General features: G+C 44.7%; 4 protein-coding genes and 1 long non-coding RNA gene across 10 annotated transcripts in view; 3 read left to right on the top strand and 2 right to left on the bottom strand.

Moving 5' to 3' along the window:
* Nucleotides 1-2,075, top strand: part of LOC130386902 (kinesin-like protein KIF20B) — a 13,985-nt gene extending 11,910 nt beyond the window's left edge. Inside the window, exon 8 of the mRNA XM_056595762.1 lies at nt 1-2,075. This exon is cut by the window's left edge and continues 747 nt beyond it. The gene's annotated coding sequence lies outside the window, so the exon portion shown is untranslated.
* Nucleotides 2,076-15,077: 13,002 nt separating this feature from the next.
* Nucleotides 15,078-16,496, top strand: LOC130386906 (zinc finger protein 862-like). Of its 3 annotated transcripts, none has more exons than XR_008896254.1 (4): nt 15,078-15,395; nt 15,472-16,029; nt 16,133-16,285; nt 16,374-16,496. XR_008896254.1 is itself a non-coding variant. In XM_056595769.1 (4 exons), exons 1-4 carry the CDS (start codon nt 15,286-15,288, stop codon nt 16,295-16,297), a joined length of 717 nt encoding a protein of 238 aa, XP_056451744.1. In that variant the 5' UTR covers nt 15,078-15,285; the 3' UTR covers nt 16,298-16,496. The 3 variants fall into 3 exon arrangements, 1 of the variants encoding a protein (XP_056451744.1); XR_008896255.1 differs by having other exon boundaries at nt 15,078-15,796; nt 15,913-16,029; XM_056595769.1 differs by having other exon boundaries at nt 15,472-15,796; nt 15,913-16,029; nt 16,133-16,496.
* Nucleotides 16,497-37,553: 21,057 nt separating this feature from the next.
* On the top strand, nt 37,554-41,664 carry LOC130386907 (uncharacterized). The gene is made up of 6 exons (XR_008896256.1): nt 37,554-39,574; nt 39,659-39,785; nt 39,880-40,079; nt 40,224-40,371; nt 40,612-40,816; nt 41,002-41,664. It is a non-coding gene; the product is annotated as an uncharacterized LOC130386907 (long non-coding RNA).
* On the bottom strand, nt 41,646-47,755 carry tmem70 (transmembrane protein 70). Of its 4 annotated transcripts, XM_056595766.1 has the most exons (5): nt 47,457-47,755; nt 46,738-46,858; nt 42,818-44,965; nt 42,068-42,510; nt 41,646-41,954 (listed from the first exon to the last, which is right to left on the bottom strand). In XM_056595766.1, exons 1-3 carry the CDS (start codon nt 47,637-47,639, stop codon nt 44,520-44,522), a joined length of 750 nt encoding a protein of 249 aa, XP_056451741.1. In that variant the 5' UTR covers nt 47,640-47,755; the 3' UTR covers nt 41,646-41,954; nt 42,068-42,510; nt 42,818-44,519. The 4 variants fall into 4 exon arrangements, with proteins under 4 accessions (XP_056451741.1, XP_056451738.1, XP_056451739.1 ...); XM_056595764.1 differs by lacking the exons at nt 41,646-41,954; nt 42,068-42,510 and having other exon boundaries at nt 42,818-43,008; nt 43,166-44,965; nt 47,445-47,752; XM_056595765.1 differs by lacking the exons at nt 41,646-41,954; nt 42,068-42,510 and having other exon boundaries at nt 42,818-43,422; nt 43,961-44,965; nt 47,445-47,752.
* A 2,363-nt stretch (nt 47,756-50,118) lies between these two features.
* On the bottom strand, nt 50,119-51,430 carry LOC130386904 (zinc finger protein 862-like). Its single transcript, XM_056595768.1, has 5 exons — nt 51,331-51,430; nt 50,930-51,254; nt 50,697-50,813; nt 50,441-50,593; nt 50,119-50,352 (listed from the first exon to the last, which is right to left on the bottom strand). The coding sequence occupies exons 1-5, from the start codon at nt 51,339-51,341 to the stop codon at nt 50,203-50,205; spliced, it is 756 nt and encodes a 251-aa protein (XP_056451743.1). The 5' UTR covers nt 51,342-51,430; the 3' UTR covers nt 50,119-50,202.
* Nucleotides 51,431-71,150: the final 19,720 nt, after the last annotated feature.

The raw sequence follows: 71,150 nt of genomic DNA, 5'->3' as shown, positions 1-71,150 counted from the left end.
TCTGAACCTTTGTGAATGGTATGCTTTAAGTTGACTTTCATTTCTTTAAATTTACTGTATAGACATGTTCACTTAAGACACGTAGCTGGCGTGGTGCAAGGGAAATGTTTGCGGCTGCGGGAGTCAATACCTCCAACATGTTTAATAATTTGTATGTATATTGATTTGACGGCTCTACGACTCTGAATACGAGGTCATCTTGGTTCAAAAGAACTGTTATAAAGACACCAGCATCTAGTTCCTCTTCTCAAACCTTGATCTTTTATTGGATGTCACTATGTGGACCTTGAGTCGGATGATTAAATGTGATGGGATGTAAATAACATAGCCCATGTATAGGTCAATAACATGTAGAACATGTAGCCCAAGCTTAACAACATCATGATAGTTCAACGTCATGTGGTCAGGAGAAATAAAAGGTTTAGCCTAACCCACGAACTATACTGTATCCTGGGGATGATTCGGAAATTAAATTGCTATAATAAACTGACCTATAAATGGTTTTGACTCAGCGAGGGTAGCATTAAAGCTAATTAATGTAGCATCCTCGGCACATCTGTTTCCTTCACGTGAGCTTTGAGGGACTAGCCTGTTGCTAATAGGGCGGCAGTAGCTCAGGTGGTAGAGCGGGTTGTAACTGGAAAGTTGGTAGAAAACCCTGAGTAACAGGCACAGAAAGGAGAGAAGGTGGTGAGGGAGGAGAGGGAAAGAAATGGCAGTATTGCTCCATTTAGGGGTTCCTGGACCCTTATTTGCAGTGTAGAGTAACGAGTGGAAACGTTGGGGAAGAGGATTTTGTTGTCCAGCTCCCTGCCCAGATACTGCAGCACAACCCAGCCCTCATGTTCAGCAGCCACGCCTACACTCCCTCAGCCTCCCAGCACACCTCTCCAACCCCATGGCTCCACTGGGGGAAAAACAAGAAGAGCTCATCCCAATCCGGACGGGTTGAAGAGAGCCTCATGTCTACTGAATGAGCAGCATGACCCAGAGGAGCTCCTCCTCTTGATCCTCGCCCCAATGCTCAGAGGTCAAATGATGGAAAGAAGACGGGAAACCCAGATAGAAACGTTGTTGTATGGTTACCTGTTACCTGTTCTGTATTTATCATAAAGTTATGTTACTTTTTATAGATGTTATATTTAGAAAACTTCTTGCTGTGAACAATAAAATGTGGATGTGCCTTGTTACAGATTTTGCGTGTACTGTAAGGATTTATATTATATATATATACACACATTTTTTTCTCCAGGCTAAAAATGAGGCAGAGATGGTAGCCATTTCAGAGTAGCCAATAAGTGGAGAGGGTTCCTCTTGTCCCTGAAGACATTCATTCATTCACTCATAAATATTGATCTAGTCATTTCTTTATGTTGGCTATATGTTTTCTTTATTCATGCAAACACGATCAAATTGAAGTGTATTGGTTATGAAGGTGTAGTTGTTTCGGTGCAAGGTTCTCCAGGTCGTTATGTAGGAGGATGGCATGTGTTCCTGTGGCATAACTGGCCTACTTAGCTTTCCTCCAACCCTTAACAATCCATCTTCCATGACTGGATCTAGCCTGACTTCTGCTCAAGGTTCTTAGCTCCCAGTGTTCTTCTGAACTTGTTCATGTGCTGTTGAACAGTGTCTTTACTCCCACCTCTGAGCCTTTCAGTGCATTATTTTCTCTTGTGGCTTGGTTGACAAAGGGTTCGTCTGAACCTCAACATCCCTGATACGGCCTTTACACTACTCCATCTTGTGTGTTCCAACAGCTTGCTTGTAGGTTATCTTTCCTCCATAACTGCATCGTGGATGACCACAAATTCCTTTTTGACCTCCGGGTCATCTGGGGAAATCGGACTCAGATCCTTAGGCATCAGTGGACAAAGATCAACTCCATTCCAAAGAGTCTCTGGGCCCTTTATCCATCTCATGGGCTTAAAAAATCATTCCACTTAAAGCATCTTCTGACAGATTTTTCGTAGAGCCTTGTTTCCACTGGTGAGTTGATGACATCTGTGTTTTGTGTTTCTTTAGAAAGAATACAATGGACGGCAATATATTTGTTCATCTTTATTTCATCATTCGCTGTGCATTTGCTGTGAAAAAAAAAAAAAAAAAAGGGGGTCAGTCTAGCTTAACCAAAGAAAATTAATAAATGATAGCCTACGCTCTCGAGGAGCTGTATCTCTAGCTTGAGTTTATTTATCTCCAGAATTTTTTTCACATTATCCAACTGAAGGTTGCCCTTATACAGCGCCCTCTGTTCCAACCTAAATAAATGATGGGTTAAAATTGTAATTTATTTACCATGATCAAAGCCTTGTGGCGCAACTTACAAAAGAGTACCTGAATAAAAATCTTGTCCATCCCATGAAAAGGCCTTGATGTGGAGGTGGAGGGCTCATCTAAGGTCTCAACCCTCTTTAAAATAAACTAGACTTTTCGCGCGCATTGTGCACGCTAAACCTCTAGTTTTAATTAACAGGAGTAATTGCTCAATGGAAAGTGTCGTATACTATGCATGCAAATAAAAAGCTTTTACTGTTATTCAGGGCTGAAAAGTGCATTGACATTTTAAAATGCAAGACAACTACTATTGGTTAGTTTAAAATAATAATCATCATTGAGAGTAAACATCTCTTCCAGTGTCCTGGGCCCCGTTTCCCGAAAGCATCGTTAGCCTAAGAGTGGATCGTGAAGTGCGTCGTACGAGCATCGTATAGTTTTCACACCGTTTCCCGATTGCATCGTTGGTAACGAACGTTGTGAAAACGCTCATACAGTAGCTAACGAGGACTCCAGGGGTACTCGTAGGATGCTAAGAGCATCGTTAGCCTACTATAGCCTCAGTGGCGTCACCAGCGGACATTCCGTGTATTGGATGCGTTTTATTAAAACACATTCAATACCATTGAATGCCCATATGGCTCAATTTCGCAACCTGGCTGAGATTTTGAAGGACCTAGAGGGTGTGGCTACATACATAGATGACATCCTAATCTATGCAGAGACCACCAAGCTTCATGAGGAGAGGCTCCAGAACACCCTTGACACCTTGAAAAGAGCCGGATTAAAGCTGAACAACGACAAGTGCCTGCTACGTCAGCGACGGCTCAACTACCTGGGCTACTGCATCGATGAAGATGGAATCCGACCGGACGAGACCAAAGTTCAAGCCATCACCCAGCTGCAACAACCCAACAACGTGCCCGAGCTCCGGAGAATCTTGGGCATGATTCACTACCTTGGCAGGTACCTCCCAAACCTGTCAGAAGTCACCAAGCCACTAACAGAAGAAAGATGTAATGTGGGGTTCGGGTGCTGCACAACAGGAGGCCTTTAAGAGGGTGAAACAGTTAGTCACTGAGGCTCCTGTTTTAGCATTCTTTGATTTAAAGAAAGACACAGTAGTCAGTGCTGATGCAAGCAGTTATGGGCTGGGTGGGGTCTTACTGCAGTTACATGATGAACAATTGAAGCCAGTAGCTTACTGCTCCAGGACAATGACTGATGCTGAAAAGCGCTATGCACAGATTGAAAAAGAATGTCTTGCTGCAGTCTGGGCATGTGAAAAGTTCTCTAGGTACTTGTATGGCCTGGACACATTCACTTTACAGAGTGACCACAAACCACTCATTAACAGTAAAGATCTAGACTCAGTACCACCCAAAAGCTGAGTTTGTTCCAGGGAAGCAGTTGGTCATTGCAGACACCCTGTCTAGACATCCTCAGCCGGAACATACGCAGGACATCGCAGAGTTGACCAGTGACCTGGAGGCGTACGAGGAGGGTGTTTATGAGGCATGGCCTATCTCCCAGCAAGCTTGACATGGTCAAACAGCAAACGCTACAGGATGATGAGCTATAGTTGGTGCAACGCTACGAACTGGGTGGGTGGCCACAGTATTCAGCCAACGTGCCCCTGAAGGTAAAAGCTTACTATACACATCGTGACCAAGGGCTAGTGTTGTACAATAACAGAATTGTGATACCCCAGAACATAAGAACTGAAATACTGGAACGCATACACGATGGCCACCAAGGGATTTTTAAGTGCCGTGAGCGAGCTAAATGTAGTGTGTGGTGGCCTGGCATAAGCAAACATGTACAAGAGACTGTCAGCACATGCCAAGAGATCAAGCCTACTCAGAGGAGGGAACCTCTGATCTGTACACCACTCCCAGGCCGCCCATGGGAGAAAGTGGCAGCAGACATTTGCCAGTGGAAAAAGGATAACTTTCTAGTAGTGGTTGATTATTTTTCAAGGTACATTGAAATTGCCCACCTAACTAACATGTCAGCCGCTACAACCATAGCCACCCTGAAGAACATCTTTGCCAGGTGGGGCTGGCCAAAGGAACTCATAACTGATAATGGGCCCCAATTCTCATGGACTGTTTTTGCCCAGTTTGCCAAAATGTTTGATTTCAGACACACAACTAAAAGCCCTCACTATGCACAGGCCAACGGGGAGGCAGAAAGAGCTGTGCGGACAGCCAAACAGATCCTCAGGCAAGCTGACCCTGCTTTAGCTTTGTAATCCTACAGAGCGATGCCACTGCAAGCAACAGGAGCTAGCCCTGCACAGCTGATTCTGGGCAGACAGATCCGCTCCACACTGCCTACCTTGGAGGAGAACCTGCAACCTGCATGGCCGGACCTGCAGAAAGTGCGGCAGACTGACAGTCACGCCAAGCTGCGCTACAGTCAAAGGCCAGACCATTACCTGAACTTCAGCCCGGAACCCGTGTTTCAGTAAAGCTGGACAATGAGAGGGGATGGACTAAATGTGCTGCAGTGGTGAGGAAGTGCCACACTCGACATCGTACATTGTACAGACCGAGCAGGGAGAGCTGCGGAGAAACGGACACCACCTCAGACCCATCTGTGGGGGCCCACAGATTACTCAACGGGAAGAGGTTCCGTTGGGTCATAATACACACACAAACAAGGACAGCAACACATTGGTGACTGACCCAAGACCTGACATACTTACCCAAGGTCCAGTCACTCCCATTTCCACTGTGCTTGTGTTTCCAGAGACTCAGAGAAGCAGTGTAAGAGCAGTGAAACCACCAGACAGTTCTATTTCATCCTTACTGACCGCCAGAGGCGGTGCTTAAAGCACTGGATCTCCACCTCGCGCATGCGCATTTCGAGTACCTAATAACAACATAGTCACCTGTGACCCCCACGTGACACCGGGAAGGCTATATCTTCCGGTGTCATTAGAGGATCTGTTCCTTACATCTTCTCGCTGCGCAGGTACCGTATTGAACCTTTGTTTGAGAAAGGAAGGAAGCTGTTACAACTGGCTACGTGCAGCCTCGTGACCAAGGTCGGAGCTGCGGGTAACCCGTCCTCCAGAGGCTGTGGCTAGTTCATACAGATACTTAGTGAAAGTAACTATAAGAAGAGTGGCCGGCGTTTGTTTGGGAGGGCAGTGTGCTCGCTCCCGCTCCCAGCACTCGTTCGCCTCTTGCTCTGTTATTGTTTGTTGTGTTAGCCGTTAGCTTTGCTCTGTTCTAACCATCAATTTATTTAGCCCTTACAACTTACCGGTGAAGGCAGTGCTCTCGCTCCCGCTCCCAGTAACGTTTTTGTTTGGTTTCTCCCTTGTTTAGCAGCAGCGCTTACGCTCAAGCTAATTAATATCGGTCGACTTAATTTTCTGGTGAAGGCAGTGTTCTCGCTCCCGCTCCCGTTAACGCCGCAATTACCCCTTGTTTGGTTGATAATTAGTAGCAGCGATCACGCTCAGGCTAATTAGTTTCGGTTTTTCATTTTTTCTGACGAGGGAAGTGCTCTCGCTTCCGCTCCCAGTACGCTGCCGGTGGCTACCTCTATAATGGCCCACCTGTGTGTCGCCTGTGTGGCTCCTCTTGAGCCTGAGGACGGCCACGACAGTTGCCCTCCTTGCCTCGGTCTCGGGCATCTGAGGGAGAGCCTCACGGACAGCGCCTGCATGAACTGCAGCCTCCTGCCTTGCGTGCTCAGAGTGGCTAGGCTAGCAGAGCTGGAGAATCGGGCAGCAGCCAACGACCCCTCTGCTTTAATGAGCCTCCCTCCCGATCAGCCCGGTCGTTCGAGAGGGCGGCAGCGGCATGATGGGGCTGCGGCTATGGGTGCCCCCCCCAAAAAGAAGGCATGGGGCGGCCTTGCTGCTAGGGTGGACGGATTGGCGTCCGACATGGAGCAAATCCGGTCCCTCCTCCTGGCCCTTCAGCCTGGGACTGGTCAGGGGCTGGCGGGGCTACAGCCCGGCCCTCCCTCCTCCCAATTTGAAAGCGATGCCCTCTCTCTGGCGGCTTCGGCTAACCTCTTTAATGAGACTATGACCGAGGGCGATGCCTCCCACACGTTGGATGAGGCCTCCTGCTCCTCGGCACAAGGCTCCCTGCAGGGTGCAGCAGACACCTCCATGGCGGCCGTCCTGCGGACCGCTCTGGCTCACCTGCAGCTTGTCGCGGTGCAGACGGAGTCAGCCCAGGCCAGCGCCTTCTTCAGGCGCAACCCTGTCCCGGCCACATTCTCCGTCCCTCCTTCAGAGGAGTATCTGAAGGAGCTCCATGCTTGCTGGAGGGACACTAGGGCCCTGTCCCACTCAACGTCGGACGCCCGGACCTTGGCTGCCATGCAGAATGCGGCACAGGTTGGGCTGGGCCGCATGCCAGCAGTCGAGCCTGCCATCGCCTCCCTAATTCTGGCTCCTGATGAGGCTCTGAGGCCAAATGCCAGGTGCCCTCGGCCACAGTGCAGGGTCACAGATGACCTCCTATCAAAGGCCTACGACGCAGCGGCGCGCATGGGTCATATTGGGAACTCACTTTCCCACCTGCTGCTGGGTCTTTCGACCTCTCTGCAGCAGGCCCAGGTCGAGCCGCCGCTGCAGAGTCTGAGTGACGCCTCGTTGCAGGCTTTTGCCCTCATGTCGAGGGAGTTAGGGCGCACTATGTCCACCCTCGTGCAGACTCGCCGCCAGGTGTGGCTTGCGTAGTCGCCCTTGACGGAGACATGTAGGAGGGTCCTTCGTGCGGTGCCGGTGGAACCAGGGGAGCTCTTTGGGTCAGCTGCCCTGGAAGCACTGGAGGGGGCTGCCCGAGCTAGGCAGACCAGGCAGCAACTGTCAGGCCTAAATAGGAGTGTGTCCGCTCCTAGCAGGCCTGGGGGCCCCTCGGCAGTCCCCCAGCGGTGCTTTCAGCCACCTGAGTACTCCGGTGGCCTACGAAGGTCCCAGCGGGCTGCGCAACCGCCAACGGATGGCTTTCGGGCCCCCGAACGCCTACCTTCCTGGCAGCCCCGTGACCCACAACCCAACCGACGCCCCCCCAGAGCCTCAGGAGGCCAGGGGGGTAGGCGCTAGGCCCTCGGGGCTGGTCGTCGGGAGTTTTTCCCATCAGCAGCTTAGCTACTGGGCTGCCTGTACTTCAGACCCTTGGGTGGTTTCCACCTTGACCCAAGGGTACGAGTTACAGTTCCGACGTCGGCCCCTAGCAGGGATGGAAATGAACACCCGCCACACGCCATTTGCGGGTGGATTTGTATGGTGGCGGGTGAATTGTGTCACTTCACCCGCCACTGTGGCGGGTAATACTTTCCAGTCAGGTCCGATCAAATTTGCATATCCAATACATTCGTTATACGGCGCTGCACAGTTCCACAACCATTACTGTCAACATCCGGGCCCCTTCTTCCTCCTCTACGCCTCTTTTGCTGAACTGCGACTGTCAATATCCGGGATAATATCGGCAACAGGGCTCTCAAGTCTCACGCGTTCGGCGTGAGACACACGCAATTCAACCCATGCACACGCTCACACGCCACACGGTAGGGTAACCAGACGTCCTCTTTTGCCCGGACATGCCTTCTTTTTGACACACTTTTAAAAAATGTGTGTCGGAATTTCAAAATCGTCCGGGATTTTATTAAAGCCTCATATATGTTCACATTGAATTTGAGTTGCGTTTCTCTGGGTCGTTCACAAACTAGTTAGGCTACGCCCTCCCCTACTCAGTTCTGTTCGCTTCGCATTGGTGGAAGTGAGTAGGGGGAGTGGTTAAGTAGAGCCTTCAGATTGGACGGTTTGACCTACTCAGTTACCGTCGTGTTTTGTATTTATTATTTTACCATTATTGTTTTATAGGGACAAACATTACCAAATGTCTCCTACAGGGGATTGATAAAGTTCTATCTATTGAACAGAAAGAAACACTTGGTCATACTTTACACACTTTACCACAGCATTGGCCTACTGAATGCCACAGATATATTTTCAGCATTGGACTGAATGCCACACATATTTTCTTCTGAATATTAGTGTTAAGGGCATATAATGCTTACTATCATACGTTAGTTACCATGTCTGTGTGGACACATTTGTATGCAGTCACATGTAAATACAAAAAAACAAATGTTCCTATTGACTTATAATGGTGTAGCCATGCATGTTGTTTTATTATTAATATGTCAATTCGTTTTTTAATGAAAATACTTTGTATAGATGAATTATCCCCAAACTTGTCATCGTAACACCAACTGATGTGTATGAAAAACACTTTTCTTATCTATTGTTACTATTATATTGTTTAAAATGTACGCATATATTAAAAAATATATAGCGTATAAAAAGTGGCTGGTAAAAAAGATGAGTGGCTGGTGGGCAAAAAAGTTAATTTCCATCTCTGGCCCCTAGCCTTCAGCCGGGTCAAAATGACTGTCGTCAACGACCCGGCAGAGGCCTTTGCTCTGGACCAGGAGTTGTCCACCCTCCTGGCCAAAGGGGCAATCGAGCCAGTGGATCCTCTGCTGCACCCCAGAGGGTTCTACTCGAGATATTTTCTCGTGAAAAAGAAAGATGGCAGGTTTCGCCCAATTCTCGACCTGATGGGACTCAACCGGTTCCTGAAGGTCCTGCCATTCCACATGCTCACCGCTTCCGACACGCTGCGGGTGGTCGCAAGGGGAGAATGGTTCACCACGGTGGACCTAAGGGACGCATACTTCCACGTGGAGGTAGACCTCTTTGCATCAGAGGAATCCGCACATTGCCCCCTCTGGTTCTCCTGGACGGAGGTGACCGGCCCCCTCGGACAGGATGCCTTAGCTCACGACTGGCCACAGAGTCCTCTGTATGCCTTCCCACCGCTGCCCCTGATTCTCCCCACACTCCAGAGGGTATTTCTGCAGGGCCACAGGTTACTTCTGGTGGCCCCCTACTGGCCAGGGAGACTCTGGTTTCCACTGCTGCGCAGGCTCTGCTGCAGCTCTCCATGGCGCCTCCCCTGCAGGAAGGACCTCCTTTCGCAGCTGGGGGGCCAGATTTGGCACCCAGATCCCCGTCGCCTCCAGCTCTGGGCCTGGCCGCTGCAGGGCCCGACTCACTGCTGAATGTTTGCACTGAAACCGTCAGGAATACCATTCTGAGTGCCAGGGCACCATCTACCAGAGCACAGTATGCTAACAGATGGAGGTTATTCTGCCCAAGGTGCTTTCACGCACCTATTTTAACCAGCTGGCACGTTTTAACTCCCCATCTGAGGGGAATGAGTCCGAGATGCTATGCCCGGTGCGGGCGCTTGGGCTTACATTGCTGCTACGGCCGGTATACGGCAGTCCGAGGAACTGTTTGTATGTCACGGTGGCCCTAACAGAGGTTCTGCCTTGTCTAAACAGAGGCTATCCCACTGGGTCGTCGACGCCATTAAACACACCTATGTGGCCAGTGGCCGCCCCCCGCCATCCGGGTTGAGGTGCCACTCCACCAGAAGCGTGTCGACATCGTGGGCCGCACTAAGAGGTGTACCCCTGGAGTCGATCTGTGCCGCAGCATCATGGACGTCACCGGGCACCTTTACAAGGTTTTACCGAGTCAACGTCGCCAGTCCCCACCCGATGAGTGTGGTCCTACTGCCAAGCTCTCTTACCTCCAATGAGTGAGGTGGGTTTTGGATTCTTTGTGACCTTTTTGGTATGGGTCATCCAGTGCTTTAAGCACCGCCTCTGGCGGTCAGTAAGGATGAAATAGAACGATAGTTACGAATGTAACTACGGTTCTATGAATCCTGGATGACCGCCAGAGCGTTCAGTCACTCAGAATCCTTGTGTTCTCGCGAGAAGATTCTAGGAACAGATCCTCTAATGACACCGGAAGATATAGCCTTCCCGGTGTCACGTGGGGGTCACAGGTGACTATGTTGTTATTAGGTACTCGAAATGCGCATGCGCGAGGTGGAGATCCAGTGCTTTAAGCACCGCCTCTGGCGGTCATCCAGGATTCATAGAACCGTAGTTACATTCGTAACTATCGATATGTGGAATATGTTTAGTTTAACTTCCAATTGTTCATGTTGAATTTAGCTGTTGAAGTACTAGAGGGTGAAAGAAAGAAAGAAAAAAAGATTAATGAAAAGAATGTTCTTTTGAAATGAATGCAGAATGCGTTATGGAATAAGTAAGGTTAAAATGTAATGTTGCAGTAGTGTGAGAATATTGCCAAGATTACTTTCAACTGTTTAAGAATCATTAATGTTCTGCATGTCTTAACAGACTCAAAGAAAGGGAGATGTGTTGTAATGGCACTAGTTTATGTGCAGCGCGGAGCGTGCAGGAATACATTTAGGTTATATCTATGTGTGTGGGGAATGGGAGGGGGTTCGGAAAGTGACGGCGAGTGGAAGGTGCTCTCGCTTGATGCTCTCACATCTTAAACAATAATGAGTTAATAAACCTTTGGAATTAACATCTGATTCACGCTCGGTAATTCTACACAGGTTATCAACATCAGATTAGACTAGCCAATTGAAAATCATAGGCTACATTCACCTGAAATTATTCAAACTGATGCTTAAAGCTTACCACATTGAATTATATCTTTGTGCTTATTCCGAACTTGACCCATATTCTCAAGGTCATGCTGGCACCACATCTAGATGGGGATAAAAGGCATGATGATGGACAGGTGAGATTTAAACCCTGGTTGCTGGCGTTCGGGTTTTATACTGATCCACTATGCCACCACTACTATCTTTCAGCAATTGAAAACAAATGCTATGCATTTCTTACATAGTTGTGTTTTTAAAGTGAATTCCCTAAATGATAGATTAAAGCAGATTGGACGTTGCCTTTGCATTTTGAAGACAATATGCAGAATCTTTTCACTTACGAATTTACACGATCTGCTATTTTTTGCCAGTATGCCTCCCTATACTTATGTGCAACTGTGTTGCCCCAAGCTGTAGTCTCATTCTTGAACTCCATAGGATTTCATTATGACAATATGTTCCTCTTGGGTGAAATACACTGCTCTGGATCTATCCATTTTGTAAAGGTGAGTAAAATAACGCGGTAAACGCCCATTTATGGGAACACACATTGAAACTAAAGCGGTATCCACGGAGTAAGTGAGCTTCATGGTACTATTTATCTCTGATTGCGAATTTTGTCTTTGTCTATCCAAGTTATCCAAAGAAAGCCCGGTAATGTTAGTGCGCTTCATAGTAAACGCTACCGGTTTGACGCAATCTTGTGATATCTACTCATGGATTTGTGGTGCGATGTAGCGCAAGACTGATGTGCTGCCAGTCCAGAAGAAAGGTTATTCTAGTTCCATCCTAATCACAGTTGGATTTACATAGCTCTTGGAGTATGCTCATACTGTCAGGATAAAAGGTGCAAGGAATCCTAGAGGTACATATAGAGCAGACTACCGAAAGAATACCTCATCTGGTGTTTATTCTACACAGTTACTTGGAATAAGAGGGCGTCTCTGCATTCCACTGGCCTCCCAGTGCTTTCTCCAAAGGCAAGGTCTCCCTGTCCAAATCCTTCACCTTTTGGCCTTTTCCTCTGAGGGTAGAGAATCCACAACAACACTCCTGTTGCTGTCAACGTTGTGAGCCTGAATCCTCCTTCCAAACAGAAGGACCTGAGGTCTTTGACCAAGGTAATCACTTCGGTCTCTGTGGGAACTGACCCAATCATCTACGAAAAAGTAATTTCTGATTGCATCGAGAGGCTTACGTCATACTTTCCCAGGTTATCCTCTGCTGTTGTCTTCCGCGCAAACGTTGAATGATCATCCTGTATTCTGCCAGGGGATGTCATGACCTGACTTTGTCCATTAGTTGTTTAGTGTTTGTTCTTGACGTCCATCAGGTGTCCTTTGACTTGTCCAATCACTTAATTTCCCTCACCTGTCAGGGCTCCAGAGTGCGCCTAATTTGGGCGCACATGCGCCTAGAATAGGCTCTGTGCACAACTCTAGAAGCGAACTTCCGGTGTCGCCGGGTGTCGGCATACTAGTTTCCGGTCTACTTCCCGTATCAGTTACCACGGCAACTATAAATAGTAAAAAGATGGAAAACCCAACCAAACAACGGAAATTTAATGTTAGAAGACTTCACAAGCTTCAACGGAATGAAGGCGGATCAAACCAACACTGCTATGTACCGTTGTGCTCAGCTTCCAGCCAGTAACACGGGCTGGTGTGTGGGAGGCTGGGAGCGAAGAGAGAGACCGGCGAGTCCCGAGCCTTGCTCCGACCCCGAAGAGCCTGAGCTACCCGTTCCGATGGTCTTAGACCATGAGTACAGTGCTACTAGTACAGTGTGTGTGTTGACCGTGAGCACTACAGTGCTATACAAAAAGAGACATTTGTGGAGTTTGAGGCAATGTGAAGCTGGTGTGTTTGTGTCTGTGTGCGGCTCGCGTGCCTGCACTGTGTTGGGGCCGTGGTGGGCGCTCTCGGCTGGAGCTTTCTGCGTGTTGTGGTGGCTGACGAGGAAAGTGCGCTTGTGTGTACATTTGTGCTGTTTTTTTAATTATACATGTTTGTATTGATTATTTGATTAAATATATTACCTCAGCTAAATCCCCCCACGGACACTGTTATAAAAGAAACAGGCGTATAACGGTTTGTTTATAACGGTTGGTTTATCGCTAGCTTTAACATACACTCAAGCTGTGAGGCTTCTCTGATTTCTTCATGGACCTGTGGCACAATGCTCTGATAATCACCTCCGATGTTCCCTTATCTTTGCTAGACACTAAAAAATGGACACACGTTGGTACAGTTAGTACAACAACGGACAGTTAAGTGTTTTAAATACAGAAAAAAATGGTTGTCGCTAACAAATGTTCACTAAAAAGCCGGTAGTCTGTCACCTACCCTCAAAGTTACGCGAATAACTCGAAATATAGAGCTTAAATCCTTTTTCCCGCTTGCTTGTAGGGGCAAGGGAACTAGCACCAACAATGCGGTGAACATCGTTAACATTTATTGTCGGTAGGTCTTGGAGACATCTAGAAAAGCCAGACATGTTCACGCTATGGACTGGGTCAGTAAGTAGACCGGAAACTAGAATGCCGACACCGTCAGTTGACTTCCGGGTTCTAGTGCACAGAGCCTATTCGAGGGAGTGCGACCAAATATTTTATTTGGGCGCACCGGTGCGACTGAAAATGTATGTTTTATAAAAAAAATATATATATTTTTTTTTAAACCGAGCAGTCTATTCATAATATTGTAATGGCCACGGAAGAGGCAGTGAATGAAGTATTGATTAGACAGCGATTTATTAGATACCTAATAAACCGTTGGAACACGCAAGACCGGTAACCATAGCAACGTAAACAAACCCGCAAAGCCCAATCCAGGTCTCTTACTGAAGGCATTTAATGGTCAAAATATTGTTAATAGGCCTACACATTCGAATTATAAATATTCAAACTGATAATATTAATAAACAAACGAACTTCGAATATGGCAGGGCTCCAGAGTGCGCCTAATTTGGGCGCACATGCGCCTAGAATTCGGGGCATGTGCGACTGAACCGGTGCGACTGAAAATGTATGGTATAAATATTTTTTTTCTTTTCTTTTAACAACGATGTGTTTGCCCAAAATTATTATTATTATTTGTCAGCCTGTGGCGGTATTTTTATGTAACAATTCAGACAGGCATGCTTATTGGAGCTTATGCGCTTAGAGCGCTGCAGACGGGAAACCACGCGCTGTAGCGTATACACACACCACGTTTCTTCACACAAGCATACAAACAAACAACGAGAGGATAGCCTAAATAAGATATAGCTTGCACGATGAGGAGAACCATTGATTCCTTTTTCTTCAAAAAAAATGCTGCGGTTCCCCTTTCACCTGTCCTCGAGGTTGAAATGACCAGCGAAGACCCCACAACATCGGCATCAGTAGCTACACATGCCTCCGCTCCTAATCCGCATGTAAACCTAGCATCTTCCGTGGACATGATATCTTCAGAGTCAGAGGCAGACCCAGAAAATAATCAAAAATACAAAAAAAAGAAAACCTATGCGTTCAGGAAGGAATGGCTCGGGCTCTTTGCATGGCTCCGCTATGACAAGGATAACAAATCCATGCATTGCATTTATTGCAGGGAGTGCAGCAAAAGCATGACTGGGTCTGGCTCGAGTGATTTTGCTGTTTCGTCGTCCACATTCAGGATTGAAACATTAAAAAAGCATAACAAGTCAAAGAAACATATCTTGTGCCGTGACAGGTGTGTCGCTGGCAAGGCAGCTCCTCTCCCCGCAGCTTTTCAGCGGCAGTCGCAAATAAAACAAGTGAGAATTCAGAACTGATGATCAAGTTTAACACTGCCTATAACATCGCAAAGGAAGAGTTACCGTTCACCAAATTTAAATCACTGATCACCTTAATGAAAAAGAACGGTATGGATGTAAACCCGACATACGCCAACGACACTGCCTGTGCGCAGTTCATCGGAGTGATCGCTGACACATTAAAAAAACAAGCATCCAAACAAATAGCGGAATCCGTCTACATGTCATTCATGATTGATGGAGACACTGATATCTCTACAAAAGAGTGTGAGATAGTCTACTGCCGCATCTTGCGCAATGGGAGACCTGTCAACATCTTAATTGGACACACGGAGGTGGAGCATGCCAATGCAAAAGGTAGGCCTACGTTCCTCAGTAAGCAATAAGTAAGAAATGCATTACATTTATTGAATTTTCTGTTTTAAAGCTTTAGTTTCCCCTGGATTTTTTATTTCCATTAAATCTGTAAATCAAATGGCCATTAACATGTCAGAGAAATAGGTGAAGTTTAAAACTTTGCAATTTCAGTTAATAATGATTTAATAGCTTATTAAGTAGCCAAATATTTTATTTAAAATGAGGACTTTGCAAACAAACATGAACATATTTGTTATTTACAGGAGTCTATGCTGCCACAAAAAAAGCGTTTGCTGCTCTGGGTGAACCAAGTGCAGACTGGCTTAACAAAACTGTGGCTATGGGGGCAGATGGTGCTGCTGTGAATCTTGGCCATAAAGGGGGAGTCATCGCCCTTTTGCAGCAAGAAGCTGGGGACTTCATTGTCCCTTTTCATTGCATGCCTCACAGGTAAGGCTTGCATGCATTATCACCTATTAATAAAACATAAATATCGGGTTTATGTAATTATAATGTGCCTTTACAGATTGGAACTGGCCATGTTGTCTGTCCAGCGGGACAATGCCATGATTGGTCAGGTATATGACATGCTTAACATGGTTTGGAAGACCTATCACTTCAGTCCCAAATCGATGAGGGAGCTCAAGGCCCTTGGAGAAGACCTTGGGGTGAATGTGCTCGTCCCCAGTGGGGTTAGAGGGACGCGATGGCTTCCTCATGTCTCCAGGGCCCTGGAGACCCTCCTCAGACCTGGGAAGGACAACCATGGGCAGTTCACTGCAGTTTACTGCCATATGGACCACTTGGCAGGGTCTTCTGCCAATGCAGATATTGCAGGGCGAGCCAGAAAGGTCTGTTTTGGATAAGGAATTTCTTACATATGTGTCATTGTGCTTTCCTTATCAATTTGATGTTTTTAACTGAGTTTGTGTATTTATTGTGCTTAATATGGTTAATCTGGGTTTAGATCAAGAAAACTATGGGGGATGGCACATTTGTTGCATTCTGCCACTTCCTTGCTGATGTGTTTTCTGGGCTCACAAAGTTCAGTCTCCTCCAGAAAAATGAAATAATACTTCCTCAAGTATGTGATACATTAAAATAAATACATACATTACATTTTCAATTTAATTCCGTGTTTGGCTAAGTCATGTATGTAAAATGGCTACATATATCTGTCTAAATAGGCAGTTTGTGGGCTTCAAAATCTTCTGGCGACCACAGAGGTCATGGAAGCAAGGCCCAAACCAGGGGGCAGACTGTCACAGCTCCAGGACGCACTTCGGCAACAGAAGAGACAACAAGAAGAACAGGGGGAAATCCCAAATTACAAGTTTCAGGTAAAATATTAATTTCTCTGTTTTGTTGGTTTAAATGTAAAACATAATATATCATAATCTCATCATTTGTTTTTATACCTGTACACAGACAGTCACACTCAAAGGTGACTTTTCAAATCTGGCAGAAGCTGAGGCTTCGCGCAAGAGGGCCCCTAAACTTCAAAATGCGATAGAGGCAACAGTAAGGTCCACAGTGAAGCATCTGAAGGCCAGATTCTGTAGCCTCCTAGGCAAGTGAAGTTACATCAACTTTAAACCTTTCATAAAAATAATAACAACAATAAGCTTTAATAATGTTGACCTAATAACTTCTTAATAATGTATGGAGATTTTTAATTGTTCTCATAGGAGAGGGACCTACAGAATCTGCCACTGCAAAGGCAGTCAGATGCTTCAACATTTTCAACCATGACTCCTGGCCAGAGAGCCAAGAGAAGTTGGTGGACCATGGTGCAGATGATCTTGAGTTCCTCTTGGAACATTTCTCCCCCATCATCACAAGGTGACTGATTGGAACAGACCAACAATATTATGCTATTTGTAATAATATTACTGTTTCCAAAAAGTGTATTGCCATTTCATCCCATTTCTTGTGGTAATTTCAGAAATGGTGTCAACACTGAGCTGGCAAAAGAGGAGTTTGTGGCCTTGAAAATGCTGATATCTAGGATGTTTAAGGACAAGAGCTACACAAGCCTGTGGGAGATGATGTTGAACAGAGAGCCATACTGCTCGGAGTTCAAGGTTTTTATACTGTTTTTATTTCAAAGCTTTTATGTTAAAACATTGGCTTGTACATCTCAAGTTTATATGTTTGTTTGTTTCTTTTAGAACATCCTGCACCTGGTCCACATAATGCTGGTCCTTCCAGTGTCTTCTGCTGTGTGTGAGAGGGGATTCTCTTCACAGAAGAGGATAAAGTCTGACGTGAGAGCATCTCTTCATTCAGACACAGTGGAAGACCTGATTAGAATCAGCGTTGAGGGTCCAACTTTGGAGGACTTTCACCCAACAGAAAGTGTGGCAATCTGGTTGACCCAAGGAAAGAGGGCAAGAAGGCCAAATTACAAATGTTGGCCGTCTGATCATGGGTCAGCTGATGCTCAGTAATCTAGCCAAGGAACACCACACACTTGTGTTTAAGGTTCTTTTTGTTTGGTGTATATTATTTGGGGTTTTCAAGCACTTTTTTATTTTGTTTTATTATCCTGTGTTGTTGTTGTTGTTGATGTTGATTTGAATAAACATTTCTACACCTTTACTCCTGTGTACCTATGTCTACAGGGCTTGAGAGTGCGCCGTAGGGTGACGACAGCTGTCAATGTCGTCACCGTCACCCCCCCCCCCCCCTCAACAACTCACAACTTGGGTGCACCATAAATACGTGCTGGTGCACCCAAATTAAAAATTTAGGCGCACCAGTGCACCCAAGGAAAAAGTTAGTCTGGAGCCCTGTGTATACATGTAAGTAGTAACAAAAGTGTCCGTTCTGTCTCTCGCGCACACCTGACACATCTCTGGACCGGCGGCGACATAATGGATGTCTTATCACTATCGTGGATTTTAAATTTGATTTTAATGAAAGCACAGCAGGAGAGAGCTTTTCTCTGCCTGCTCCTTCAATTAAGAAGGAGGAGTACAGCGCAGCAACGTCAATTTCTCGTCAGATCTTAAAGATCCCATGCCATTCTATTTTATGATGCTTTAATATAGGTATTAGTGGGCCACAAACACAGTATTCAAAGAAGTCCCCGAAATTCAGCCGTGGTGCAGAGTTACAGTCACTCCGAAACAGTCGCACATTGAGCTTCCCCCAAACGCGCTGTTTCGGTGGGCGTGTCAAGGCAGGTCAAGGAGGGGGGTGGGGGTGTGGCCCTGAGCAGCTTGTAGCCACTACCATGCGCTCTGTATACGGTGGGCGTGTCAAGGCAGGTCAAGGAGGGGGGTGGGGGTGTGGCCCTGAGCAGCTTGTAGCCACCGACAGTACCATGCGCTCTGTTTACGGTGGATGTATCTCAATGGCTCGTAGAAACCCATATTATACATAGATATCTATATCATATAATATATAATATTATCACCTGGCTCTGAGCAGCTTGTAGCCACGGTACCATGCGCTCTGTTTACGGTGGATGTATCGCAATGGCTCTTAGAAACCCATATTATACATAGATATCTATATCATATAATATATAATATATATGATCACGGCCAAAAGCTGTGTGAGCCTCCAGACAATAGGTTATTATGAATCTCAAACGACCGCGTCTACTTCAGATTGATGTGGAAGTGGAAGAACCAGAGACGTCGGAGAACCCGACGAAGTCCTTTGTGATTCATTATATCGTCTGGACGCGCACACAGCTTTTGGCCGTGATGTATTATTTGATATAGATATCTATGCATTATATGATATTATTTAGATATAGAGCAGAGCTCCAGGTCTGTAACGCAAGTGTTGTACACTTCCTTGTTATTTGGATAACCGTTCTGCTGTTGGTGTTATGGCATAACACGTCGGACTCTCGTCTCTGGTATTTCTACAACGAGACTCGTAGTGGGGGTTATCTCAGCCATGGTTGAGAATGAATTGGGGGAAAGGAACTTTGGCTTTGACTCCCTGAAGTAGGCTACATGAACCACGACATGGAGGAGAAAGGGATTGTTGGCCGCGAATGTATCCGGCTTGAGCCCTGCTTCCCGCCGCCTCGGCAGCGGTCAGCGCTAATCACCGCATCCTGAAGCCGAGGCGGTGGTCCATCGGCAGCGAGGCTCCGGCGGGAGACGACCGCGGTCAACAATCCCTTTCTCCTCCATGTCGTGGTTCATGACTTCAGGGAGTCAAAGCCAAAGTTCCTTTCCCCCAATTCATTCTCAACCATGGCTGAGATAACCCCCACTACGGGTCTAGTTGTAGAAATACCATAGACGAGAGTCCGACGTGTTATGCCATAACACCAACAGCAGAACGGTTATCCAAATAACAAGGAAGTGTACAACACTTGCGTTACAGTCCTGGAGCTCTATATCTAAATAATATCATATAATACATAGATATCTATATCAAATAATACATATTATCACGGCCAAAAGCTGTGTGCACGTCCAGACGATATAATGAATCACAAAGGACTTCGTCGGGTTCTCCGACGTCTCTGGTTCTTCCACTTCCACATCAATCTGTAGTAGACAGAACCGCGCGCTGCCTGCTGCCTGCTGCCGGCGCAAGGCACCACCGCCCGGCTGCCCGCTGCCGGGCGGTGGTGCTTCGCGCCGCGGCAACCGGCGGCAGGCAGCATGTCGCAGTTCATGCACTTCGATGTCGTTCTGCCATTGCATTCAAAATTCTGTAACTAGCCTGTTACTACGAACTAAGCAACTACCATACACGTATTAGCATTTAGCACTAGCTCAATCACGACTCCTTCAGAATTCTTGTGGGTGGTTACGAACCAACCAAGTGGGCAGGGCCATGAATAATAGTTTGACAACGCTACGTCACAGTGTCACCTTATCCAGATTGGCTAATTTCTTCTGCCTTTTTCCTTTCATTGCCTATTGCATTCAGCAGACAAACTGCATAGATTTCAAACTTACCACAGCTCACAAACTTATTCAGACCTATGTTATTTAACAAACAACAGGAAAAATGTGATTTTAATGGCATGGGCTCTTTAAGCTCCGCCGCAAACGAGAGGAATTTGGATGCGAGTCCGCAGCCAAGACTGGTGGGAGACAGTGGTCTTACGGGAATTTAGTGACCAGGAATCCTCGAAGGTCCATTTGCGAACTACTGCAGCTGCCATCTCTCTAAGTTACGAAGTATTTTAACGTTCAGCCTGCAAAAGTACTAGTAGTAGACTACTCATTTACAGTTATCTCGGACGCGCGCGGACACTACGATACGCGAACACGTCATTAATAAACACCCATGTCCCGTCACTTAGCAACCGGACACGCTTACCGGACTACTTTTACGGAGTGATAACAAAGACGTGAATCAGGCAATAAATCCACTTTCCTTGAAAGCGGTGAAATTCGGTGTGTTTAAAAGTACCGACGGAGCTCAGTGGACCAATTGCGAACTACTGCGGCTGCTCTAAATTAAACCCCAATTATGGCGACACATTAGTGCCATAATTCACTAATGTGATAAAAGATGCATTCGGGCGTATTATATAATTCCACACACGTAGATATTAACTGCGAGCGCGCAAATGATCTCTGCGCGCGCAAAAAAACAGCCTCTCGCGCGCGCAAATTACCTCAGCGCGCACAAAACAGCATTTCGCGGGCGCAAATTACCTCAGCGCGCGCAAAACAGCCTCTCGCGGGCGCAAATTACCTCAGCGCGCGCAAAACCTCTCGCGAAAGATGTTTTTACGCTCTCGCTCGAATTTAATTTTGGCACTATGGGGGAGGGAACCAAGGCAGGGCGGGCTTTCCTATGATTGGCCGTTTCTGATGCGCGATATTTGATTGACAGCCCTCCTCAGCCCTCCTCTCATTCAATTCTGAATTGTACAGTAAATGGCTGAAACGATAGTTACTTATTGTAACTCTAGATTCTATGAGTATAGGCGCAGCCTTTTAAGGCTATCGCTATTGGGTTATCCCTAGGCGTGAGCCGTAGCACTGAACATTTTGTAATCCCCGACCACCAACAGCGTGGGCCTCAATTCCGTCCGCGTGCGGCGTGCCTCAACAACGTCCGCATTTCTCAGATATAGTCGGGCGCCGGCGGACGTTCTGCTCCCAATAAACAGCTTTTCTTCAGCTATTTAAAGGACAATGAGGCCGACACTTAAAATGCTGCGCCTATACTCATAGAATTTAAGTTAAAGTTTATCCACACCAATTCAACTTCTAATTAATTTAATTAATTTAATGTATGCTAAAGGCGATTGAGATGCTCTCTCATGGTGTGTAGAAGCATTTTACCCGATTATTTTAGATTTTACTCTGTCCTAAGCGAAGCTTGATACAAATTATTAAAACTGACATTTGAACCCACTTCATAACGTTGAACAGGGGGTTTCCTTTTCGGGGTCGAAGTTGCAACACTACTCAATTCAATCTCGGAGATAAAGCATTTTTATTTGATTAGCAGCCTGCATCTACCTGGCCTAGACAATTTAGGCCTACTTAGTCTCTCATATCACAGCGATGAGGCTGCACAGATTAGTCATATCCTTTAGTGTAAAAAATTTAAAAATAAAATACAATGTGATGACGTTTATCACATAGTATTAAAAAAAACGTTTCAAAAAATGAAACGTCAGTGAACTGCGTCCATGGGGGCGGAGCCATAGGGAGGATGTCATACTGTCAGAGCGGATGGGAGAGGACGTCTATTTGAAGAAACGAAACTAAAAGTTCATAGAAACCAAAAGCCAACCGACGTGTGAGCAGTTCTCTCTTCGAGTAGAACAATAAAACACATTTTGGAACAAATAGTCTGACAGACAGAAGCCATAGCAAGGTGAGTCAAACAGCACAACTTTAAGAGAAGTTAAAACCTTTTCTTCCCGTTATGTTAGGCTGACCAAACGTCCTCTTTTCCCCGGACATGTCCACTTTTTACGTCGCGTCCGGGGGGGTTTTATTAATTGATGATAATGTCCGGTTTTCGGACATTATCTCGTCGCATATTTGTTTTTGCCTCGTCGCATATTTGTGTTTCTGGGTCTTTCACATAACCTACTAGTTATTACCATATGTCTATGGTTATTACGGCCTTCCAAGTTCTGGAAATGGTATCTCCCTTACGTTCCACCTTCTTGCGCGAGCTGACTGTAGAGAGAGTCTGTCATTGGGCGACCGATCTCAGGGTTGCCAGAGCAACGATGATTATCCTCCAAATACGACCATTTTGAGCCTTTGGTACGTTACTTTGCCATTTCCAATCTGGCAACATTGAGCACCTTGCCGCTTCCACTCTGTTTACAACAGGGTGTTTACAACTGCAGCCATGCCTAAACGTAAATGTAAGTTCACGGACGAACTAAAGAAAAAATACCCATGTTTTCGCCTCGCCCCCCCCCCCCCCCCCCCCGCGCGACGAAGTGTCCTCTTTTTCACAAACTCAAATCTGGTCACCCTACGTTATGTAATTAGAAAAATATAGGAATCAAGTAAAATCATTAATGTATCAAACTTGTCTTCTGTGTATAGGAATGGCCTCTGCTAAGACTTCCTGGTCTGAAGATAACTTTTCATGTTCCATCTGTCTGGATGTATTCAGCAACCCAGTTTCCACACCATGTGGACACAACTTCTGCAGAGCCTGTATTTCTAATTTCTGGGATGAACAAGTCCGGTACAAATGTCCTGCTTGCAATGAGATTTTTCACACTAGACCTGATCTACGTGTCAATATGCTCGTATCGGAGATGGCTGCTGAGTTTAGAATGACCGTACGAGTAAAGGAGCAGCCTTGTGTTGAACCAGGAAAAGTTCCATGTGACGTCTGTACTGGGACCCAGCTGAAGGCCGTGAAGTCATGCCTAGTGTGTTTCACCTCTTACTGCCAAACCCACCTGGAGCCACATGATAGAGCGGCAGGCCTGAGGAGACATCTGCTGGTTGAGCCTATGGTCTGTCTGGAAGACAGGATGTGTAAGAAACACAATCAACTACTGGAGCATTTCTGCAAGAATGAACAGGTGTTTGTGTGTCAGTTCTGCACAGAGACAAACCACAAGTCACATCCTGTTGTACCACTAAAGGAGGTATATGAATTGAAGACGGCCCAGCTGGGGAAGATAGAGTCTGAAGTTCAGCAGATGATCCAGGAGAGACAACAAAAGATTAAAGACATCAGAGAAACAAGGGTCCGCAGCAAAGCAGACGCAGACAGAGAGATAGCTGATGGTGTGCAGGTCCTCACTGCTCTGAAGCGCCGCGTGGAAAAATGCTGGGATGAATTCCACCAAACGGTTAAAGAGAAACTGAAAACCACAAATTAACAAGCTGAAGACCGCATCCAAGAGCTGGAGAAGGAAATAGAAGATTTGATCAAAAGGAGCAAAGAGCTGAAGCCACTCTCACACATCGAAGACCACTTCAACTTCCTCCAGACCTTCAGATCCCTGAAGGATCCTCCACACACCAGGGACTGGACGACGGTGGAGGTCCATCCTCCGTCATACGTAGGGACCTTGAGGAGATCCCTGGATCAGCTGGAGGAGACACTGAACATGGAGATGAAGAAGCTTCGTGACGTTGAACTGAAGAAGGTCCAGCAGTATGAAGTAGATGTGACTCTGGATCCTGATACAGCTGACCCCCGTCTCATCCTGTCTGAGGATGGGAAACAGGTCCATGATGGCATTGTTTGGCAGAAACTCCCAGACAACCCTAAGAGATTTATATGGAGTTTGTGTACTCTCACGAGGAAGAACTTCTCATCAGGGAGATTTTACTTTGAGGTCCAGGTTAAAAACAAGACTGGATGGTGTTTAGGAGTGGCCAGAGAGTCCATCAACAGAAAAGGTGTGATCAAATTCACGCCTGAGAATGGCTACCTGAGTATTGCATTTAACAAGGATGGGTTGGTATTTAATAATAACCCTGTGGTCCGTCTCCCTCTGAGAGCTGAGCTCCAGAAGGTGGGGTTGTTTGGTGATTATGATGAGGGTGTGGTCTCCTTCTATGATGTGGAAGCCAGGGTTCATATCTACTCTGCTACTGGCTGCACCTTCACTGGGCCTCTCTATCCATTCCTCTGCCCAGGTCTCTATAATTATGAGGGCATAAACTCTGCCCCACTGATCATCTCACCTGTCAATCAAACAGACTAGGACTTTGTTTGATAATAAAATAAAACGACCAAAACAACTAATCTTGTTTCCTGATTAAAACCTCTACCATGGGAGATCTGAGAGCGCTGCAGTCATATCATACTGTTCACTGTCATTTAAGGAAAATAAAATAACCCTTACTGTTGTTAAATATGTAAGGGATAATGCCCGACGAGGTGTCCATTATCAGGAATTAATGGACGACGTGGAGGCGTGAACCGTCCGACGCGAAGCGGAGGACGGTTGCCTCCGCGAAGTCCATTAATTCCTGATAATGGACACCTCGAAGGGCATTATCCCGCTTATACCACAGTCACTTACCAACGGTGACCAAATTAAGACCATTAATTTATATTTTCATGCGTTTTACAATCTGAATATAAAGTTTTCCACAAAACATACATTTGTTTCCCTGGTTACGCCTGAGGGTCCGACTAATACCCGGAACCACAATTACACGCCCGTTGGGTTCTCATGCAACGGAAACGTTGTTCACTCCTCCAGTAATTAGGACGGACCATAGCTACGACTTTAGAACGGGAGGTAGCGGGAGGTATTATAGTCCGCTGAGCTTTGTTTTGTTTCCCGTTGCTATGGTTACTACTATTTTAGAGACGATACGCCCATAGATATATATAGAACACTAGATACGCCACGCCCCTCTCAGCCGCGGCACACGGAGCCGCCATCTTGCGTGGGTCTTGAGTAGGTATTCTCAGACTGTCAGACAGCCATAGATATATATGTTCACAGCTCATTTCTAAAAAACAAAACAATGCCAGTTCATTGTGCTGCTTTCAAGTGTGTACACCGTCATACAGTACAAACCAGATCAGAATTTTCCATATGGTGTAATGCACTAGACAGCGGGTTGACCCATTCAAGATGGCCGCCGCGGTGGCCGTCAGCCGACCGGAGCTCAACATTGCCGTGACGTATCTAGTGTTCTATATATATCTATGGATACGCCAGCTAGCGCATTAATTGAGAACGGTAAACAGACAATTTGACGGAACTACTTGTCCAGGTGTCCGTATATCAGGAGTTAATGCACACCCTGCATCCAATCAGAATCGAGTATTCCCGCAGACCGTGGTATAAAACCCATTATACATGATCAAATTACATAAAATATATTGTTCATATTGTTCATATATAATATTCATGTCAATTGGCTCTAACCCTATACAATTGTAACGGTATAATCTGTATTATGTATGAATTTTTCCAAAGTTAGTTACGACCATAAATTAAGTAGTACATCACCCTACAGTGCATTTTAATGTAATGATTTTAAGCAGAACTTTTTACATCTTCACTCTTGCAGGCCAGAGTAGCTGGACAATGACAAGCAGCATACCAAATGAAAAGCTTAAATTGGGGATATTGCCAATTATTTCGCCTGTACAACATTTATATTGTTTTTGCCAGTGAGTACTTTTCGTGTTCTTGTTTTGTAAAATATATTTACCTTGATTCTTCCCACGTACTGTCGTTCCAAGCCCGCCTGCCAAGACCTAAAGCCACCCCATGTCAAATGTTCTAGATCCGCCAGAGTCTCTTCACACCAGATGATGTAGTGAGTAACAACCTCAGTACCCCCTCCCAGTCTCTAGTCAAAACCAGTAAGCCCCTCCCAGTCTCTACTGTCAAAACCAGTTATCCACTCCCAGTCTCTACAGTCAAAACCAGTTAGCCAATAATATCAATAGGGATGTAAAGCGTCATGGTTCACTGAATTTTTACGTGCTCTTCAGAGTACCCTAACAGAGGTATAATTGTGTTATTAGCTCTGGTGGTGCATTAAACATACTTTGGTCAGTAGGCAGTGTTTTGTTAAGCATGCAATCATTACAATAACATAGGATGATAAGTAAAAAGTTGTTTTAGGGTTTGGTTAACATTCAAGGTCACGGTTAGTTAGTAGCTCTATGTCCATTGTGCAACAAAACTGATAATTGCAATTATTTTGCTTGTTATTGTGATTATTATCCTATTATGAAACCAAATAATGTTCTGTGCTGCCTACTGTATATAAAAAATAATAAAGCAATTACTGAGCTGTAAATAGCCAATGGTTTGAATTGAGATTTTATGTAACATGCTTGTCTAGATTATCATATTGTCATATTGTCGTGTGTAGAGTCATCTGCACTTCATAGACTCCCATCAACATGGGCCAAGTTGTGTAAGGATTCGGTGCTCGTTTAAAGGGGACATATTATGAAAACAACACTTTCCCTGGGGTGTTGTTTTGGGGCTCTGGTGCTCCCGCACGCACACAAACTTTCAAAAAAGTCTGTACATGAGTTTTTGAGTGAGCATTTCTGAAAGTACCCCGCCTACAGTTGCCAAACAAGCGAGTCAGTTTCGGCGCCCCCTCCTACGTAAGAAGGGGGCACAGTTGAATATTACCTCCCATTTCCCCACTCCCTTCCAATCAGAGCATAGCTAAGATTTTGTGGACCATTGGACGAGGAGCTCCGGCGGGGGGTAGGCCTACTCGGCGGCAGCTCAGCTCCCAGAGTACAGTCCCTTTCTCTGCCGGACTGCCGCCGAGCTCCCCCCGCCGGTCTTTTCAGCTCCCGGAGGACACCCGCCAGAGCAGCCGGACTGCCTCCGACGCTTCGGCGGCGGCCGAACGGCTTCTACGCGGGCAGTCCGGCAGCTCAGCTCCCGGAGTACAATCCATTTCTCCTCCATGTCGCGGTTCATGGACTTCAGAGAGTCAAGGCCAAAGTTCCTTTCCCTCAATTCTTCTCAACCATGGCCGAGATATTCCATACGACTCTTTACTTGTTGTGGAAGTGCCAGAGACGTCAGACGCAGTCTTTATGATTCATAATATCATCCGAGGCGCACATAGCTTTTGGCCATGATAATATATATATTATATAAATAGGCCTACCCATAGCTACATAATATTATTATCACCTTATATTATATAGAAAGAGCTCCAAGAGCTCCAACCTTCGAAGAAGAAATCTAGTTTCTTTCTTCTTCTATGTAGCCTATTGTACAATATGTAGGCTACTTGTCATTTAGATGTATTTCAATGTTTTGTGACCAGCTAGGTTTCTTAGTAAACAGCCACCTGTAGTTTAATATACATCTATTGATGCACTTAGACACATCATCAGTGATGGAACCTGGGGTCATTGGGTGTTTCGGGTCTCGCAACATCATACACCCTCAACCAGGCGACCCAGCCGGGATTGATCAAGTCCCAACTTGTGTCTAAGTAGCATGTACCCACGGATCGCCCCTCTTGATCCACAGCCATCTAGAGGCCTTCTCAGCTGCCTCTGTGGTGGTCTTGATGGCCTTTCTCTGACGTGCACCTGTGACTCCAAGCATGCTGTATGCTTTGCAGAGAGATCGCGCTGCAAAGCCTCTACAGCCCACCTCTATTGGCACACACCGGGCACGCCACCCCCGTCTGCGGCACTCCTCCACTAAGTTGGCATACTTGGCACGCTTCCTCTCATTGGCCTCTTCCATGCGCTCCTCCCAGGGAACTGTCAGCTCCAGTAGGACCACCTGTTTGGTTGAATCTGAGAACAGAACTATGTCTGGTCTCAGGGTGGTTTCCACGATTTGCTCTGGGAATTTGAGCTGCTTCCCCAGGTCGGCCTTCATCTGCCAGTCCGGTGCGGTTCCAAGAAGTCCCGCCTTGGCTTGGGCTTAGGCTTCTCCCCTGCTCGAATGAAAGCAATCGCCTGCCTTGCTGGTCGGAGAGGCTTGTTCTGGGTGATGCTAGTGAAGATGGTTTCTGCTATCGCCTTCAGCACCTGGTCGTGGCGCCAAGTGTAGCGTCCTTCTCCCAGGGCTTTGGAGCAACAGCTGAGGATGTGCTCTAGCGTTCCCCTTCTGAGGCACAGAGGACATGATGGTGCGTCAACCTTGCCCCAGCAGAAGAGGTTGGATGGGCTGGGCAAGACGTCATAGACGGACGCAATCAGGAACTTGATCCGGTAAGGCTCAGCTTGCCAAAGCTCAGACCAGGAGATCTTGCGGTCCACTGCCTGTTCCCATCTCGTCCATGCGCCTTGCTGTCGCATCCCCACCATCTGGCTAGCACGCAGTTCCTCCACGCCAGTTCTTACTTCCTCTTGGACCAATCGGCGTCTGTCTTTGCCCAGGGCTTTGTCGTAGCGTGTGGTTGCAACGCTACCAAGCCCTGCTCGTCCAGATGACACTGGGCCGACCAGCACGCTGTGACGCAAGCGTGACTCCGCCTGCTCGACTGCTTCCTGCGCCCTCCACTTCCTTCCAGTCCTGACTTCGATGCCAGCCTGGGAGACCTTTGGATCACTGGATTCCCTGTACTGCAGCACCTCCCTTGCACGGGTTACCATGAACTCCTCATTCAGGCTGCTAATGGGGAGCTTCAGTTTGTTGTTGTGCCCGTATAGAGCGATGCTACTCAGGCTTCGTGGCAGGCCCAGCCATCTACGGAGGTAACGGCTGATCCTCCTCTCGAAGCCCTGTACTGTTGTTATTGGGAACTCGTACACAAGCAGGGGCCACAGAATCCTGGGGAGAACACCATGCTGGTAAATCCAGGCCTTGAATTTACCAGGCAGACCCGACTTGTCCACTGCTGTCAGCCACGCCTCCAGCTCCCGATTTGTGGCCTTGATGGATGCAGCGTCCTTCAGGGTGCAATCAAAGGTCTTTCCGAGGCTCTTGATGGGTTTCTCGGTGACTGATGGAATCTGGGTGCCGTCCAGAGAGAAGCGGAACTTATCAGTCACTTTCCCTCTCTTGAGCACCAGGGACCTAGATTTTGCAGGCTTGAAACACATCCGAGCCCAGGTGATGATCTTCTCCAAGCCCTGAAGGATCCATCGGCACCCCGGCACTGACGTCGTCGTTACTGTCAGGTCGTCCATAAAGGCTCTGATGGGGGGCTGGCGGACTCCAGACTTGGTGATCGGACCTCTGCACTCGACTTCTGCTGACTTGACCAGCATGTTCATGGCCAAGGCAAAGAGAATCACTGAAATAGTGCATCCAGTGATGATCCCTTTCTCCAGCCGATGCCACTCAGATGTGACCGTCCCAGAGGTGACTCTCAGCTTGAAACTCTTGTAATAGTCCAAGATAAGGTCCCTAATTTTACCTGGGACATGGTGCCGGTCCAGTGCTGTTTCCACTAGCTTATGAGGAATGGATCCATAAGCGTTGGTGAGATCGAGCCACAGCACTGCTAGGTCTCCTTTCCCTTCTCTTGCCTCTCTGATCAACTGTGTGACCACACCTGTATGTTCGAGGCATCCTGGCACCTTTGGGATTCCGCCCTTCTGTACAGAGGTGTCGATGTACTCGTTCTTCAGGAGGAACTCCGTCAACCGACGGGATAGGATGGCGAAGAATATCTTCCCCTCAACGCTGAGCAGCGAGATCGTTCTGAACTGCTCGATGTTCTTAGCATTCTCCTCCTTGGGAATCCAGACACCTTCTGCAAATCTCCATTGTTGGGCTACCTTTCCCCTCCTCCAGATAACCCTCAGGATCTTCCACAGCCGGTGAAGGAGTCTGGGACACCTCTTGTATAGTTTGTAGGGCACTCCGCTTGGTCCAGGGGCTGAACTGGCTCTGGCTGCCTTGACAACTTCCTGAATCTCCTTCCAACTGGGCTCCTTGCTGTTGAAGTCTGTGGTGGGTCCTGGGGGCTCTATCAAAGATCTGTAGGGACCTAGGTCTTCCTCCCAAGCAGCATCACTGTATGTGTTGCAGAGATTGTTGTCAATCTCCTCTTTGGGACAAACAAGTTTTCCACTTCGTTTTTGCCCAAGCAACTGCTTGGTGACTCCAAAGGGGTTTGCGATGAAGGCAGACCGCCTCTTGGCCCTCTCTTTCCCCCGCCGTCTGTGCCATTCTGCCCTTCGAAGAGTGGTGAGCTTCTTCCTGAGGATGCCGCGAAGTTCTGATAGTGCATCCCTTTCCTCTTCTCGCGCTACCTTGTACTGCCGCTTCAGGACCCGCAGCTCCTGCCTTAACTGGCTGATCTTCTCTGCCCTACGGTTGTTCATGTAGGGGGTCTTGGTACCCAACTTCTCCACTGTACCAAACCTCTCGACAGCAAGGCTGATGATGATGGTTGCCATGGTTTTGAGCTTCCCGTCTGTGTCGCCCTTGGCTGCTGATTCTAAGATCGTATCCACATCGTCATCGAACTGGAGCCACTGTCTCTCCTTACTGGCCGGAGGCCACTTGACCCGACGATGTTCGGTTACTCTGCCTGGGTCTGGGGCTACTGGTACGTGGAGGTTCCGAGCACTGTGGGGTGATTCCGGGCCTGGCTCCTCCTGCGTCTCATCAGGGGTGATGGGTGCGCTGTATCAGTTGCTCCTTCAACAAGCATTTCATCTTGCCCTGGTGGATCTTCAGGCCACGCGGGTTTTTGCATACTTTGCCGCAGACACATTCTGCAGTCGTTGTCGATAATCCGTCTGCGTTTGTCGTTAACTGTAGGTCCGTCCTATTGGGGTGCTCATTCTCCCCCCCTCTCGGGCATCCCTGGGGGTATATTACATTAAGGCTTTCCGTAGCTGATTTGGGTACTTCCTCACGGAAGTTGCAGGTTGGGTTGCTGGCCCTTCCTACCCCGGTTGCCGTCTCTCCGAGCTGTCCACTGTCTCTCCAGTTGTCGCCACACTATTCATGGTTGTCATCCAGTCTGTTCCTGAACGTCACTGGCCAGGCCAGGGTAAAATAGTTTAATATACATCTATTGATGCACTTAGACACATCATCAGTGATGGAACCTGGGGTCATTGGGTGTTTCGGGTCTCGCAACATCATACACCCTCAACCAGGCGACCCAGCCGGGATTGATCAAGTCCCAACTTGTGTCTAAGTAGCATGTACCCACGGATCGCCCCTCTTGATCCACAGCCATCTAGAGGCCTTCTCAGCTGCCTCTGTGGTGGTCTTGATGGCCTTTCTCTGACGTGCACCTGTGACTCCAAGCATGCTGTATGCTTTGCAGAGAGATCGCGCCTGGAATATCATGGCGATCTTCTCCACGATCATATCGTCCACTCGCAGACTAAGTCGCCGGCTCCCACGTAAAACAATAAAGCTGGCCATTGTAGAATGCGAGACTCAATGGAAAGTTTGAAACGTCTTTATATGTATTTTTTTAAAACCACGTGCCCTTTTCCTGGCATTCATTGTGGTTTTATCTAAATATCACACAAACAAAACAAGCAACTGGATTATTCAGTATTCCCGTTTTTATTTAAAAAACAGAAAAATGCAGTTTATTTGTTTATTCCTTTTGCCCTTTTTCCGTTTCAAAACCAAATCAGAAAAACCAAAAAACGACTCTGTAATTTGGTTTTTCTGATTTTGTACGAACCATACACGGATTCGTGTATGGTTCGTTCTTTGAATATTCCGATTTAAAACAAAATCAGAAAAACCAAATAACAGAGTCGTTTTTTGGTTTTTCTGATTTGGTTTTGAAACGGAAAAAGGGCAAAAGGAATAAACAAATAAACGGCATTTCATTTGTGTTTGTGTTTTGTTTGTTGGTTTTTTAAACCCGAAACAGAAAAAACAAAATAGATACATTTGTAGGCTACACCAGAAGGCAGAACGCAGCGAGCGAAGAAAAAAAGAGCATTTAGCCTTAGTTATGGAGCAAGGTATACGTTTTATTACTCTGTTTTCTGGGAATAATTGACGCAAGCAGAAACCAGAAAACAAGCCGTTTTTTTAGTTTTTTAGTTTTGACAAGAAAACGAAAATCTAAATTTCAGTTCGTTTATTCGTTTTTTGGTTCTTACTGAGCGAAACGAATTTACCACTCAATATCTGGTTTCCGCCGGTGGGCGGGTCCTCTTATTGGCTGGCGTGCTTCATTGCCCTGTGCTCTTCATAATAAAAGTTCTTCCGTTTGATAATGTCGACAAAAATATTACTGTATTATAGACACTAGCAGACACAGAGGACCACACCACCGACAGTCAAGACTGACACGGCTTCAAATAACAATAATAGTATTCATAATCATTTGAAAATGAGAACTTATGAAGTTATGATGACTTCAGTGCAGTTGATGTTTAGCCACAGTTAATGCATGCAGAGTAGACCTGAGGGCAGTTAATGCATGCAGAGTAGACCTGAGGGCTTTACTACGACATCATTGTCCGGCTCTGAACTATGCGCTCTGTGCGCGTTCACATCGAAGGAGCTGCTATCGCGGGCTGCTGATTTCCTCACAGCCTGAGAGCTATGAGGAATACAAGTGATTACAACACATTTCTGACAGCTGAACATTGCGCAGGGCTCTCCGTGAAACGCACGCAATTCAACCCATTCACACGCCACACAACTTGCGCCGCTATTTAACAGTGGAAGGGTAGGAATCAAATGCGTCCGGGTGAAATTTCAAAATCGTCCGGGATTTTATTAAAGCCTCAATACATTGCGTTCCTCTGGGTCTGTCACAAACTAGTTGGGCTACGCCCTCCCCTACTCAGTTCTGTTCGCTTTGCATTGGTGGAAGTGAGTAGGGGGAGTGGTTAAGTAAAGCCTTCAGATTGGAAGGTTTGACTTTAGAGTTACCGTCATGTTTTGTACTCTTTTTTTTACCATTATTGTTTTATACGGACAAACATTAACACATTTCTCCATTCTCCTGCAGGGGATTGATAAAGTTCTATCTATGTAACAGAAGGAAACACTTACTCATACTCCATCAAATATTCATACTCATACTTTGCACACTTTACCACAGCATTGGCCTACTGAATGCCACAGATATATTTTTAAGCATTGGACTGAATGCCACATAAATATAATATATGTTTTGCATGTTTGCAACGTTTAAATGTTCAGGGAAAAGTATATGCCTCTACTGGTGTTGCTTAGGCCAATATCCTTTTGAGGCAGTGTTGTTTCTGAATATTAGTGTTAAGAGCCAATAATGCCTACTATCATACATTAGTCACCATGTCTGTGGACAAATTTGTATGCAGTCACATATTAATATATCCCCCCCCCCACCGACAAAATCTCACTCTGAACTCAGTTCAAAAATGGAGAGCCCTGCATTGCGCATCTGTTGACCTTTATCCATTTACAGTAAACAGATAATTTTGTCTTGCTGAAAGATATTTTATGTTTTCATATTCTTTTTTACTGACAGTGATTACAGAATGTGAGTGCGTGTTATATTGAAAGCGAGGCTGGGTGTGCCTATGAATATAGGCTACAGTGAGTTGTTTAAGGTGCTTTACAAGCAAATCATATCGTCTACTCTGAACAGTGACAGGGAGTGTAAAGTAACCTACTTCATTCAATATCGAATAGGCTACTGTAGCCTGCCCTACACTATGTACAAATGGTTTTGCTCTTTGCTCATGGCAGTTGTGACAGTCATTTTAATGTGTCAGCAGGCAAGCTTCACTCATTCCAGGATGCATTATGCGTTGTCTTATAGCCTACTTGGAACATGTTTTGGAATGGATAGTAGCGTGTAGAAATTTGCTCATAACAGACCAGCTGGAATACAATGCAAACTCTTTGTATTCCAGCGTTTTTTTTGTGATGTTTTATGATGTTTCAATGTTGCGTTGGTAATGTGTTAGACAGCTTAGATGTTCTTAGATGTTTTGTTAACCTGATTCCTATCCCACTCTGTTTGAGTAAAAGTGTGCTACTGCTGCAAAATCTCTTTGCTTTTGTTTTTTTCTTTTCTTTAATGTGTTTGGAAATGACTTTTAATGATGTTAACTAGATCTCATAACTGGCCTAAACACATAAAATGTTTATATACCCTATACCGTTTGACTATAAGACCTCCATAAGAATCTCCTCTGTGCATGGGGGGGGCTGTACTTAAATTTAGTTAGAGTGTCTGCCTCTCTGACCCATGGAGAGAGCTGGTTCCACAGTAAAGGAGCCCAGTAACTGAATGCTCTACTTCCCAGTCTGTTTTTAGAGATACTGGGAGTAACTAACAGACCTGCATTCTGGGAGCCAATAAAAATCTTTGATAAGTCATAATAAAAAGAATGACTAATTATTGTGCATTTAAAGATGTATATTATTACATTGCAGCATTATTTGGGGATGACAATACAAGACTTCCATGAATGTGCATTTGAAGGAGAGTTTGCTTTGTATTCCAGCTGGCAAATTTCTATAGGCTATAGATCCATTTCAAAACACATTCCAAGTAGGCTATAGGACAAAGCACAATACATCCTGGAATGAGTGAAGCTTGCCTGCTGACATGTTAAAACTGTCACAACTGCCATGAGTAAAGAGCAAAACCATTTGTACATAGTGTAGTTTACAGTAGCCTATTCAATATTGAATGAAGTAGGTTACTGTACACTCTTTGTCACTGTACAGAGTAGTCAATATGATTTGCTTGTACAGCACCTTAAAGGCCCACTATGCAACTTTTTTAGCCAAAATTACATTAAGTATGCAGGTTGAGAGTTATGCTGATGGTTCTGCATCCATTTCTGGGTCGATTGGTGGGTGTGTCATTTTCCCATGTGGCCTCTACAGTGAAAAAGCGCATATGCAACTTAATGTGTTCGGACCGAGCGCTTCCGGATGTGACGCGGCGGAAGTATCCTCGAAAATGTAGTCAGATTGTAGTTTTGAAAATGCTTTACGGCACAGACACACACCCAAACATGGCACCGGCTAGATATAAACAGCCAGTTGCGAGGCAATTTGGCTTGATTTACCTTAATATAACAGGCTAGGAGTCATTGCGATGGTTCCATTATACATTTTTGTTAGATTGTTCGTTGTTTCAACTCCCCCTTGCGCATCTTGGCGGAGAAAATGAATATGTTTCTGCCGGCGACCCGCCGCCCACTCTCGCGGGAGTCTCGGGTCTCGCGAAGTAACGAATTGCTTTGCGGCACAGACCCCCAAACACGGAACCGGCTCGATATAAACACAAGTAACTAAGGGATTGTTACATTCATCATAGATCAGCCGACTAAAAAGAGACAGAGAAACCCAATGTCGGAGGAACAGAAGAAGAGAAAGGGGAGACTGACCGACAGTGAGGCCAGACACGAGTAAACGTTGGGCAAGCTTTTCAGGAATAGCGTGAACTGAAAGAAAATGAAGACTTCAAATCAGACTCCGACTTGGCCGTGTTGCTTTTGAAATTGAAAGTACCCTTGGGTGAACTTTGTCCTCGTGGTATTCTTGATGTTGATAGTCTCTGTACAAATGTGTTTGCTCAACCATTTTGTTGTGAGCCCTGTAAAAATTGTTTTCTCGACCGTTTTGTTGTGAGCCCTGTATGTTTCTAGCTTGCTTGGTTGCAGCTGTCACGTTAAAATTGTACCGGGGGCGAAAATTGTACCGGCCTACGTCATCGTTTGGTTACATCCTGACAACCTGCCCGGCAACAGACGACGCGATGCAGAAAACATGTTTCCAAACGACGAAATAACATAATACAGATAGCGGATCGCTATCTGTATTATGATAGATAGCGATAACACTTGTTTTTACTTTATATTTGTATTGTATTTGATTGTTTAATCGAAACAATAAAAAAATGTGCCCGCAAAACGGGCGATCGCGTCAAATGACGCGTCAAATCACGTAGGAAGGTTCTTGAACATTCTAGACTATGAAACCTGCTTAAAATCCTCAGTTTACTAGCTATATTCGATTAAACAATTCAATACAATACAAATATAAAGTAAAAACAAGTGTTATCTAGCGATCCGTTATCTGTATTATGTTTCAAGAACCCTCCAACGTCATTTGACGCGATCGCCCGTTTCGCGGGCAAAACATTTGTCATTTGACGCGATCGCCCGTTTCGCGGGCAAATTTTTTTATTGTTTCGATTAAACAATTAAATACAATACAAATATAAAGTAAAAACAAGTGTTATCGCTATCTATCATGATACAGATAGCGATCCGCTATCTGTATTATGTTATTTCGTCGTTTGGAAAAATGTTTTCTGCATCGCGTCGTCTGTTGCCGGGCAGGTTGTCAGGTTGTCAGGATGTAAACAAACGATGACGTAGGCCGGTACAATTTTCGCCCCCGGTACAATTTTAACGTGACACAGCCATATAAACACCTTTGTTTCCATTGGTGTTTTGCTGTTCGTCTGTCTCGTCCCCCAGATACAGACTGAATCCCCGAATCCAGGTTCTTGTTTATTTAGATTATTATGTTGGCCAACACTCTCACACTGATTGTTCTGTTCAACCTAAGATAAAACAATTATAATCTAGGATATAAATTCTCCCCGTCAACTATAAAAAGGATGGCTTTATGTTTATTGCAATACAAATACACCATTTTAAAAATGTATAACCTTGCCTACACTTTATGAACATTTACTTCGGACATGGCTCCACGCATTCGCCGGCTTCTTTGAAAACAAATGCACATGGCTCACGTAGAAGTGCATGGGGAAGGGTCGTCAACGAGTTGTTACGACAGTGTTGTAAAATATCTACTACGAAGCTGTAGGGGGCGCTGTGTAGAGAAATGTGCGTGCCAAAACCAAGAAAACAGCGAAGAAATTCCCGAAGTTGCATAGTGGGCCTTACAACTCACTGTAGCCTATATTCATAGGCACACCAAGCCTCGCTTTCAATATAACACACACTCGCATTCTGTAATCACTGTGAGTAAATAATTATATGAAAACAATATAAAATATCTTCCAGCAAGAAAAAATTATCTGTTTACTGTAAATGGATAAAGGTCAACAGATGCGCAATGCAGGGCTCTCCATTTTTGAATGTATATATTAATATGTGACTGCATACAAATTTGTCCACAGACATGGTGACTAATGTATGATAGTAGGCATTCTTGGCCCTTAACACTAATATTCAGAAACGACACTGCCTCAAAAGGATATTGGCCTAAGCAACACCAGTAGAGGCATATACTTTCCCTGAACTTTTAAACGTTGCAAACGTGCAAAACATATATTATATTTATGTGGCATTCAGTCCAATGCATATCTGTGGCATTCAGTGCTGTGGTAAAGTATGCAAAGTATGAGTATGAATATTTGATGGAGTATGAGTAAGTGTTTCCTTCTGTTACATAGATAGAACTTTATCAATCCCCTGCAGGAGAATGGAGAAACATGACGGTAACTCTAAAGTCAAACCGTCCAATCTGAAGGCTTTACTTAACCACTCCCCCTACTCGAATGTGTAGGCCTATTAACAATATTTTGACCATTAAATGCCTTCAGTAAGAGACCTGGATTGGGCTTTGCGGGTTTGTTTACGTTGCTATGGTTACCGGTCTTGCGTGTTCCAACGGTTTATTAGGTATCTAATAAATCGCTGTCTAATCAATACTTCATTCACTGCCTCTTCCGTGGCCATTACAATATTATGAATAGACTGCTCGGTTTAAAAAAAAATATATATATTTTTTTTATAAAACATACATTTTCAGTCGCACCGGTGCGCCCAAATAAAATATTTGGTCGCACTCCCTCGAATAGGCTCTGTGCACTAGAACCCGGAAGTCAACTGACGGTGTCGGCATTCTAGTTTCCGGTCTACTTACTGACCCAGTCCATAGCGTGAACATGTCTGGCTTTTCTAGATGTCTCCAAGACCTACCGACAATAAATGTTAACGTTGTTCACCGCATTGTTGGTGCTAGTTCCCTTGCCCCTACAAGCAAGCGGGAAAAAGGATTTAAGCTCTATATTTCGAGTTATTTGCGTAACTTTGAGGGTAGGTGACAGACTACCGGCTTTTTAGTGAACATTTTTTAGCGACAACATTTTTTTTCTGTATTTAAAACACTTAACTGTCCGTTGTAGTACTAACTGTACCAACGTGTGTCCATTTTTTTAGTGTCTAGCAAAGATAAGGGAACATCGGAGGTGATTATCAGAGCATTGTGCCACAGGTCCATGAAGAAATCAGAGAAGCCTCACAGCTTGAGTGTATGTTAAAGCTATCGATAAACCAACCGTTATAAACAAACCGTTATACGCCTGTTTCTTTTATAACAGTGTCCGTGGGGGGATTTAGCTGAGGTCATATGTTTAATCAAATAATCAATACAAACATGTATAATTAAAAAAACAGCACAAATGTACACACAAGCGCACTTTCCTCGTCAGCCACCACAACACGCAGAAAGCTCCAGCCGAGAGCGCCCACCACGGCCCCAACACAGTGCAAGCACACGAGCCGCACACAGACACAAACACACCAGCTTCACATTGCCTCAAACTCCACAAATGTCTCTTTTTGTATAGCACTGTAGTGCTCACGGTCAACACACACTGTACTAGTAGCACTGTACTCATGGTCTAAGACCATCGGAACGGGTAGCTCAGGCTCTTCGGGGTCGGAGCAAGGCACGGGACTCGCCGGTCTCTCTCTTCGCTCCCAGCCTCCCACACACCAGCCCGTGTTACCGGCTGGAAGCTGAGCACAACGGTACACAGCAGTGTTGGTTTGATCCGCCTTCATTCCGTTGAAGCTTGTGAAGTCTTCTAACATTAAATTTCCGTTGTTTGGTTGGGTTTTCCATCTTTTTACTATTTATAGTTGCCGTGGTAACTGATACGGGAAGTAGACCGGAAACTAGTATGCCGACACCCGGCGACACCGGAAGTTCGCTTCTAGAGTTGTGCACAGAGCCTATTCGTTTCGCTCAGTAAGAGAACCAAAAAACGAATAAACGAACTGAAATTTAGATTTTCGTTTTCTTGTCAAAACGAAAAAACTTTTTCTGGTTTCTGCTTGCGTCAATTATTCCCAGAAAACAGAGTAATAAAACGTACCTTGCTCGTTATGGCCGCACTTGAACCATATGAGGATTATATTCGTGAACTATTTCACAATGGAAAGACATACGACGTGATCAGTACCGCTCTAAGGCAATCTGGTGCACCGAAGTGCTCCGTTATGACGGTGAGGAGGTTCTGTGTGGAGCATGTTACGTATTTTAGGAACACAAGCTGTATTTCCCTCACTTAACCAATAGGGGGTAGGACCAAACATATAAGCCGTAAATACTACACATAGCCACAAGGGAAAGCAGGACATTACTGAAGGCTGTAATAGATACTTTAGCCACAGAGGGCAGCACCACAGACCAGGCGAGGAAAACGGAGGATTACGTCACACCGGTTCCTCTCCAAGTCTTCCGGTCCTCGCTGAGTCCATAAGAAGCCTCCAGCTCGTGGAGGCAGATCAGAACTCTCTCGGCAGCGATTAGACATACGTGGGTTTATGCCTTTGATCAGCTAGGAGAATACTCTCGCACGTGCTTAGAACACATCTTCAATCTCTCTTTACTTCAGAGCATCAGTTTACCATACCGAAAATACTTTATACAAATAAAGTCTCTTTAAAGCTATTCCTTTGGATTCGACCCCTCTTTCCCTGAAGAACATTGCAAGCACAACCTGCGAAGAAGAAATCTAGTTTCCGACACGGATTTGGAAATGGCAGTGGTTTCTTCCATCAACAAGGTAGGCCTATGTGTGTATTTAATCTTTAAGTATTTAAACTTTTTAGTAGGCCTATAGATATACATAATCGATATGTTTTAACAGACGGGACCGACCTATGGTCGAACATTTATGACGGGATACCTATCATCGATCGGTGTGCATGCTGGGGAAAGCAGTTGGGAGAGTCTTACGAGACGTTCATCAGCCATACCACGATTTGCGAAGACATGTAAGTAACTTAGAGTAAGTAAACAGTGAAAAGTAAATATTCATGAAACACTGGAGCAAAAATAATTTTAATTATACTTCTCTTCCTTTCAAAGGGTGCTCGTAATCTGAACCCCATTCCCTACCATGCAGAATATATGGGCCATAAACTGCATATGGATCAAAATGAGAAGCTCGGCATGTTCGGTGTCACATAGGCCTATGTGGTGGCAGTTGACGGCAACAGCAGCAAAATTGTTGCAAATGCCACCATGCCTGTGAAAAACAATCTGATTATTTATGAGCAGGTATACAGGTGCGTCCTACACTACTTGCAAAGTAAACTTGTCATTATGTTTTGTATGGCTCCTCATATCAAACTGAAAGTATGATTCCAAGTTTATTTCAGTGTAATGCATTTGACTCACTGTACTTTATGTATGTGTCTAATTTCTACCAGATGTGCAGTGGTTGCCAATGGGATGTGGGACCAAGTCAGAGTTGACCATGGGAAGGAGTTCTATCTGTGCCTGTACATCCAGGAAATCCTTTCCAGGCAAAGGTATAACCTCAGCAGGCAACCATACTTGCAGACTACATCTTCAAGGGTACGTCTTTGTATTACTACTAAAAAGGGAGACGAAAGGTGAAATCAGATTATATGGCCACAGTGAAAACTGACAGAATTTGTGTCAAATGGAATCTGAAGCATCTGAATATGTCAGCATTTGTCCACAGCTTCGAACAAAATATTTAGCAGTTACTATTAGTAGCAGTTACTATTCATTTTAAGCAGATTATCGCCCTCACTTATTTTTCAAACATACTGAATTTTGTGTTCACAACAGAATCTTAGGGTGGAGCGGATTTGGCCTGTAGTCAATAACCGGGTAAACTAACCACTGAAGCAGGCCCTGGTGCACCTGACTGACCAAGAGGCCATAGACATGCAGGACAACACAGTGAAGTTCTGTGTGTCTAACCTGACGTGCCAACTCAGCCAGATTGGGCTAGACAGGGTTGTGCAGTCATGGAATGCACATAGGATTCCAGGTATGCTAAAAAATAAATTGTGAATGAATCATGTCAGCCCAAAATAAACGTACTACTAATATTAATAAAATCCTATTTTTATTTGTTATTCTCTTTACCATTATATATTTTATTTTAAAATGTCTTGAAATGTGAAATGTGCTATAATTTCTTTTTACTTTGGCTTAAAATGTTTCCTTTACAAGGTAGAGGAATACCTAATGAACTAGCTGCAGCAGGATGCCCAGCACAGATATCGGAGGACCTGCTACCCAGTGCTTCTGTTGCTGCTGACAGATATGAGCAGGAGTTTGGAAGCTCTCTCAGCAGGGAGGCAGCCTTTGGTGTGGACCCCTTTCACACTGAGGAAGACAGGAGCCGGGCACAAAGGGACTTTGCGGTGGCCTACCCTGATCCCTCTGTCATTTTTGACAATGTGGTCAACAATGACCATAGTGGATTTCATGAAGCCCTTTTCTGCCTGCTGAATGCCACGGAGAGGAATGTGTGAAATGTTTTGATGGATGTGTGACTGCCTGTGTATATTGTTAAGTGTTAAGTGTGATTAACTGTAAATGTTCTTAATGATGCTGTTAATAATGTATGTGTTTATCTGCCGTTTTCACAGTGGAGTTTGAAGAAAAGACTTCAATAAAACCTGTTGCAAGGAAACCACTTGTGTCTGCGAATGCTTGAGAGGGATTTATAGAACTGTCATAACCGGACAGCTGCTAAATATTTTACATTTGTCCATCTACATGTGAATCACTATTTTATAACCAAACAAAATAGTATGTAAAATTAATGACAATAGAACGATTTTCAGAAAGAACTACAATTTAATGGGCAAATAACAATTTAACACGACATTACACATAATAGTAATTTTAAAATAGAATAAAAAATAAAAATGAAAGGTATATTGATAACTAACAAAACATGAACATTTGGTGAACAAAAACAATAACTTAAGAAATTATATTATGCAGTACAGCCAGTGCCTCGTCCAGCCCCACCACTGGCTGCGTGTTGCCTCCGTAAAAGTCCACACCTCTGCATTTAGGGCAGTAGGTGTGGCTAACCTGCCATTGCTCCACACAGCTGCTGCAGCCCAGGATGGTTCTGCAGCAGCTGGCAAATATGGGCTCCTTCATAGGATCTGCAGTTTAAATAGAGAATTTTTAGATTAGTGACTTTAAGGAGGCTCTTAGACTTTTTTGAAGAATACTTTTTAATAACTTTCATGGTAAATAATAACAACATATTACAAACCTCCACATATGATACAGGCAAATGCTGCCTTTACAGCTGCCGCCTGGCTGTTACTCAGACTTATTGATGTCCTTCGGTTTGCCTGTGCAAAATTTGCAAGGTCTTGGAGCGTCTTGGATACATCTTTTAGACCCTGAGAAGTGAGGATGACCTCCTATTTGGTCAACGACCAAGGGAAGGTCTGTGTCCTCATGTTGACTGAAAAATATACAGAACATATTGTTAAGTGTGTATTAACTTGGACTTTCTTTTTTTATATTAGGGAAGGATAGTTGTTCTGTATTTGTGTTTTTTATTTATTCAGTGACCTTTGGTATGCAATTTATCACAGACAGCTTAACTTTCTCTCCTTCTTTTATTATTCTTCCCCCCCCCGGTTCTCTGCATCTGGTCTTTGGGAACAGCAAAGATCTTTCTTGCATGCTGCTTCCAGAATGCAGATCCTGTATTGTATGGATGTTTTTACATTAGTGTCTATTGACAACACAGAGCAATTGTGGTAAAAACAACAACACTTGAAAGGACCCAATTTGAAAAGACAGTAGCCGGACAGACACTCTGTAGTATGGACACTTCTGATCCAATTAGATTTCTAATCAGAATAGATCTATTCCTATCATGCGAAAAGTGTGATAGGAGTGAACGGAGCGTTCCACAGCATTGAGAAGAGCTGTGTCATAAACATTTATAACACTAATAAGGGCCATGGATTAAGACAGTCTAACAGATGTATGCAATGATTGACTGTACCTCTGTTTCCCTCACAGTCCAGGATCTCATTTGCATGGCTGTCCACAAGCACAATAGGCTCGTCGTCGCCCAGAGCCTCCACCACTTTCACCCTTATGCTATTAACAGATGCCTCAAACTCAGAAAATCGTACTGCCACCGTTTTCCGAGTCACTGGCCTTCCATCCACCACCTCCGCTATAAAGACATTCCTGAGTATAAACATAAACAAAACACTTAAGCCCATTTATAATGCCCAATACACCCTGTTCCAAAATTAATTATACTCACAGACGTTACAGACGTTCAAACACAAAATGTTTGAAAGGGATATTGACAAAGAAAAATGTTCAGTGTACTTGTATTCACCTTGTGTTTAGCTTTGGACCCACAGCTCTGGGAGCAGGCAGAGCTCCTGAGGCAACGGGGAGAGCACTGCTGGATGGGCGGCGAAAGGCAAAGCGAGCAGCAGGGTTTTGACCTTGAGAGCCTTCATCAGCTGTGCTCTCCCCGTGTACCTCATAGTGGCCACCGTCTTTGAGGTCTGTGAGACTGAAAGCTCCTTCTGGTCCAGGGAGTATCCCTCTGTTGCTGTCGTCAGTAAAATACAGAGAGTGTGGATGGACCTGAAAATAAACATTTTTGATCAAACTTTATTTGAAGGGATATGCATAAGAATGACATGAAACCTGTCATGAACCTGAAGCAGTCTTCATGAATGTTAATAACTGTTTTAAGTTTTAATAATTGTTATAACAATTCAGTCAACATAAGTGACTGCATTCATACAGTCCACTTTGTCATTAAATAAGACAGCATGACCTGTCATGTAACGTCACATAGCAGTCCTAATTATCAAACTTAAAAGAAGCTCGAGCTTTATGTTAACATTAGGCCTAATCAATAAAAACATTAATCACAATGAATTACAAAACACAATTAACTATTCAAACATTAACCACATATTATTAACCATATGGGGTTGATTTTGAGATTGGCTGTCATGAGACCATGAACATTATAATTGTGTCTTCATGACAATAGGCCTATGTGATATAGCATAGCCTCTAATGTATGTAGCCTATTGTACAATATGTAGGCTACTTGTCATTTAGATGTATTTTAATGTTTTATGACCAGCTAGGTTTCTTAGTAAACAGCCACCTGGAATATCATGGCGATCTTCTCCACGGTCATATCGTCCACTCGCAGACTAAGTCACCGGCTCCCACGGAAAACAATAAAGCTGGCCATCGTAGAATTGCTTGACTCAATGGAAAGTTTGAAACCACGCGCCCTTTTCCCGGCATTCATTGTGGTTTTATCTAAATATCACAAAAACAAAACAAGCAACTGCCGTTTATTTGTTTATTCCTTTTGCCCTTTTTCCGTTTCAAAACCAAATCAGAAAAACCAAAAAACGACTGTTATTTGGTTTTTCTGATTTTGTTTTAAATCTGAATATTCAAAGAACGAACCATAGACAGATTTACCCGGATTTCAAATACTATGTTTACTTGTTTTGAAAACACCACAATATGTCTCTTTTAAGACTTACCATCTTTATAGTACCATTGGCTGATCTATTGAACTTACGTGATATAATTAAATGGAAAATAAGAACAACATGACCAAAGATCAAACCATTTCTGGATTTATTACAGTATTTGATTGTTCTTTGGAATTAGGGCCTTATTATTTTCAGGGAACCCGACCCACCCACTCAGCCTTTGTCATGCCTCTCCAAGTCCTCCTCACTGAATGTGAATGGCTGGTCATAACCCATCAGATGATTGTAGTCACTGGGGAGCTGGAAGAGGTCGGGGTTCACCAGCATGCTCCTCCGGCCAGCGTAGAACGAGGTGAACATCTTTGCGACGGCTGGAATGCTGACCTCCCCCTGTTTAAACACGGTCCTCTTCTCCATCAGGAAGATGTTGCAGGTGACGGCCGTGTAGGTGTCCTGATCGGCGTTGTGGTACAGTCGGATAACGTAGCCCTTGGTGAGCAGGTGGAGGAGGACGGGGGTGACGAACGTGAAGAGGCTGATGATCGCGATGAAGGACGCCTGCACAGCCAAACTCTGTGTGGCCAGCCCGGTCTTGAAGAGGACGTGTGGCATTAGACACAGACTGGTGCCACTGCTGGTGTAGGAGAACATCTTCACTCCTGAGGAGAGACACATGTAGAAATAATTAATGATACTAGAGTTTTTACGAGTGCGTTCAACCTATAGTTGTAATTAATAGGGGTAATTGTTCAATGGAATGTGAAGTATACTACACAAGCAGATATATTATTAAAAAAGCTTTTATTGTTACTCAGGGCTGATGAGTGCATTGACATTTAAAAATGCAAGGCAACTACTATTGGTTAGTTGAAAATAATAATCATCATTGAGATTAAACATCTCTTCCAGTGTCCTGGCCGAGACAGGCAGCAGTAGCCTACAGTCACACATAGCATACACACAAAACATAAGAAAAATAAAACTACTAAAACAGTCTGCAGGGGGGAAAGGGGGATATCAATATCGCAAGACATTTCGGGAGGCTCAAGGAGTAGAGTAATATTAAGTTTGAGCAACAAAGTGTAAATACATTTCGGGAGGCTAAAGGAGGAAGTGTAGTCCTGTGGTGGACTTTAAAGACATAATTCACCATAGCCTACTATGTCATTGACATGTTTTGTTGTGTTATAGGGAGACAGTCTCTTTAAGATCACCTCACTTGTGTGTTAATATGCCGGTCTGCGCTATGTTTGAATTTAACGGTTTTTATATGACAAAATGAACAACCTGCCGTTGCTTGTCGAGGTGAGAAATTGTCTCTTCCCTTATGTTATCGCAATTTAGTTAAAAAATAGTTTATAGACAGAACATTTTACCTTGGAGTTTGTCGACGGCGGAGCTTGCGTGTGTGTTCTTACCTGCGCGTGTGCCGATGGCGGAGCCAGTAAACGTCTTACCTGTGAGCGTGTGTGTGTGTGTGTGTGTGCGTGCTCTGTGTGTGTGCTTCCGTGTATGTGTCACTGCCTATGTGTTGACGTCCGGTGTGCGCGTGCTTTGTGTGCGCGTTTCCGTGTATGTTCGTGCGCACTTGAGTGACTTGAGTAACTGGCGCGACAGGCATGCAATTATAGTTGTAAGATATTATCATTATGTATATAATGAAAACATCATCAACAAACCTAGGATAGATTGTCTCCCGTCCAGCAATACCTAACTTTTCGACTGTGGGGATTAGGGCTGGGTATCGCGGCCAATTTCCTAAATCGATTCGATTTCGATTCATAAGGTTCTGGATCGATTAATCACGTTTCGATTCGATTCAATCTGCTCTTAAATAATGAAAATGGCTCAACTGTTTTACAAACTATTTTTCTCTTCATCTTAAACAACAGGTTTTAAGTGCAAACTTGTAAATTGGACAGTTTAAACTTGAGCTGTAAACAAAACTGTCTCAAGTCTCAAAAGTGCAATTTTGAAATTAGAAAGGAATTGCAAGTGAAAGTGAACTTGAACTACAACATTCCATCACTGCAAATTGCATTAAGGCATTGTTTATTAAAGTGAAAAAATAATAATCGTAAAACAAAAAATAAATAAATGGATCCCATGCCCTATGAATCGATATTGCAAAATATAAATGAAATCGATCCAAAATCGATCAAATCGATTTTTTACCCAGCCCTACTGGGGATCCTCTCATGGGTTCCCTCAATGTATTACTAGTATAAGTCAAAGATATATAACAGGACCACCTTGTTACCTTCACCCTCGTAGGGCTATAGTTGGTGAATTATCATTTAAATAACGTTTGTCAACTGGGGAATGACTAAAAAAATAAAAATCGAATCGAATTGAAAATAAAATGTCTATTGCACAGATATGGTATTAATTGTGACTTATCTTAAAACAAATGTTACAGCATCTGACTTACCAATTATAGCTCTACCAAGGCTCCCTGTGTAAACAAGTCTCCCTGTCTCAGAGTAGTCCGACGCAGAGGTGCAGAGACTTTTTGAGGAGAGACACAGGGGTAGAAGGGGTTTGCACTGCGTCTGTGCACAGAAAAGCATACAAGATGGCCAAATGATAAAGCCAGTCAACACAATCAACCCATCACTATAGACACCATTGTTGTCCAATCATTCAGACAGGAATAAGATAAGTCACAGTACTTAAGATGTATTGCTTCACAGAAGTCTTCCTCCCTCGGGTTAATATCATCGAATCATTTAGGGTTTATTAGATCGTGGTCAGCCAATGGGAGAATGAATATTCAGGGTATGGTCAATTGTAAATGCTAATTGTGATTGTCATTTTTTCGTATTTTGTAGTATTCATATATAACAATTTACAGCGTTAGCTGTTTTTCTTTTCGAAAAAATCTTTACGTCATTCCAAATTAAAGTCACTTTGGGAGTCAGGGTTAAGGCCTCGTATGAATGACAGAAATACTAACATTTCCAAACGGAATCCCACATATTCAACGTTTTATTCGAAGTCTTTCTGCTGAATGAATGGCATTTGCATTACAAACATGGTCCAATAACTTTATAATACCAAGTGATGCTCTCCCGTTTCCAGTAAAGAACATAACACTAATTAATAGATCCTAAATCCGTGGTTAACTATTCAACTTACTTGTCTAAATACCTTGACATTCCCGGAGTGGAACGACCTCCTCAGAAACGAGGTATCCGTCCTCTGGTGAGGGCTCGACAGCCCGCTGCTCATACAGCCTGGTTCTACCGAAAACTGAGCTTTACATTTGACATTTCTTAGAGATTGCGGGCCAACACACCGCTGCAATCCTCGAAGTAGGGTTAAATAAAGCATTTTTTCGGTATATTTGAAATAGATGAATGGTTAAGCGCTAGGTAAAGTCAAGGCGGATTTGTTGTGATGAGGTCTTCTTCTAGTAGTTTTAGGTATACACGGACCGTAGAAGGGCGTCTTGCACAACGCTGCCACCTACAGGTTTGGACGTCAGCACTGACCATTCATAAAAAAAAAAGAGAAAATAAAAGTATGCCCAAGTTCAGCATATTGAAGTTCATGGCTCATTACAAAAATATATGCAGGAGTGATTAATGCTTATTTTGGAAACATATAGACGAGAGGAGAAGGGTACTGGCTAGCAGGGGCGCTTCTCACCCATTTTACTGGATAACAACTGGATATAAAAATATATATATTTTTCGATATGATATTTTAATTTACTACAATAATACTTGTAATGAATTAGTAGTAAGTAACATGAGTTTTACACCACAAAATATTGGCTTTAGATTACGGCCAGCAGCGTAGTGCGTAATTACTCCGTAGGTACGGTGTAATATTGAGTAATTTTAATAAAGAAACAAAATATCTGATATATTCTCTGTGAATATAGCCGTGAACTGGCAGACAGTGAGACCACAACGAAAATGCCAATCCAACAAGGGAACTAAAGAAGTGAGGAAAAAAATTGAAGTGAAGAATAAGGGGTTACATTGGCTGTTCCCAATGTGAAGGATGCTCAACGGCTGCCCTTCTAAGGACGCGTCGTCATAGAACGCCGACAAGCTCTGTTCCAATGTTGAGAAAACTCGGAAATTCAGGCCCTTTTCGCGTCCTTTATTTTTGAGAATTCCTAAATTTTTCAAGGTTGCATCGATGGATCCTCAACGAGCCAAACACCCACAATCCTTTGCGTTCACACGCTGCGCAGGATATTTAAAAATTGCGTATAGAAAGAAATACACATTGCCTTACACAACTGAAGTAATTTGAACGTTTCAGAAATATTTTGTGCCGTATTGCCTTTTATAGATTAAATGCAAAAAAATAACCTGTGCGATTTCTTTCAAAAGTTTTTGCAACGTAATGATAGGCTATATTTTGCATTGATTTTATGGATTGATTTTTTCTAATGTGTAAGTAGGTGGTGTTTAAACAAACTACTATCGCCAATAACAATTTCAACAATTCAAATATGAAATATATAACACTGGAGCAATATTTAAAAAGCGGAAGCGGAAGCGCTTCCACACTAGCAAGTCGTTCCGTACTCTAGCCTCATCTCCATAGGACGCGACTAGCAAGGAAGTGTTCTAGCAAGGCTGCAGCCTGCACTTTGGGGAACAGCCACTGATGAGGGAATGAGGTGCAGGGGGCAAGATTAACAAGGACGCACAGGCAGGGCTCCAGACTAACTTTTTCCTTGGGTGCACTGGTGCGCCTAAATTTTTAATTTGGGTGCACCAGCACGTATTTATGGTGCACCCAAGTTGTGAGTTGTTGAGGGGGGGGGGGGGGGGGGTGACGGTGACGACATTGACAGCTGTCGTCACCCTACGGCGCACTCTCAAGCCCTGTAAACATAGGTACACAGGAGTAAAGGTGTAGAAATGTTTATTCAAATCAACATCAACAACAACAACAACACAGGATAATAAAACAAAATAAAAAAGTGCTTGAAAACCCCAAATAATATACACCAAACAAAAAGAACCTTAAACACAAGTGTGTGGTGTTCCTTGGCTAGATTACTGAGCATTAGCTGACCCATGATCAGACGGCCAACATTTGTAATTTGGCCTTCTTGCCCTCTTTCCTTGGGTCAACCAGATTGCCACACTTTCTGTTGGGTGAAAGTCCTCCAAAGTTGGACCCTCAACGCTGATTCTAATCAGGTCTTCCACTGTGTCTGAATGAAGAGATGCTCTCACGTCAGACTTTATCCTCTTCTGTGAAGAGAATCCCCTCTCACACACAGCAGAAGACACTGGAAGGACCAGCATTATGTGGACCAGGTGCAGGATGTTCTAAAAGAAACAAACAAACATATAAACTTGAGATGTACAAGCCAATGTTTTAACATAAAAGCTTTGAAATAAAAACAGTATAAAAACCTTGAACTCCGAGCAGTATGGCTCTCTGTTCAACATCATCTCCCACAGGCTTGTGTAGCTCTTGTCCTTAAACATCCTAGATATCAGCATTTTCAAGGCCACAAACTCCTCTTTTGCCAGCTCAGTGTTGACACCATTTCTGAAATTACCACAAGAAATGGGATGAAATGGCAATACACTTTTTGGAAACAGTAATATTATTACAAATAGCATAATATTGTTGGTCTGTTCCAATCAGTCACCTTGTGATGATGGGGGAGAAATGTTCCAAGAGGAACTCAAGATCATCTGCACCATGGTCCACCAACTTCTCTTGGCTCTCTGGCCAGGAGTCATGGTTGAAAATGTTGAAGCATCTGACTGCCTTTGCAGTGGCAGATTCTGTAGGGCCCTCTCCTATGAGAACAATTAAAAATCTCCATACATTATTAAGAAGTTATTAGGTCAACATTATTAAAGCTTATTGTTGTTATTATTTTTATGAAAGGTTTAAAGTTGATGTAACTTCACTTGCCTAGGAGGCTACAGAATCTGGCCTTCAGATGCTTCACTGTGGACCTTACTGTTGCCTCTATCGCATTTTGAAGTTTAGGGGCCCTCTTGCGCGAAGCCTCAGCTTCTGCCAGATTTGAAAAGTCACCTTTGAGTGTGACTGTCTGTGTACAGGTATAAAAACAAATGATGAGATTATGATATATTATGTTTTACATTTAAACCAACAAAACAGAGAAATTAATATTTTACCTGAAACTTGTAATTTGGGATTTCCCCCTGTTCTTCTTGTTGTCTCTTCTGTTGCCGAAGTGCGTCCTGGAGCTGTGACAGTCTGCCCCCTGGTTTGGGCCTTGCTTCCATGACCTCTGTGGTCGCCAGAAGATTTTGAAGCCCACAAACTGCCTATTTAGACAGATATATGTAGCCATTTTACATACATGACTTAGCCAAACACGGAATTAAATTGAAAATGTAATGTATGTATTTATTTTAATGTATCACATACTTGAGGAAGTATTATTTCATTTTTCTGGAGGAGACTGAACTTTGTGAGCCCAGAAAACACATCAGCAAGGAAGTGGCAGAATGCAACAAATGTGCCATCCCCCATAGTTTTCTTGATCTAAACCCAGATTAACCATATTAAGCACAATAAATACACAAACTCAGTTAAAAACATCAAATTGATAAGGAAAGCACAATGACACATATGTAAGAAATTCCTTATCCAAAACAGACCTTTCTGGCTCGCCCTGCAATATCTGCATTGGCAGAAGACCCTGCCAAGTGGTCCATATGGCAGTAAACTGCAGTGAACTGCCCATGGTTGTCCTTCCCAGGTCTGAGGAGGGTCTCCAGGGCCCTGGAGACATGAGGAAGCCATCGCGTCCCTCTAACCCCACTGGGGACGAGCACATTCACCCCAAGGTCTTCTCCAAGGGCCTTGAGCTCCCTCATCGATTTGGGACTGAAGTGATAGGTCTTCCAAACCATGTTAAGCATGTCATATACCTGACCAATCATGGCATTGTCCCGCTGGACAGACAACATGGCCAGTTCCAATCTGTAAAGGCACATTATAATTACATAAACCCGATATTTATGTTTTATTAATAGGTGATAATGCATGCAAGCCTTACCTGTGAGGCATGCAATGAAAAGGGACAATGAAGTCCCCAGCTTCTTGCTGCAAAAGGGCGATGACTCCCCCTTTATGGCCAAGATTCACAGCAGCACCATCTGCCCCCATAGCCACAGTTTTGTTAAGCCAGTCTGCACTTGGTTCACCCAGAGCAGCAAACGCTTTTTTTGTGGCAGCATAGACTCCTGTAAATAACAAATATAATAATAATAATAATACATTTAATTTAGAGGCGCCTTTCAAAACACCCAAGGTCACCTTACAGAGCATATAGTCATCATACATTTTTTAAAAAACAAGACATTGTGGAAAAAATAAATAAATAAATAAATAAACATAAGCAATAAGAAATAAATAAAACAAAAACAAGACAAAACAAAACAAAAAAACAAACAAAACAGTGATCAGTTAGACGTTGTGTGCGAGTTTGAACAGGTGAGTTTTGAGTTGTGACTTGAAGGTTGTAATGGTGTCTGACTGTTTTATGTGTGGGGGGAGGGAGTTCCAGAGCCTGGGTGCTGAACAGCTGAATGACCGGGCACCCATTGAAGTGAGTCGTGATGTGGGGATACATAGTAGTCCAGCAGAGGTTGAGCGGAGGGAGCGGGAGGGAGTGTATTCTTGGAGGAGGTCGCAGAGATAACTGGGGGCTAGGTTGTGGAGAGCTTTGTAGGTGAGGAGTAGGGTTTTGTATTGGATGCGGTAGTGTACTGGGAGCCAGTGAAGTTGAATGAGGACAGGGGTGATGTGGTCAGATGATTTGGTGCGGGTGATGATCCGGGCGGCTGAGTTCTGAATGATCTGCAGTCTGTTGATGAGTTTGGTGGGGAGTCCGGTGAGGAGGGCGTTGCAGTAGTCTATGCGTGATGTGACAAATGAGTGAACTAGGATTTCAGTGCTGGATTGGGTCAGTGATGGGCGGAGTCTGGCGATGTTGCGGAGGTGGAAGAATGCAGTCCGGGTGATGTTGTGAATATGGGGTGCGAATGAGAGGGTGTTGTCCAGGATGACGCCGAGGCTCTTGACTTTGGAGGAGAAGGGTACTGGGAATCCATCGATAATTATGAGTGGAGCTGGGGTGTGTTGTGATTTAGTGAGGGTGGATTTGGATCCGATGAGCAGGGCCTCGGTCTTGTTTCCATTGAGTTTCAGGAAGTTCCTGCTCAACCAGCTCCGGATCTCTTCCAGGCACGTGATGAGGGAAGTGGGGGGGATGGCAGCGGTGGGTTTGGTGGAGATGTAGACCTGTGTGTCGTCAGCGTAGCAGTGAAAATGAACCCCATGGTGACGGAGGAGTGTGCCCAGCGGGAGGAGGTAAGTGGTGAAGAGGAGTGGACCCAAGACTGACCCCTGGGGGACACCCAGTGAGATACCTGAACACCCAGACTTGTGGTTGCTTAGTTGAACAAATTGTTGACGGCCGGTGAGGTAGGATGTAAACCAGGAGAGTGCAGCACCAGTGATCCCAATACCAGCTAGGCGGTCCAGGAGCAGAGGGTGGGAGATGGTGTCGAATGCTGCGCTGAGATCGAGGAGGATGAGAATGGTGAGTAATCCAGAGTCGGCTGCAAGGAGGAGGTCGTTGGTGATTTTGACTAGGGCTGTTTCAGTGCTGTGTTTTGGACGGAAGCCAGATTGGAACGGTTCGTGGAGATTGTTAGTGTCGAGGTGGGACTGTAGTTGTGCGGCAACCACCCTTTCAAGTGTTTTGGAGATGAAAGGGAGATTGGAGATGGGCCGGTAATGGTTAAGGTCAGTTGGGTCAGCACCAGGTTTTTTCAGGATGGGAGTGATGGCAGCCAGCTTGAGAGTGGGGGGTACAGTACCAGTAGTGAGGGAGGAGTTAATTATGTTGGTGATCATGGGGGAGATGGACGGAAGACATGCTTTGACAAGGGAGGTGGGAAGAGGATCGAGCTGACAGGTGGTGGTTTTGGCTTTGCGGATGAGTTCTGAAACGGTCTGTTCTGTTACTAGGGTGAAGTCAGAGAGGGAGCTGATGAGAGGTTGGCCAGAGGTTATCATCCAGGGTGGGTCATCAGAGGGGGTGCGAGATGAGGCCAGTTGTTGGTGAATGGTGTTGATTTTAGAGCTGAAGAAGTCAAGGAACGCAGTGCATTGGGTGGTGGAAATGTCTGGAGGGAGAGATTTAGGAGGCTGAAGTAAGTGGCTGACTGTTGAGAAGAGGACTCTGCTGTTGCCTGTACCAGTGTTGATGAGGTTGGAGTAGTATGAGGTTTTGGCAGTAGTGAGGGCATTCTTGTAGTGATGGAGGTGGTCCGAATACATTTGGCGGTGTACAGTGAGTTGAGTCTTTTTGTAGAGTCGCTCCAGTCGACGACCAGTGGCTTTGAGCTGGCGCAGATGAGGAGTGAACCAGGGAGCAGTGTGGGTGAATGAGACTGAACGGGTTTTCAGGGGGGCCAGGGTGGTGAGGGAGGAGGAGAGGCAGTTATTGTAGTGAGTCACCAGGTCAGTCAGGGAGGAAGCTGGGGGAGGGTTGGGGTAGGAGCTGATCATGGTGGAGAGGTCTGTGGTGTTGATAAGTTTGATGTTTCTGAAGGAGATGGTCCGTTGTTCCTTGGTTTTGTGTAGTTGGGTATGAATGTCAAAAAGTACAGCTTTGTGGTCGGAGATGGGGAAATCAATGACATCAAGGTTAGTGGGAGTGATGTCAGTGCAGCAGATTAAATCCAGAATGTGACCTTTGTTATGGGTTGGGAGGTTGACATGTTGTGTGATGCCAAGACAGTCCAGAAGTGATGTGAAGTCATTAGCAAAAGTACAGGATGGGTTGTCAATGTGGATGTTGAAATCACCAAGGAGGATAACAGTGGGGGACATTGCACATACAGATGTAAGTAGTGATGAGAATTCATTGAGGAAAACGGCGGAGGGTTTTGGCGGTCTGTAAATGGTGACAATGATAGTGGGTTTGGGGCCTGAGAGTTTTACAGCTAGACATTCAAAGGAGGAATGAAGGGGGACTGTGACAGTGGTGACTTTGATGTTATCACGATGGAGGAGAGCGAGGCCACCCCCCCTCCCATTAACCCGGGGTTTACTAATAAAAGAAAAACCTGGTGGGACAGCTTCATTTAGATGGGAGAAGTCATTTGGTTGTTGCCAGGTCTCAGTGAGGCAGAGAATGTCTAGGCTCTGGTCAACAATAAAGTCATTTATCAAAAGGGCCTTATTACTGAGGGATCTGGTGTTCAGCAGACAGAGTTTCAGACAGGTGAGTGGAGTGTAGCAGGTTGCTTTGAGCAGAGGGAACAGTACACTGTGATTGACGGGACTGACCGTACGGGCTGTGCGAGGAGGGGGGCGGGGCCCAGTGGACCAGAAGGAGCGGATGTTTTTGTTGCTGGTGTGAGTGTACTGAAAATTCCGTCCAGAGCCTCGGTGGATGTATTTTGGTCGTTTGAGAATGTCCTGGTGGGATGCAAGCTGAGGTGGTTGGGTCCTTGAGAAGATCCGTAGACGTAACATCTCCGTTACCGAGTAACGGAGCGGCAGAGATGCGCTCGTTACGTGAGAGTCAAACATAGCGCAATCCAGAGGAACAGGTTAAAATCCACAGGTTGTGAAGTCGGAAGAAGCCAGCGGTAGATCCAGGCGATTATGGTGAAGCCACAGAGCGAGCACGGCGGAGGCAGAGGAGTGGAGCAAGCCGGTTGTAGCTACGCTGGAGACGGGGAAGCCAGTTGGACGGCGCCGGGGGTTAACAGCAGTCTAGCCGGCCAGCAGGTGTCATCCACCAACAGCTGCACGACTCCACGCACAAAACACAAAACAAAACACGCAGACGTTTAACGTTCAGAAATAAATAAATAAATCAAGAAAACTGACGCAGTTACTTAACTTGACTTTGTAGTCCGATCCGAGGTCCAGAAGGGTTTCAGACAGAAGGTGTTGAAAGTAAGCAAAAGAAAACTGATTAAAAAGTTAAAAGACTAGAAAGAAAAAGAAAATCGCGAAAAAATAATGTTCAGAATGACGTTCCGGTGAGCAGCAGCAGCAACAGCGTTCAAAAGGCAACAGCGTCCACCAACGTACGACCTCACGTATAAAACACGTAAAAATAAAGAAAAAAGGCGCACTGACAATAGCGAAAAGTGACTATATATAACAAGTAAACTTAGCTAAACTACTAAAGACCAAAAAAAACGGCAAAATGTTCAATGCAATCGTGAGAAATATTGGAAATACTGAATAAAAACAAGCCATACAGAGCGGCGTTAGACTCGCCAGCGTCCCCGTTACTAGGCATGAATATGTTCATGTTTGTTTGCAAAGTCCTCATTTTAAATAAAATATTTGGCTACTTAATAAGCTATTAAATCATTATTAACTGAAATTGCAAAGTTTTAAACTTCACCTATTTCTCTGACATGTTAATGGCCATTTGATTTACAGATTTAATGGAAATAAAAAATCCAGGGGAAACTAAAGCTTTAAAACAGAAAATTCAATAAATGTAATGCATTTCTTACTTATTGCTTACTGAGGAACGTAGGCCTACCTTTTGCATTGGCATGCTCCACCTCCGTGTGTCCAATTAAGATGTTGACAGGTCTCCCATTGCGCAAGATGCGGCAGTAGACTATCTCACACTCTTTTGTAGAGATATCAGTGTCTCCATCAATCATGAATGACATGTAGACGGATTCCGCTATTTGTTTGGATGCTTGTTTTTTTAATGTGTCAGCGATCACTCAGACGAACTGAGCACAGGCAGTGTCGTTGGCGTATGTCGGGTTTACATCCATACCGTTCTTTTTCATTAAGGTGATCAGTGATTTAAATTTGGTGAACGGTAACTCTTCCTTTGCGATGTTATAGGCAGTGTTAAACTTGATCATCAGTTCTGAATTCTCACTTGTTTTATTTGCGACTGCCGCTGAAAAGCTGCGGGGAGAGGAGCTGCCTTGCCAGCGACACACCTGTCACGGCACAAGATATGTTTCTTTGACTTGTTATGCTTTTTTAATGTTTCAATCCTGAATGTGGACGACGAAACAGCAAAATCACTCGAGCCAGACCCAGTCATGTTTTTGCTGCACTCCCTGCAATAAATGCAATGCATGGATTTGTTATCCTTGTCATAGCGGAGCCATGCAAAGAGCCCGAGCCATTCCTTCCTGAACGCATAGGTTTTCTTTTTTTTGTATTTTTGATTATTTTCTGGGTCTGCCTCTGACTCTGAAGATATCATGTCCACGGAAGATGCTAGGTTTACATGCGGATTAGGAGCGGAGGCATGTGTAGCTACTGATGCCGATGTTGTGGGGTCTTCGCTGGTCATTTCAACCTCGAGGACAGGTGAAAGGGGAACCGCAGCATTTTTTTTGAAGAAAAAGGAATCAATGGTTCTCCTCATCGTGCAAGCTATATCTTATTTAGGCTATCCTCTCGTTGTTTGTTTGTATGCTTGTGTGAAGAAACGTGGTGTGTATACGCTACAGAGCGTGGTCTCCCGTCTGCAGCGCTCTAAGCGCATAAGCTCCAATAAGCATGCCTGTCTGAATTGTTACATAAAAATACCGCCACAGGCTGACAAATAATAATAATAATTTTGGGCAAACACATCGTTGTTAAAAGAAAAGAAAAAAAATATTTATACCATACATTTTCAGTCGCACCGGTTCAGTCGCACATGCCCCGAATTCTAGGCGCATGTGCGCCCAAATTAGGCGCACTCTGGAGCCCTGCCATATTCGAAGTTCGTTTGTTTATTAATATTATCAGTTTGAATATTTATAATTCGAATGTGTAGGCCTATTAACAATATTTTGACCATTAAATGCCTTCAGTAAGAGACCTGGATTGGGCTTTGCGGGTTTGTTTACGTTGCTATGGTTACCGGTCTTGCGTGTTCCAACGGTTTATTAGGTATCTAATAAATCGCTGTCTAATCAATACTTCATTCACTGCCTCTTCCGTGGCCATTACAATATTATGAATAGACTGCTCGGTTTAAAAAAAAAAAAAGTTTTTTTAGAAAACATACATTTTCAGTTGCACCGGTTTGCCCAAATAAAATATTTGGTCGCACTCCCTCGAATTCTAGGCGCATGTGCGCCCAAATTAGGCGCACTCTGGAGCCCTGATACAGTAGCCTACATTCGGAACACATTTTAGGAACAGATCTATGCCGCACAGAAATCTATGCGGATCAGATGTGCCATGTAAACGCGGCTATGTGCCATAGAGGTCTGATCACCGCTATGCGCGTTTGAGCAGGGACGTGTTTAAGCTTTTTAGGGTCAGGGCCCCTAAGATTACATTTCCAATTACCGGTACACATTTGGTTCATTTATGGTTTGTTTCAATGCTTTGAGATGGCTGTGGACATAGTGGAGGTTTGTTTTTTTCAACCCAGTCGCCAAGAAAAAACGTTGACGGTGTACGTTTCCATGAACACTGGATACGTAGCATTTCAACGTAAAATAGCGTGTTATACCTACAGTATCCACGCGTGCCGCTGTGGAGGCGGGTTTCGGGGTTTGGGTTTCACGGGTTTCGCGGCAAATTGTGGACACGATTGTTGAGGGGGGGGGGGGAGGTAGACAGTTGTTGACAGGGGAGGGGGGGGGGGGGGAAGACACGTTTGTTGTGGGGGGGGGGACACGTTTGTAGGGGGGGGGGAACACGTTAGTTGAGGGGGGGGGGGACACGTTTGTAGGGGGGGGGAACACGTTTTTTGAGGGGGGGGGGGAGACACGTTTGTTGAGGGGGGGGACAGGGGACACGCTCGACAATGAGAGTTGGTTTTTATTGAACGAGACTTCAACACGGAACAGCTGCCCGAAACGATGGTCACGTCACTCTCGGTGACGGTGTCGACAACAATGAACACACGAACAATTAACATGTTAATAGAACAACACACAACCACATAACATCCCGAACCCATTAACCCCACTTAATCCTAACAACAAAACAAGTTAACTGAATGGGAAATGCAATATTTTAGGACCGATTCACCATTAAACGTGTTTCTAATAACATTTCTAGCGAGAAATATACTTTTTACTTGCATAATCTTCAGTCAGTGATTGTGTCAGATCTTTAGTTATTAGGAATATTTTATCGGCTCGCTCGCATGTTTCAACGACGTCAGGTTGTTAGGGCCGCTGCATTCGCTAAACTAGCAGCTCACGTGTTTCCTGCGTTTGTGTTATTAAACCGTTACTTTATGTAACTTTTAATGATAGCATCTTGTTAGAAACACGTATATCTGAGAGTCAACCCAGTCGCCAAAAGCATACGATGACAGTGTACGTTTTCGTGAACACTGGATTACGTCGCATTTCAACATAAAATAGCGTGTTATACACACACACACACACACACACACACACACACACACACACACACACACACACACACACACACACACACACACACACACACACACACACACACACACACACACACAATGCATATCGCTGCTAAATAAATGAATAAATACTAAGGCAGAATAAAGAATAAATTCTTCAACGGGGCTGCATCCAGTCACTTGTCCGTCATGGTTGCTATGGTGGTTGCTATCGAACGCCCCCTCTAATCCTTACATGGCTCTAAAAACCACGCGGCAAAGGAGCTGCCGTCAATTGTGTTGTTTTTGTCGTAAACTGGGTCCGACGGACCCCTGCAGTTTAGACTTCTTCTATAACCTATTTTTGAAAGCAAAACACCAAGCTCATTGATTTAACGAGGCAGGGTTATTTGAAACAATTTATTAAATAAATATTTGTGAGAGGTCATTCCTCTCACTCTCTCTGAGTTTGCTTCCTATTTATGTCTAGTGTACAACCCTACTGTCCACAAGCATCACCCCCCCCCCCCCCCCCCCCATATGGATTTGGAGAATTGTTGCCACGTCCCAGTGGTGGAGGTATCATATATATGAAAGAGGGTATTCAATTATACTACAATGATCAATTAGGAGGCCGAAGCCCTAAAGGAAGTGATTGAATAGGTGACTGGGTCGAGGAAATTTATGTAAACTGTACCTTGGGGTCTCTTATATATCAAAGGCGGTTTCAAAGGACGCATACGCTTCAACCTGTTGCTCCAGCCCTACAGGAAATGACTCAGCAAGTGCTCCATCTCGTTGCACCTGCACCCAGCGGCTCGCTTGCAAGATTTTGGCCTGAAGTTCTTCCCAGACCTACACCGTAGCCATCCAACCTGCATATCTGATAATCAGGCCTCTCTTTAATAATGACAAAAAGTTATGAGAGAAATACACATTAACTTTTGTCTCATAAGCGCCGTGGTGCCGTCTCCTTTTGACCTTTTGACCCCAGACTTCTGGGGGAATAGCTGAATCAATTCATTAGTCAATCAGAAGCATGTAAATATCTTCCCGGTGGCGTAAGAGGGCGAACAAGGTGCCTTCAACATCTACGCTTCCAGGCGATTGCAACGGTGCCACACATGAGCATATTCGATCATGTTTAATGGTAGTAATTAGCTGTCGAAATTGGAGGCCTTAATCAATAATGAGCAGCTATTGATTTGCTTCCCGATAGAAATTTGTGACAAATGACATGTTATTTAGCATCTACACGTTGAGCTGAGTCCAATGACACCAAGCATGACACTCTAGCAAATGGTAACATGTATTTTACATGGTACACCTAGGTCTAGGACATGATCTCGGTGTAGCAAGAGGGCAAGCTTGATCTCATTGGACTCAGCTTAACGTGTAGATGCTAAATAACATGTAATTTGTCAAAAATCTCCATCGGGAAGCAAATCTGTAGCTCGTTATTATTGATAAAGGCCTCCAAAATCGACTACTAATTACTACCCCGAAACATATTCAAATATGGTCATGTGTGGCACTGTTGCAATCGCCTCGAAACGTAGATGTCAAAGGACACCTTGTTTGCCCCGTTACTCCACCGGGAAGATATTTTCATAATTCATATTTTAAGGTCCTCGGAGTGAGACTTTAAGCGGCTGCAGCAGAAGTGTTGAGACGAAAGATGATATCAAGACATTTATAGAATATTCCCATTCACATTATGATTCTTCGTCATAACATCCGACCAAACATCCTTTACATTCACAGAGCGAAGATTATGAAAGTCCGGGCCCCCCCTTCCTGCACTTGGGGTCGACTGGGCCAAGTTTCGGGCAGGAAGGGCCCCCCCTTCCTGCCCTCGGGGGTCCGACCGGGCCAAGTTTCGGTGCGGGGGTCCCAGTTAGGCCCTAGAATATGGTATTCGAATTTCAGGGCGGTAGGACCTTCCTATCTCAAAAACTGTTTTTCCACCACATTCTGAACCATTAGGTCTTGCAGGCCACACTTCTGAGGGGCTTGTCCAAATGACAGTCCATTTGTGAAAACTTTTTTTTCTCTATGGGCTAGAACTACAAATCTTGGATATGTCGTTCTCGGGGCCCCGGGAAATGTGTGTAAACATTTTAGCATCCCTAGCTATCTCGAAAAGGCCGGAAAAGGGGCGTGACCTCCAATAGTACAGTCAATGTACATAAGACAGAGGTTAGTTTCTAGGCCCCATTTTTTGCGGGATGGAGGTGTACATTTGTGGCTTAATGTGTGTAGACACAGCTGGCCTGTGGCCACGTCTTTGAAGTCTGGGGTCAAAAGGTCAAAAGGAGCCGGCACCACGCCGCTTATGAGATAACAAAAAGTTAATGTGTATTTCTCTCATAACTTTTTGTCATTATTGAAGAGAGGCCTGATTCTCAGATATGCATGTTGGACTGTTCGGGTGTAGGTCTTGGAAGAACTTCAGGCCAAAATCTTGCAAGCGAGCCGCTGGGTGAGGTGCAACGAGATGGAGCACTTGCTGAGTCATTTCCTGTAGGGCTGGAGCAACAGGTTGAAGCGTATGCGTCCTTTGAAATCGCCTTTGATATATAAGAGACCCCAAGGTACAGTTTACATAAATTTCCTCGATTCAGTCACCTATTGCATCACTTCCTTTAGGGCTTCGGCCTCCTAATTGATCATTGTAGTATAATTGAATGCCCTCTTTCATATTATATGATATTCCACCACTGGGACGTGGCAACAACTCTCCAAATCCATATGGGGAGGGGGGGGGGGGGGATGCTTTTGGACAGTAGGGGTGTACACTAGACATAAATAGGAAGAAAACTCAGGAGAAGGAATGACCTCTCACAAATATTTATTTAATAAATTGTTTCAATTAACCCTTCCTCGTTAAATCAATGAACTTGGTGTTTTGCTTTAAAAAATAGGTTATAGAAGAAGTCTAAACTGCAGAAAATAAAAACATCCAAGCTGCCTTTTGAGGATATATCAGAATGCATTGGTTTACATTTCGTTCTTTGGAGCACGTTTCTTTTTATTTATTTTTTTATTTTCAGCTTTTGAGGAGGTGCTTCAAATATGAATTTTTTTCTGCAATAATCCAAAATCCAATGGAAAAACCCGTTGGCTTTTTGTCAAGGGAACCCAGGGCGACGCTAACTTCCGGGTTGGCCAACATACGTCATCCCTCCACCACTCTACTAAAAACAAATTTTCAAGTTTAATGATAATGCATGAATTTATTCTTTATTCTGCCATAGTATTTATTTAGGGGGGGGGGGGGGGATGGTGGATCCAGATCTGTTTCGGAGCATTTCAGCACCTCAGACAACAGCGCAGGGTTGCCAGGTCCTGCAAAAAACGTGCTGCCCACATACCGTTCAAAATCCACCCAAAATGTCCTAGAAGCATCCCAAATAAAAATTATATAATTGGCCAGTGTTCACGAAACGTACACTGTCAACGTATTGTAACCAACGGCAGAAAACCGACACAAACCAAACCCCGGTTACCCCGGCAACCCCCAACACGGTCTCACGCGCGTGCAGGCCCCCACCCTCCTGTTCTTCCAAGGCCCTCCCCCAGCTGACCTAATGATTCGCCCCCACGCTGATTGACAAGAAGAACATTACAATACATACACATAGAACAACTGGCATAGCGGACAACGAAATATAATGTAACACATAACACACAAACTATTTAACTGTCCCAGGGTCGCTACAGTACAAAAGTTCTAGACTCCCATGGGTTATGTTTAGACTCCCATGGGTTATGTTTAGACTCCCAGGGGTCATAATATCTACCAGGGGTCTAGTAAACAAGAAGTCCGAAGAAGACGCGTCTGAGTCCGAAATGGGTCCCGTAATCGGACTGAGTGGTGCGGTTGGGTGCCAACGTTCTGGAGGTCTTCCTGTAGCTCCAGAGTAGCGGGACAACGTCGCGTCTGAGTCCGAAATGGGTCCCGTAATCGGACTGAGTGGTGCGGTTGGGTGCCAACGTTCTGGAGGTCTTCCTGTAGCTCCAGAGTAGCGGGACAACGTCGCGTCTGAGTCCGAAATGGGTCCCGTAATCGGACTGAGTGGTGCGGTTGGGTGCCAACGGTCTGGAGGTCTTACAGTAGCTCCAGAGTAGCGGGACAACGTCGCATCTGAGTCCGAAATGGGTCCCCTAATCGGACTGAGTGGTGCGGTTGGTTGCCAACGGTCTGGAGGTCCTGAGAATCATCCAGGGGAGCGGGACCACTTGGCTTCTGAGGCCGAATCGGGTCCCCTTGTCGGACTGAATGGTGCAGTTGGTGGCCAACAGTCTGGAGGTATTCCTGAGGCTCCAGAGGAGGGTAACTCTGTGAGTCTGAGTCCGAGATGAGTCCCCTAATCGGACTGAATGGTGCAGTTTCAGTACGCCGTGGACCACTTTGGTCTGCCATCGTCAGTCGCTACGGTCGCTACTCGCTACTGTCTGCCGTGGAATCAAAACAAACCCTCTAGTTGAGGACGCGCCTTGATGACGCGGGCCCGAATGCGCCACAAGAAGCAGACGGAAAACCTTATATATCCATGCAGCAAACAGACAGGTCTGTCGGCCAATAAGGTCATTCGGTCCGAAGAATTTTATTGGTTGAAGTTTTCACTAAATATTATGAGAGTAAAATAAATGTTTGTTTTTACTCCTGGTGGGTCTGTCTTGCATATTAGAGTGTTATTACCTTATTAATACCAATTTAACCTTATCCAAAAAAAGTGTAAAAATGCAACAAAGGTAAGAGTCCCTTTAATCGGTCCTAAAATATTGCATTTCCCATTCAGATAATAAAGATTAATAAAGATCATACACATTCACTGACTGAAGATTATGTAAGGAAAATGTCAATTTCTCGCTAGAAATGTCATTAGAAACGCGTTTAATGGTGTATCTGTCCTAAAATATTGCATTTCCCATTCAGATAATAAAGATTAATATAGGCTACGTAACAATTTCACCAAATGCTAGGAGAACGTATGGCCCCCTGTTGGTGCTATTCCCCCATTCATTTCGAATGGAGAAGAAAACTTTCGACCACGGGTGTGGACGCCGTGTTCCGGTGCTGCGGGGGATTCTGGGAATTGGGGTTGTCAGTTGACAAAAGGGGCTTTTGTTAACTTGTTTTGTTGTTAGGGTTAAGTGGGGTTAATGGGTTCGGGATGTTATGTGGTTGTGTGTTGTTCTATTAACATGTTCATTGTTCGTGTGTTCATTGTTGTCGACACCGTCACCGAGAGTGACGTGACCATCGTTTCTGGCAGCTGTTCCGTGTTGAAGTCTCGTTCAATAAAAACCAACTCTCGTTGTCGAGTGTTCAATAAAAACCAACTCTCGTTGTCGAGCGTGTCCCCCCCTCAACAAACGTGTCCCCCCCCCCTCAACAAACGTGTTCCCCCCCCTACAAACGTGTCCCCCCCCCCTCAACAAACGTGTCTCCCCCCCCTCAACTAACGTGTTCCCCCCCCCCTACAAACGTGTCCCCCTCCCCCCTCAACAAACGTGTCTCCCCCCCCCCCCCTCCCCTGTCAACAACAGTCTACCTCCCCCCCCCCCCTCAACAATCGTGTCCACAATTTGCCGCGAAACCCGTGAAACCCAAACCCCGAAACCCGCCTCCACAGCGGCACGCGTGTATACTGTAGGTATAACACGCTATTTTACGTTGAAATGCTACGTATCCAGTGTTCATGGAAACGTACACCGTCAACGTTTTTTCTTGGCGACTGGGTTGGTTTTTTACAAGTAGGCTACAGTTTTAAGGACACAACAGTTAGGGGGGCAGCTGGGGAGGCAAGGGTCTAAAGTGTGTGTGTGTGTGTGTGTGTGTGTGTGTGTGTGTGTGTGTGTGTGTGTGTGTGTGTGTGTGTGTGTGTGTGAGGTGTGTGTTGTCAAGTAAGGTAGATTTCTTGGAGTCCAGGAGACAGGGAGGAGGTGGAGAGGTCTGTGGGAGGATAAGGGCGGGGGAGGCAGGGGCTGTTGGAGAATTAAGTGGGATAGGCGTCTGATACAAGGTAGTTAGGGGCTGAGCGAATCTCCTCACCAACCTGTTACAACCGTTACTAGATACAGGTTTCACTAGCACCTCCTTTTAGGTGGTGGTAGAATTTACGGATTGACGCGGAGGGAGTTGGAGATTCACAACCTATGTAAACAGAGTGATACAAGGTACTCCTCTGGGTTGTGGAAACATTGGAATCGATGCTTATATGTTTTTTAATCTGTGTGACCTCGTATTTGTATTGTCATGTAATTTGTATTCTTGTCTTGTAAATGGAACTTCGAGTCCGGAATAAAGTATTCATTCATTCATATGTATCAAAGAGAAAAGGGTCCGCGAAGTTATGCAGGTATGTGTAAAATGTGGACAGTACAACGCTGGCCGTAGAGGGCAGCGCAGTGAAGGCCTGAAGCAGATAATAGATCGAAGACCGTTCTGTTAAAGAAGAAGGGGGTACAAGGTGTGAGCCAACTCAAAGCTATAAAATATTAGGGAAGACTAGGAACCACGATGGCCGGTAGATTGTCCCCATCCCCGCCCGACTGTCCCCCCTCACTTCCCGTCAAGTCGTCCTGCCCCGGATTAGCTTCGGAGACCTATGGATGTGTAATGTATGTGTTGTCTCCAAGGGACTCTATCGAAATCAAGGAGGGGGTGTCAAGTAAGGTAGATTTCTTGGAGTCCAGGAGACATGGAGGAGGTGGAGAGGTCTGTGGGAGGATAAGGGCGGGGGAGGCAGGGGCTGTTGGAGAATTACCAAGGCCTAGGGAAAGGAGGGCGTTTTACCAGCGGGGGCTGAAGGATGTTAAGGAGGCATGGATTTACTTATGTCAGTGTTACCCTGCGTTCACACCAAAAGATGCATTTGCTGCCCGAACGCGTTGACGCCTGAGTTTTGCGGCGCGTCAAATCAAGTTTTGCGGCGCGTCAAAGGTTTGCGGCGCGTCAAAAGTTGAAATATTTCAACTCGAGCAGCATTTGACGCGCCGCAAAATACGTGAACGCGCCCTTCGCCCGTGCCCGGCAGCGGGCACGGGCATGCCGCGCCGCAAATCAGATTTTGACGCGCCGCAAATCAAGTTTTGCTGCCCGTTTTCTTGGCAGCAAATGCTGCGGCAGCAAAGCAGCAACGCGTCTCTACATTCACTTTGAATGGGATCACGACGCGCGTCAACTTTTTGCATCTTTTGGTGTGAACGCAGGGTCACTCATGTATCAGGTTTATTCATGTATCAGTTAAACATCATAAAATCCTATATCATGTTTTAGTATCATCATATAACAATCATTTTCTTTGTTTCTTTGTTTTAGTATCATCATGAATCTATCTCTTTCTTTAATATCTATCATTCATTATAACGTGTTTATTTGTTTTAATATCATAAATATATCTCTTTCTTTAATATCTATCATTCATTATAAAGTGTTTCTTTGTTTTAATATCATCATAAATATATCTCTTTCTTTAATATGTATCATTCATTATAAAGTGTTTCTTGTTTTAGTATCATCATATATCTATCTTTTTCTTTTATATCTATTATTCACTAAAGATTTATCATGTTGTTTAGACGTGATCGGTATGCCACATTCCTGGCTACGGGTTATGCCCAGGGGTGGGGCACCGAAGTAAGTGGGATAGGCGTCTGATACAAGGTAGTTAGGGGCTGAGCGAATCTCCTCACCAACCTGTTACAACCGTTACTGGATACAGGTTTCACTAGCACCTCCTTTTAGGTGGTGGTAGAATTGACGGATCTGCCAGTGTGTGTGTGTGTGTGTTTTCCAACAATAAACCCTGGTTAAGGGCCTTAAAGGGGTGATATCATGCTTTTTCGACTTTTCCCGTAGACTGTAACATGATTGGGGTCACTTAGAAATGTCCTTAAGATAAGTGAATCTATCTTTTTAAAGAAGATAACATTAAATTAATCAGGAATACAGTCTAGACATTCTTAATGACTACTCCAGCTGGAAAAAGCCACTTTTTTCAACGGGATACAGTGTTTCCCCTAGATCTTTTTGTAGCCGTGGTTCTGTGAGTTGGTAAGCTAGCAACGCTGGGGGGGTCTGGGGGCATGCACCCCTGGAAGATTTTTAAAAAAATATAACTCTTTAAATGGTTACTTCTGGTGAGATGTTTTGGGGAAAATGTACAGATTGAGTTTCCAAATATGATATAACAACCAACAGAGTCAATGTATCAGCTGAGACCAGATCATTGTGCAAATGTACTTTGAACTTAACAGGGCTCCAGCCTAACTTTCTTCACAGGAGCACGCGGTGGCCCCAAAACATAGGGGCACAACTAGAATTTTTAGGGGCACACACCGTAAATCAACATGCGAATGTGATTTTCTCATGTTTTTCACTGTATTACTAATAAATATTTTGATAATAGATGCAGAAATTACAATTTGCGGTTTCAAATTCAGTTTCACATTTTATTGTGATTCTCATGATCTAAACCAACTGTTTCCATGTGTGTGCGCATGCGTTGGACGAGCACGGAATCGACAGTTTCACGGGAGCGCACCCGCTTGGTGTGCCGCTTCCTCTCTGCCTGCTCGCTTCTCCATTGACCAGGGGTCTCAAACTCAATTTACCTGGGGGCCGCTGGAGGTAGTGTCTGGGTGAGGCTGGGCCGCATCAAGTATTACACAAAAAAGTACAAATATCCAGTCTTCTCAAGCTTTACTATTAACAGTTCTGCAACATGAATGCTTTTTTGAACATGAATGGCTCTTTTGAACATGAACGGCTCTTTAAAACATGAACCTTCTTCAGAACATGAACTGTCCTTCTGAACAGATGGCTTTTCTTGCCTACTCCTCCTGATCACTGCTGCTCTTCATCTGTTCATCATTTTAACACGGGAAGAAAAAAAATGAAAAAAGCCCTAGACGCGCAGATGATTGCGGCAGAGAAACTAAGTAGTTTAAACTTCCATGAACGGCTTAGGGTAGAATATTTTTGAGAAGAGATGCATGTAATAATTTCCTAAATGTATTACATGATTTTATCTCATGATATATAAATTTCAATCAATATGTGTCGGCCTCAACTTGATACAAAACACTCGACACATCGTCAATATTTCCTCTCCCACTGGACACACACACACACACACACACACACACACACACACACACACACACACACACACACACACACACACACACACACCTACCGACGTATCCAGGCCCATGCAGTTATAAAATGCAATCAAACATGTCAAAACATAGACATTTTCTATAAATAGCCTACCAACATTTGCAGTGAGAAAAACTGACACACATTTCATGCTCAGGGATATGAAGCTCCACAACTTGAGGAACTCGGTTGCTAAGCGCGGTTAGTTTCAGATGCTTCAGTAAGCTCGAAATACATCAGAGGAGTCACAGGAGAGAAGGGCGTATCTCCAGCGCACACACACTTGGGAGAAGCCATACCATTTGCCTACGTACATTTCACCTCCGTCTTATGCAAGGTTTTTGTGCGCAGCAAGCTTTATAAATGAGGCCCCCGGCCCCGGGAAAGCGCAGCTACTCAGCAAAAAAAAGAAAAAAGAAATTGACTAACCTTTGATGTCAAGTAGGGGGCCACAAAATATGCCCTAAGTGTGCCCTAAACGTCACAGAGACGTTTACGCACGCTCGATATTTAATCTCTAGGACCCTCCCCCTCCACACATTAGCCACTATAAGTGGCCATTCCCTAACATTCTCACACACATTGGGCTGCTACAGATTCCGTATTCGTTGACGCGCCCCTTCCCCGTTCAAAGTGTAAAAATAAAAATAACAAAAAGGAAGAATTTACTGGTCACACATGGGCGACCAGATGAAAACTTCAGTCGCACACTCCCAGATTTTGGTCGCAAAGTGCGACGATTTGGTCGCAGTCTCGAGCCCTTGGCAGAAATTATTATTGTTATTATTATTATTATTATTATTATTATTATATTATCATTTTTTTCAGCTGCATATAGGGGAAACACTGGGATATCTAGATAGGTGTTATGATGACGCAAATCAGCATATAAACTATAATATCTACACATAGCCACAAGGGAGTAGGACCAAGCATATAAGTAAGGGATAATGCCCGACGAGGTGTCCATTATTACGAGGCGTGAACCATCCGACGCGAAGCAGAGGACGGTTGCCTCCGCGAAGTCCATTAATTCCTGATAATGGACACCTCGAAGGGCATTATCCCGCTTATACCACGGTCACTTACCAACGGTGACCAAATTAAGACCATTAATTTATATTTTCATGCGTTTTACAATCTGAATATAACGTTTTCCACAATACATACATTTGTTTCCCTGGTTACGCCTGAGGGTCCGACTAATACCCGGAACCACCATTACACGCCCGTTGGGTTCTCATGCAACGGAAACATTGTTCACTCCTCCAGTGATTAGGACGGACCATAGCTACGACTTTAGAACGGGAGGTAGCGGGAGGTATTATAGTCCGCTGAGCTTTGTTTTGTTTCCCGTTGCTATGGTTACTACTATTTTAGAGACGATACGCCAGCTAGCGCATTAATTGAGAACGGTAAAAAGACAATTTGACGGAACTACTTGTCCAGGTGTCCGTATATCAGGGGCCGGTTTCACAAAGATAGACTGTGACTATAGTCTATCTGTAGGATATAGTCGGACTTGACATAGACGTCTAAATAATACTGTTGCACTATACAGTTAAGACACCGACTATGCTAAGTTGTACTAAGTGCAAAGAATTGTGGGTAATTGTGGGTAATTTAAGACTCTTTTCAAAACAAAAAAGATGGCGGACCGAGTCGAGTCGAACCGTTCTGGGCCCCGTTTCCCGAAAGCATCGTTAGCCTAAGTGGATCGTGAAGTGCGTCGTAAGGGCATCGTAGAGTTTTCACCGCGTTTCCCGAAAGCATCGTGGGGAACGAACGTCTTGAAAACGCTCGTAGCTAACGAGTACTCCAGGGGTGCTCGTAGGACGCTAAGAGCATCGTCAGCTATAGCCTCAGTGGCGACACCATCGGACATTCCGTCTATTGGATGCGTTTTATTAAAACGCATTGCGCCTTTATGTTCTTAGTTTGGTAATTAATAAAGATTATTAATTTATTTATTAATAAAGATGTTAAAATGGCCAAAATAAAACGGGACAGTCCAGAAAATGTTTGCGCAGGCAGGGCACTCAAAATGTGTGAGAGAAAGTGGGGGGATTTGTGCAGACTGACATAGGCTACTCATAAAACGTAGCATAAAATAATGTAAAAAATTAAATTAAATTAAAAAAAATAAAATAAAGAAATAAAATAAATTATAAAAAACAAGCAAAGGAGCAGGCAAAAGGCTGGGATATGGTGGGGATTGGTCACGTTGACGGGAATGTTTAGTGACATGTGGGAGGGTGGAGGGGGTTAAAAAAAAGTCTCAATCACTCTTCGACGCGCATGAAAACCAGCCGCGTAGTTATGAGGGAGGCCGTCCTCACACCGATCTTCCTCGTCGTCATCGTCCTCAGCGTCCTCCGGTTCAAGCAATGCCACCCCAGCCTTAGCTGCAATGTTGTGCAACATAGCCGTCACACATATCACGGCGCATGACTTGGCCGGCGAAAACTGGAGCCCTCCGCCTGACTTGTGAAGGCATCTAATATAGCGCAACTTCCACCTCCCGATCGTGCGCTCAACGATGCACCGGGCCAGACGGTGGGCTTCGTTGTATTCCTCATCAATACATACCTTACCCTATTTCCGGAGGGGCTTTTATAGCCAATCAAATTATCAATCAAGGAAACCCTTATGCGGAATCAGATTAAGTCGGCTCTCTTTGCTGCGCAAAGCATGTTTCAGAAATCAGCCCATTAAGATAAATGTAGTTGTCACACAAGCAATTTTTAATTTTTTGTCATATGGAATTATTTCAGGGGGGAAAATGCCGTGAAACGCACAGTGCATTCAGGATTAGGACTGATATATATGTCGGTTTAAGCCCAATCAATTGTGTTTTAATGTCTTGCTATAGCATTCATCTAATTGCAGTCTATTTTTTTCGGAGGCTACTCTGCTGTTGTCCTTGATGGGGATTTATTTTAACCCTTTTTAACACAATTTTCCTGCGACATTCCTGCGTCTCCCCCTCCTACGGAGCCCATTTCAGCACCGTGTCAGTAGACAGTTACAATCCTACGACGTCGTGAGTGCAGCGAATGCGCGTTCACGTTAAGAGGAGTTTCGGGAAACGCTCCAAAGAAATTGACGATGGATCGCAAGATCCATCGTGAGAATGATCGTACGAGCGTGGATCCATCGTTATCGGGAAACGGGGCCCTGCACCTTTCACCCATTCCGAAAATGTATGCCTTTTGGACGAGTTCAACTCGTACAAAGACACCCTGCTAGGGAAATTCTCGGAGGAATGTAGTAACCGGAAAAAAAATGAGATTTGGAAAAAAATAGCCACATCTGTAAACAG

This window comes from Gadus chalcogrammus, chromosome 8 (genome assembly GCF_026213295.1).
Source record: "Gadus chalcogrammus isolate NIFS_2021 chromosome 8, NIFS_Gcha_1.0, whole genome shotgun sequence".
NCBI classification, from domain to species: Eukaryota; Metazoa; Chordata; class Actinopteri; order Gadiformes; family Gadidae; genus Gadus; species Gadus chalcogrammus.
The sequence above is the reverse complement of the archived record's forward strand: the minus strand, read 5'-3'. Positions and strand labels throughout refer to the sequence as shown.

Coding starts and splice junctions, on each gene's coding strand:
- LOC130386906 (XM_056595769.1), top strand. CDS start 15,286: ATGGGGGCAGATGGTGCTGCTGTGAATCTTGGCCATAAAGGGGGAGTC. Junction 15,396..15,471: donor TTTCATTGCATGCCTCACAG/GTAAGGCTTGCA, acceptor GTGCCTTTACAG/ATTGGAACTGGCCATGTTGT. Junction 15,797..15,912: donor TTGCAGGGCGAGCCAGAAAG/GTCTGTTTTGGA, acceptor ATCTGGGTTTAG/ATCAAGAAAACTATGGGGGA.
- tmem70 (XM_056595763.1), bottom strand. CDS start 47,639: ATGCTTTATTTAACCCTACTTCGAGGATTGCAGCGGTGTGTTGGCCCG. Junction 46,859..47,444: donor ATGTCAAGGTATTTAGACAA/GTAAGTTGAATA, acceptor TTCTGTGCACAG/ACGCAGTGCAAACCCCTTCT. Junction 44,966..46,737: donor CCTTGGTAGAGCTATAATTG/GTAAGTCAGATG, acceptor GTCTCTCCTCAG/GAGTGAAGATGTTCTCCTAC.
- LOC130386904 (XM_056595768.1), bottom strand. Junction 50,594..50,696: donor ATGAAATAATACTTCCTCAA/GTATGTGATACA, acceptor CTGTCTAAATAG/GCAGTTTGTGGGCTTCAAAA. Junction 50,353..50,440: donor TCCCAAATTACAAGTTTCAG/GTAAAATATTAA, acceptor ACCTGTACACAG/ACAGTCACACTCAAAGGTGA.